The 72,089-nt window shown below is 38.1% G+C and overlaps 2 protein-coding genes across 4 annotated transcripts in view; both read right to left on the bottom strand.

Moving 5' to 3' along the window:
- Window positions 1-5,783, bottom strand: part of LOC149814173 (cyclin-B1-1-like) — a 16,424-nt gene extending 10,641 nt beyond the window's left edge. Inside the window, exon 1 of the mRNA XM_089989892.1 lies at window positions 5,624-5,783. Coding sequence (XP_089846018.1) covers window positions 5,624-5,783 — 160 coding nt within the window. The remainder of the gene's footprint in view (window positions 1-5,623) is intronic.
- An 11,531-nt stretch (window positions 5,784-17,314) lies between these two features.
- On the bottom strand, window positions 17,315-53,455 carry LOC149814172 (stomatal closure-related actin-binding protein 1-like). 3 transcript variants are annotated; one of them, XM_089990220.1, is made up of 13 exons: window positions 53,074-53,455; window positions 52,228-52,529; window positions 51,179-51,307; window positions 48,537-48,629; window positions 47,489-47,629; window positions 40,403-40,471; window positions 38,802-38,885; window positions 31,640-31,820; window positions 27,585-27,701; window positions 21,883-21,941; window positions 21,310-21,444; window positions 17,992-18,141; window positions 17,315-17,725 (listed from the first exon to the last, which is right to left on the bottom strand). In XM_089990220.1, the coding sequence occupies exons 2-13, from the start codon at window positions 52,501-52,503 to the stop codon at window positions 17,681-17,683; spliced, it is 1,479 nt and encodes a 492-aa protein (XP_089846346.1). In that variant the 5' UTR covers window positions 52,504-52,529; window positions 53,074-53,455; the 3' UTR covers window positions 17,315-17,680. The 3 variants fall into 3 exon arrangements, with proteins under 3 accessions (XP_089846346.1, XP_089846347.1, XP_089846348.1); XM_089990221.1 differs by lacking the exon at window positions 51,179-51,307; XM_089990222.1 differs by lacking the exons at window positions 47,489-47,629; window positions 48,537-48,629.
- Between the last annotated feature and the right edge of the window lie 18,634 nt (window positions 53,456-72,089).

Here is a 72,089-nt window from a genome sequence, read left to right as displayed (position 1 = left end):
CTCCAGGAGAAACGTGATTCAAACGTTGACAAAGATCTAAAGAAAGATTGCAGAGGACAACGATTATGAGATGGTAAAGAAATCAAATGAGAAACGATGATGGGAAGGACAACAGTGACGGCAAAGAATACAAAAAGAAGAGGTTGGGAAATCGGAAACAATAAGAACCAAATCCTAGGAAGATTCTAATAAACGTAAACAAGAGTTGCACAAGAAACACCGTGATGAGACTCCACCAAAGTATGATCTTCTCACATTGAAGGATTTCAAAGAAAAAATACAGCATAAGCCCAAAATCTTAATTGAAAATTTCAAGTTGCCATATATGGGATGAATCTAAGAACTAATCATAGAAAAGGAACACAGAGGCTGAACATCTGTAAACACCCATTGGAGACAAAACAAACAGTTACAACCATTAAAAAAACCACCAAAAAGAAGATGGTGATATCGGAATCACACCAACAATACCCATCAAAGTAAAACATCAAAGCCATTAAAAGAAAAACGTTGATGAAAGAAAAATATCTGGTTCAGAACTCGACATCACCAAAAGAAGATGGTGATGGCAGATCAAACCAACAAAACCCATCAAAGTAGAACAATTGATGAAAGAAAAATATTTGGTTCAGAATCCAACATCGCTAAGCTACAAAAGATTCAACAAAAGAAACGAGAACAAAAAAAGAAGACCAAGAGAAGCCACCAACAAGACAGAAGGCCCAAACCTCTCGGTTGTGCAACTGCAGCGTTTGGAGCCATAGCGTATTGCCCGAATACCGCGGCTCCGATGGTCGAAAAAACAGAAGAAAATAAGCAATGGAGACGGCCCTGTGTCTCCTGATCAGAACTGAATCCCGCCGTTGTAAAGATCCAACCAGTCGGCAAGAGGGGGGAAGAAGAAGACCCTTCCCCTTCTTTCTTCTTTTTCCTGTTCTCCTTCGTCTTCTCTTTCTCTCTTTCCTGTTCCTGTTCTTCTTCTCTGTGGCTTCAATATGATGGAAGGAACAAGGGAACGCTTTATAGGAAGTTTGAAATTAGGGACGCGTCCAACGGTCGAGTTTTTTCCTCTTTTTGGGTCCCCAACGGTCCAAATTCCATCTACTTTGTTCAGCATAGCCGTTGGGGATTCCTCTTTTGAATGGTAAATAAGGGGTTCGGTCAAAGGGCAGGCCAGGTTCCCTTCCTCAAAATATCTGACGATTCTGGACTCTCACTTAAAATGACCAAAATACCCTCGGTTGGAGGGTGTTTACAAAAGTGCACTGAATCTGTTGCTTCTCGTTTAGTGCTTTGAAATTTTGTGACTGTTGTAGAATAAAATGATCAAAATGCTCCCACGAAGATCTGAAAAGACCAGGAGATGATGGGCCCTGTGAACTTTTGTCTTGAACGGTAAAGCCAACACTGGCTGCGTTGCCACGAGTACAAAATTTCAGAAAAATCTAGTGATATACATTAAGGGGATGTTTGTTTCACCCCCAAAACTTGGGAAAAAGGCCCATCTTCATATGAAAAAGGGTGTCTTTCCCATGGGAGCTAAAATGAATGCCCCCCTTAAGGAAATAGCCGGTAGGGCCCATCTTTTGCATATTAAAGCTGGGGGCTTCATATGAAAATGGTGTCTCACTCACATGGGGGAGCACTTTCCTGCAAGAGAATGTATTTGGCACAAAATGCACTTATGCGTCCCGTGTGTAACAAACATGCCATAGAGTGAAAATCACAAAAAAGAACGACAATTTTAACAAACGTTGGATGCCACAAATCCGCAAAACGCCGTCCGCCATGCCCATAATAACGTGAACTTTTTGTTCCACCCCCTGTTACGAAGAGAACAAGGATGGGGAACAAATTAAAAAAGAAACGAGCAGAGAGGGGTTGACCCTCTCTCTCTCCTATGTGGCGGCCAAAGGGACGGAGGGGAGGCTGGCGGCAAGCTCTCTCTCTCTCTATTTGTCTCTCCCCCTTCTTCATTCTTCTTCATCTTATTGATTAGGGCATTTTTTTCTTTGACTTTCGTTGATTAGGTTAGATCTTTTACATAATTAGGGTTTTTTCTTTGATTTTCATTGATTAAGGAGTTTTTCTTTGATTTTTATTTATTAGGGCTTTTTTCATTGATTTTCATTGATTAGGGTTTTTTTATTTTTTGTTGATTAGGTTAGATCTTCTAAATAATTAAGGTTTTTTCTTTGATTTTCATTGATTATAGGATTTTTCTTTGATTTTTATTGATTAGGGCTTTTTTTTATTTTCATTGATTAGGGCTTTTTTCTTGATTTTTGTTGATTAGGTTAGATCTTTTTCTTACTTTCTTTAATTTGGTTTCGAATCAATTTTTTTTAATTAGGGCTTCTTATACTTAATTTGATTAGGGTTTTTCTTGTATTTGATTAGGGTTGTTTTTGTTTGATCTTCTTTCATTAGGGTTTTTTATATTTAATTTTATAATTTATTTATGGTTTATTTTTCTTGTAGTTAAGGGTTTTTTGGTTTATTTATGATTTATTTTCTTGCATTTTAGGGTTTTACAATTTATTTATGATTTTTGTATTTGTATATAAAAAATATGAAATCATATTTTTTCTTAAATTACCCAAAATTTAAATATTTTTTCATACTTGGATCTAGTTTGAGATCTATATTTGGAGCTACAATCCATAAATGTTTGATAAACTTTCATAATTAGATCTAATATAACACCGATTAAAACATTTATATATATAATATTATTTTATATTTTTTTTTGAAATTACCTATATTTTAAACAATTTTTTGTTTTTAGATCTAATCTGATATCTATATCTGAAGTTAAATATCATAATAAACATGTTTAAACACTCGTATGGTTGAGGGGTATGGTTGAGGGGATTGGGTCATACGATCTAAAACTAAGTAATCTGACCCATTATCCATGATTGTCCAAGTTGTTGGCACATCGTCATCAAACTACTGACATTTAGAACACAATATTTGAGTATGGTTCAAACAAACATTGGACTTGGTACAATTGTTATGGAACGAACCTAATGAGTGTTTTGTTCTATCCTTTTTGTTCATTCCGTCCAATCCTGAACAAGCCATTTTGTTTCATGTCCTTCCTTATGCAAGAGGCTCCTTTTCATAGGAAATAGGGTCTCTTTACTACAAAGAGTGAAACAAACATGTCTATGAGAACTATATGGTGGGACCTACAAAATAAATATGAAAAAACATTTTTTCTGGGTTCATACCTCCCTCATTGGGGAACTCCAAAGTGGCCCTTTCAAAGGAAAGAGGCTTCTGCTGAGTAGGAGTGTAACAAAAACCTTAAAGACTCGAGTTGGATCAACCAATTAGGCAATTGGCTAGGAAATCAGCAGTGTGGTCTCTAATGGTTTTGTCTAGTTCATGTATACATTGCCTATTATAAGTCCAAATTTATCCAAGACTCTCAAGTCACAACCAACCTGAGTGGGTTAGGGCCAAGAGATCACCAAGCAGTCTTTCAATCAGCTTGCAAACCTAGTTTGGTCTGAGTGCTCGATGTAAAGACAGACCCCATATGAGATTTGAGATTGTCTTGGCCTTGGTTATAGCTTAGCCAACAAATGGGGCATCAAGTGAACCGGTCACTAGATGCAGTTTCAATATAACTCAGGAGCTCCCCTTGTTTATACTGAAAAACTAAAACCGCAAGGCGTGCTAAAAACCAACGGACCTTTTTTTGCTCAAAATCTTTCTTCTAAACAATTTTTTTTTACACAGCTTGAAACCCGATCGAGTAGTCCAAGAAACTCTCCCCCATATGCTTACAATGTCTCTACACATGGTATGGATGAAGGGAATTGGTACCCGGCATCATATCACCCATGACCTAAATTCACACACCTTTGAAATTCATGTTCATGATGTTAAATTTGCTCTTAAAGATATTTTACATGTCCCACACATCACCCAAAATCTTATTTCAGTAAACAAGTTTACTCGTGACAATAATGATGTATTTGAATTTTATCCTAAACATTGTTGTGCAAAGGATCAGGTGTCCGAAAAAGAACTTAGAGGGACCAGTAATGAGCGATATATCAAGTGAAGCTGACAGAAACCTCAAATAGGCAAAGGTGTGCAAGAAATAAAGAAAAAATTTTAAGAGAAAGATCTACGATTGATAAATAGCACCAGAGACTTGGCCACCCCCTGCATTCTGGGTTGTTCATCAAATAGTTCAGCAGTTTGGAGATCCTTATTTCAGTTTTAGTTCTCATATATGTGATGCTTGACAAAAAGGTAAAAGTCATGCATTATCGTTTGCTTTTTCATTGCATAAAGTTATTGAACCTTTAGAATTGATTTATTCTGATGTGTGGAGACTTGCTCTAGTCATTAGTATGGATCATTATCGGTATTATGTTCACGATTTACATGGATATATATGTTCACTCACAAATCTGATGTCATGGGGTTTTTTCAAACATTTAAGGCAAATGTTGAGAATGTTTTTAGCAAGAAAATAAAGTTTTTGCAAATAGATGGAGGAGGGGAATATCAAGCCCTTGACCCTTTTTTGAAAGCTTGTAGAATTGGATATATAGTGTCATTTCCTCATTGATACAGGTCTTTGTTTGACAAGTGTGGCTGAAATTTCAAAGAAATATTGGACATATGCTTTTAACACTGCAATTTATCTAATAAATAGAGTTTCATCCTTTATTACTGGAAAAAATCTCCCTTTGAAATCTTGTTGGAGAAACCAAATTATAATTTTATCAAGGTTTTGAGATGTTCTTGTTACCTTTGTCTTAGACCATATCATTAGGATAAGTTGAACTACAAATCAGAACATGTGTTTCTTGGTTATAGCAATATTCATCGTGGATATCAATGCTTAAATCTTAGAACCCAAATTTTTTTTGTATCACATGTGGTTTTTTATGAGTATGTTTTCCCTTTCAAGTCCAAAACTAATCCTGAAACCTTGGCCAAGTTTGTTCTCATTCCTATCATACATCCAAGTTTAACTATGTTGGGTTGGGTACCGGGTCCACCCATGATGGGCGAGATCCGGACCCGACCCACCATTTGAGGAGGGGACGGTTTTGGAAACCGCCCACTCCCCATTTTTCTGAGGCTCTCTCTCATTTGGGAGTAACACAGAAAAAGAAAATAGTAGCAGAAAAAATACAAAGTAACAGAGTGAGAGAGAGGGGTTGTGTACGTTGGCTATGAATGTGCACAGTGAGTGAATGTGCACAGTGGAAAGAAACAAGTAGAAGACGGTGACATTTGAAAATCGGAGGGCATTTGGACTGTGGATTTGTCATTCTCTCCAAGTGAGGGCATGCATCCGTTGAGCAAAACGAGCATCAACGATCGGGGTTTTTCTGTTTCTGTTTCATCAAAAAGGTATGTAGCAGAACCTTAATTGGTATCAGAGCATCGAGTTTTATTTGATGTCGTTTTGCTTGCGGTTTGTTGTTTCATGGCCGGAATGGAAGACGTTCATGGTGGACGTTTGAAAATAGGGCATCATATGATAAAAAACTTTTTATTGACTGCGTTGGCATGGGACCGTCTGGTGTTAATGCTCGGACCAGAACATTTTTTTTTGTTTAGTTTGTTGGCCCCGTTGTAGAGAGACCGCGATGCTTGGTCGGCGCTGGCCCCGCAGCTCGGAAGACGGTCTGGCCTCCGGCCAGGCGGTTTGCTATAGCCACAGATTCTGCAACTAGGTTGCAGACCCAGGCTGCAGCCAGCCCTATTGTGGAGCAGGCCTGACCATGGGCCAGACCATGCGACATAGGCCGTAGGTCTGACCAGGTCATGCAGTGGTGCTGCCCGCATTTTATGCTCCCTGCCTGCGGCATAGGCCGCAGGCTCTGTCTGGCCTAACACAGCTCTGTGGCATTGGTTGTAGGCTCTCCTGTTTCCATCTTGCGACATAGGATGCAGAGTTTGTTATCCGGCCTGACCCGATTCTGCGGCTCGAGCCACAAGCTTGATTGCTCCCAGCCATGCGGCATAAGCCGCATGCTCAAGCCGACCTATCCCTGCCTTGCGGCACAGGCCGCAGGCCGAGTTCCTGGCACTGCGGCAAAGGTTGCGGAAATTTTTTTGCTGAACCCTGGCAGGGCCAGGGTCCATGTGGGTCAAGGTATTTTGGTTAATGGTTGGAGCCATAATTTTTATTTAGCCATGGATGAGCCAAGCATTCATGAATTCATTTTATTATATAGTTTATTCATGAATGTGTATGAATATGATATAATCATATTGGTTATTATAAGATGGATTTTTTTTAAGTACTTTGGAAGTATTTATTCCATGAGTTAATATTTGATTCAAACAGTCATAATACAGTTTAGGTAAATATAATCATCTTAGGGAAAGTGGGAGATGATTGTGAACGTAGTGATCTTTCGATTTCACACCCTATGAAAAATTATATGTTACCTAATCGTGTGATTATAACTGCATATAGATGTGCTAATGATTAGATCATAACATGCTTGAATAACATTATTTTTTTGCGCATTGCTTTACTCTCATCAAAAAGGACATGGATGCACCAAGTAAATCAATAATGGACTTGGCACGAATTGAAAAACTGAATGGTGATAACTATGATATATGGCATAGAAAGATTCAGTTTACACTGGAGGAGGCTGAGGCCTTGGAGGCTCTCAACCATACTGTGGAACGACCTGAAATTGGTACTGGGGCACAATCTCGTAAGGACATGGAAACCTATGAGAAATGGAGGTGCATGAATAATGTTGCGCGTGTCACCATGCTATGTTCTATGGAGGATGACATCATGTGCCAATTTGAGCATTATAAGACTGCTCAACAGATGTGGATGGCCCTTAAAGATAAGTTTGGGGGAACATCAGCCACAAATCTAAGGAGGTTGACCATCAGGTTCGATTCATACAGAAAGTCCCATCAGCACACCATGAGTCAGCATCTCAGGGAGATGGCAAACATGATTAGAGAGCTCAATAGTGCAGGGCATACCCTTACAGATGAACAACAGGTCCAGGTTGTGATTTGTTCTCTGCCACATAGTTGGAAACATATGAAAATTAATATGACTCATAACGAAAGTATTAAGACTTTCGATGATATCGCCCGTCATGTAGAGCTGGAAAATGATCGCCTTGAGGCGACTCAATCATCTAGCATGAGGGCATATGTAGCAGAAAGCTCTAAAAGGTCAAATTCTTTTAAGAAGAAATTATATGGACCAAAGAGGTTCAAGAAGGGTAACAAGAAGGGACAAGACAAAGAAAAAAAAGAAGCCTTATCAGCGCTCTGGGAAGCGTGGAAGCAAGAAAAATAAGGCAAATGCAAAATGTTTTAAGTGTGGCAATTTGGGTCACTATGCTCTTGAATGTCATGAGCAGAAGAAGGTACATTCTTTTATGACTCCTGTTTTTTATGCAAATATTTGTAGTTGTGCACTAATTATTGAATCTAATCCTATGTGGATTGTAGACTCAGAAGCCATTGACCATGTGACCAAAGACCGCACAAACTTTGTCGAATATAGGAAGATGTATCTGGTTCGAAGTGGTTGTTCCTGGGGAATAACACTAGAGCAGAATTCAAAGGGATCGGGACTTGCAAATTGGATTTGCGAGAAGGACGATCTCTATTATTATATGATGTTCTGCATGTTCCAGAGATTCGACTAAATTTGATTTCAGTTTCTGCTTTGTCTATGTTAAACTACAAACCTGTGTTTGGGGATGTCAATGTTGACATCAATTGTGGACAAACTTTAGTTGCTTCTGGTTTCTTGATGAATGGTTTGTATGTGTTGGACACAGAACTTATTAATTTGAATGTTAATGATGAATGTTTTTCACTTGTTTCAACTGCTAATAATATAGATGTGGATGTATATGTATGGCATGCTCGGCTTGGACATATAGGGCAAAAGAGAATAGATAGGCTCGCACGAGAGGGTCTTTTGGGATCCCATGCGAAGATTGAAATGCCTATATGTGAGCATTGCCTTGCTGGAAAGGCAACTCGATTACCTTTTGGAAAGGCAATTAGAGCAACCTATCTTCTTCAATTAATTCATTCAGATATATGTGGGCCAATGAATATGGCAACGAGGCATGGAGCTTCATATTTTATCACTTTTATTGATGATTATACACGATTTGGCCATGTGTATTTAATTACGCATAAATCTAAAGCATCGGATTGCTTTATATCTTTTATGAACATGGTGGAGAATCAACTTGATCGTAGGATCAAGGCTTTGAGAACAGATCGTGGACGTGAATATCTTTCTGAACAATTCAAAGAATTGTGTGATGATAAAGGGATAGATAGACAATTAACTACTCCTCGAACTCTGCAACAAAATAGTGTTGCAGAAAAGAAGAATATGACCCTCTTAGAGATGGTCAGGTCCATGATGGCGCAGGCAAATTTACCTATTTCCTTTTGGGGTGATTGCTTATTGACTATCGCTCATGTATTAAATCGTGTACCATCTAAATCTATTTATTCAACTCCCTATGAATTGTGGAAAGGTAGAAAGCCAGATTTGGCTTATCTCAGACCCTGGGGGTCTGCTGCATATGTCCATAATCTTTCCCATCAATATGAAAAATTGGGTCCTAGGGAAAATAAGTGTATCTTTATAAGATACTGTGAACATTCAAAAGGATATGTATTCTTAGGAGAGAATACTGATGGGAGTGTTTCTGAAATAGATTCTAGAGATGCCATATTTATTGAAAGTGACTTTACTAAAAGGGGAGAGATAAAGCGTCACTTTTAGTTCTATGAATTGGATGATGAAGATCAATCCAAAGAGATTGATCATCATGTTTTAGAGACACAAGAGGATGTGTCTATACCACTATTGGATAGTGGAAGTGACACTCAAGTGGATATTGATTTTGATGAAGATTTGACAACTCGAAAGAGTCTGAGGAAGAGAATTCCTCGTCGGAGATAACAAATCGAAGGGGAAGCCTTTGTGGTTATGCCCCAAGATGATAAGATACCTAAGAGTGTTAGAGATGCTCTATCTTGTCCTAAAAAGAATGAATGGCACAAGGCGATGAAAGAGGAAATGAAATCCATGGCATCCAACGAGGTCTGGGATCTTGTTAATCTTCCAAAAGGAAGAAAACCTATTGGGAGCAAATGGGTTCTCAATATTAAAAGGAATGCTGATGGATCTATCGAGCGATATAAAGCTTGTTTGGTTGCTAAAGGATACACACAGATGGCAGGGATAGACTATGGTGAAACATTCTCACATGTGATCAAATTGACCTTTATTCGCATTTTGTTAGCCATAGTGTCACATATGGATTTAGAATTACATCAGATGGACGTTAAAACTGCATTCCTTAATGGAAAACTGGATGAAGAAATATATATGGAACAACCTGAGGGGTTTGTTACTGTTGGTTTTGAGCGCAAAGTGTGCAAGCTCAAATGATCCATTTATGAATTAAAGCAGTCATCCAGACAGTGGTATTTAAGATTTCATGAGACCATCATGAGCAATAATTTTGCTATGATTGATGAGGACCACTGTGTTTATCTTAAGCGTCAAGGTCCAAAATTTGTAATTCTAACTCTATATGTGGATGATATTTTATTGGCTAATAATCATTTGGAGTTTCTAAAAACCATTAAAGAATGATTGTCTATTCATTTTGAAATGAAAGACATGGGTGAAGCATGCTTTATGCTGGGCATAGAGATAATAAGAGATCGTTCAAAAAGACTTCTTTATCTTTCACAAGAGTCATATATAAAGAAGGTCTTAGAACGATTTCATATGCAAGATAGTAAACTCATAGATACTTTTGTTGCAAAAGGGAATGATTTAAGTTTTAAGATGTGTCCAAAGGAATTTAAAGAAATAGAAGCTATGTCTAAAGTCCCTTACTCCAGTGCAGTAGGCAGCCTTATGTACCTTATGATGTGCACCTGACCTGACATATGTTATGCAGTAAGGTTGGTGAGTAGATATCAAGCTAATCCAGGACAAGCCCATTGGAAAGCTGTCAAGAGGATTATGAGATATCTTAAAGGCACATCGGATTCAGTTTTTTGTTACCATGGTGGTAACATGTGTGTGGTAGGCTATACTGATGCAGATTGGGGAGGGGACACTGATGAGCGTAAGTCAACGTCTGGCTATGTGTTCTTGATGAACAATGGAGCTATATCTTGGTGTAGCAAGAAGCTGACGTGTGTAGCCTTGTCCACAATGGAAGCTGAATTTATTGCAGGCTCATTCGCAGTGCAGGAATGTGTTTGGTTAAGGAGATTCATCAAACATTTGGGACTCTCTTCTGAAGCAAAACTGTCAGTGACTTTATTCTGTGATAATCAAGCGGCAATTGTGTTTGCTAAGGATCCCAAGTTTCACAATAGAACCAAACATATTGATACGAGATGCAAGTATATGCGCGATATTGTATCTAAAGGCAAGGTTGCCTTGGCATATGTTAATACCCAAGATATGGTGGCAGATCCCTTTACTAAGCCAATTAATAGGGATTCTTATGTTAAACATGTAAAATCTATGGGTATTTGTAAGAATTGATATGCTAATATTATTCATATTTTCTTTCTATGATTATTGTATAGCATGTTGCACATCTATATGAGAATGCTACCAGGTTTGAGATAAATCTCCTCACACGGATTTATCGCCTCAGACGCTGCTTGTGGGCGGGCTGAGATGAGATGTAACAAAATTCAGGATTGCTGAATTAAGAAGCATGTCGAATTTTGGGGATATCATGTGATAATAACTCAAAAGAGTGAGAGTACAAAGAGTTATGATATCCGCCATATATACGTATATGAGATACATCGCCCTAATCAGGTTAGGATGAGGTCTTGTGTATATTTAACTATATGGAGAGACCGACCTTGATATCTAAATGTCAAGGGTAACCTGGTTGACCAGATCTGAGGACTTGGATAAACATTGCATGGGAATGTGCGTCCTGAAGGACTCAAGTTAGTTTCTCGGGGAGGAACTGAACTAGTAAAGATTTGTACGACAAAGAATTTATGGTGTATGCATACACTCACTGGAGTGAGAAAGTCTTGCTGTAATACGTGAGTCATATCACGTATGTCGCACCATGACTATAAGTCGACCACAAAAGGAAATGAAGAATGATCCCTGCTTCTTCATTGTGTGAGTCCTTAATATATAAATAGATATATATATTTTGATGTCCTTATTGACTTTTAATCTTATTTTAAGGAGAAAGATGGGTGTTGCTACTTTAGCATGTTGCTTATGACCATGTATCATTCGGTCTAAAAGAACATGTCTGGGAAAGCAACTTATCTTGATTCAAAGAATAAGAATTGAAAAGAAAGATCATTTGACATTTTCAGATTATGCACATGTTTAAAGCTAGCTTATTGTACTGCATCCTAGGGATATTTGGATTTATGATGAAACATGTGGCATAATGAAAGACCTTGTCTAGCATAGCTTAGCACTATAATATGTGCAGAGGGATTCAGTATGCTAGAATATGAAAAATGTATTTGATCTAGGACACAATAAGCTTCTTACTTGGCTTGTGTAGGTATACCTTGTGTTATCTTATTGTTTGCAGGTTTAGGCTATTATGTTACACTAACCGGTACATAATATGTCTCCACTCCCTAAGCTCACGGGTAGCACGGTCCATTTGCTAGTATGAATACCCGATGTTATTCACCATATGAACACGTTTGGTGTTCCTTCTTCTAAGATTTCTTCCCATCATGTGTGAGTGGGAGAATGTTGGGTTGGGTACCGGGTCCGCCCATGATGGGCGAGATCCGAACCCGGCCCACCATTTAAGGAGGGGACGGTTTTGAAAACCGTCCACTCCCCATTTTTCTGAGGCTCTCTCTCATTTGGGCGTAACACAGAAAAAGAAAATAGTAGTAGAAAAAAATACAGAGTAACAGAGTGAGAGAGAGGGGTTGTGTACGTTGGTTGTGAATGTGCACAGTGAGTGAATGCACACAGTGGAAAGAAACAAGTAGAAGACGGTGACATTTGAGAATCGGAGGGCATTTGGACTATGGATTTGTCGTTCTCTCCAAGTGAGGGCACACATCCGTTGAGCAAAACGAGCATCAACGATCGGGGTTTTTCCATTTTTGTTTCATCAAAAAGGTATGTAGCAGAACCTTCAAACTACCTATGAGACACTTGCTCCACCACAGTTGGTTGTGGTACCTAAACCACCAACCCTAACATGTCCTCTTTGTTGTAGTCACATGCAACTGCAGCTCCTCACAGTATTTCTTCACCATTACCAGCATCATCGAACTCCCCAACGTCTTTTATGTTGCCATCACTTGCAGCTTCTCAAAGAAGTTCTTCACCATTACCTACAATTTCCTTTCAATTGCCTCAACCTCCACCACCACCTCCACCAGATCTTTGTTTCCATCTTATGATTACTGGATCACAGGACGAGACTAGAATTATTAAAATCTTTTTTGCTATGCTTTATCAGTTGCTCTTCTCACCTAGTTTACTCAAGATCATGTGCCCAAAACGTTTCATCAAGCTAATCAACATTTACACTAGCGTGATGCTATGTCCAAAGATTTTTAGGACTTGATAAAAAATCACACTTGTACTCTAGAACCTCCTCACTCTCATCAAAATGTTGTTGGGTCTAAATGGGTGTAACGGCGTGCTGATGGAACTCTTGAACGGTATAAGCCATGCCAAGTGGTGAAAGGACATGATCAAGAGGAAGGTGTTACTATTTTGAAACCTTCAGTTTTGTGGTTAAACCAACTACTATTCACATTATTCTCACTATTGTTGTTAGTTATCAATGGCTTGTTAAACAACTTGATGTGCAAAACACCTTTTTGCATAGAGATTTGCATGAAATGGTTTATATGAAATAACCACAGACGTTTGAAGACCCCAACCATCCCACTTATGTTTGTCGTCTAAATAAAGCTCTTTATGGCCTCAAGCAGCCCCCAAAGTAGGGTTCAAACGGCTCATCATTATTTTACTTAACTTGGGATTTGTTGGTTCTCACATAGACACGTCACTTTTTATTCTCAAGAAAGGGTCCTTTTTTTCATTCTCATTTATGTAGATGACATCTTTATTACTGGCAATTCTTCTCGATACCTTAATGAATTAGTTTATCATCTTAGGATCGTCTTTGCAGTGAAAGATCTCGGCTCATTGAATTTTTTTCTTAGTCTGGAAGATGTTTGGACTTCAGCCGATCTGCATCTATCACAAAAGAAGTATGCTTTAGATCTCCTTCATGGTACATATATGGTTGGAGCTAAACCTGTGTGCACCTCTTTACCTTTACCTCTAGCTCCGCCACTTTCTGCTAACACTGGGACTCCTTATCATAATCCACCACAATACCTCCGTATGGTTGGAGCCTTACAATATCTGACTCTTACTCATCCGAACCTTGCATATGTTGTCAACAAAGTTGGCCAATTTATGCATCGATTGAACACTAGTCAGTTGTCAAGAGAATTCTTTGCTACGTGAAGCATACCATTCATTATGACATCCTTGTTCAACCAAGCAATAGTCTCATTCTCTCTGCCTTTTTTTATGTTGATTGGGCCGGATGCCCTGACGCTTGCATATCGCTCTTTCTTGGTCTGAATATTGTCTAATGGAGCTCCAAAAAGCAACAAACAGTTGCCCGATCAAATTTTGAAGCCGAGTATATATCTGTTGCTGACATTGTTGCCAAACTTATTTGGGTTTAGTTTTTGCTAAAAGAGCTTGGCATTCATCAAGCCTCTCCTTCCGTCCTCTGGTGTAATAATGTTAGCGCTATATATATATATATATATATATATATATATATATATATATATATGGCGGCTCATCCCATGTTTCACCAAAAGAGTAAGCATGTGAAAATCAATGTCCATTTTGTATGTGATCGAATTGCCAAAAATCAACTTGTGAAGCACACTCCCTCTCGACCAGCTTGCAGATATACCTACTAAACAGTTGCCTATGGTTCAGTTTGAACTTCTTTCCAAACTAAACGTCTCTCCCAACCCATTCAGTTTGCGGGGGATTTTAGAGATAATCGTGATCCAGCCTTAACAGTTTTCACAAGAAATCGATATGGCCAACTTACTTGTGAGGTTCGGGATAAGAAAGAAGATCTACAAGATAAGGAAAATAAGAGTATGCAAAAAGGCAACAATCCTAGCCAGTGTAACAGAAAGATGATATCTTTCTTAATGTTCACATGATTTTGTGAGACTATTGTGGAAATGCAGAAAAAAGGTGTCCTCTATCTTGTAAGATGATATAAAAGCATAGTGGGTGACTCACAGTGATTTTAGAGTGGTGTGAGGTATCATGGACGTAGGTGGTCTCCCACCGAACCACGTTAACGTGTGGTGTGCCTTTCTTCTGCATTTTGTGGTTTGCATGCTCTTTCAGTATGAACCAGTACAGGAGTAAATTGATGTTTGCGCAGCATTATGGAACCAGGGGCGGAGCCACATGGTGGGTAGGGTGTGCATGTGCCCGCCCTGACCCAGAAAAATGCTCAAACAGTCCAGGTCAGGGTAGGCACTACCCACCTATGCTCTGGGTCAGGGTGGGCACCACTCATGCATGATCCAAATGGGTCAGTGCATAGTTGGCAAACTCATCTGAGTCAAACCCAAATGGGTCATTGCCCTGGGTCGGGGTGGGCACCACTCGTGCTCGACCCAAATAGGATTTTAAGGTTTTTTATAAAAAAAAATTAATTAGCAATTAGGCATGTAATGATTGCTTGATTTTAGTTAGAATATTAGTTTTTTTTTCAATGAACATAAATCCATGAAATTTTTAGAGATTATTGTTTAGAATTTTTTTCAAATGATGCAAAGGCTTATTTACATTTTTTTTGTTTTTTGTGTTATATATATATATATATCATTAACTAAGATTCTATTAATGAATGCCTGATTTTGGTTATTACTTATTAAACCCCTAAATCTTTGATTTTTTTTTAGAATTTAAGTTTTTTATTTGGTTTCTTAAATGCCATGAATATTTAATTCAGTATTTTTGTCTTTTTTATTTCAAACACATTAAACATGATTTCTTAGAATTTTAAGGGTTTTATGTTTCATTTTCAATCAACATATCTATGAATCATGTTAGAATTCAGGGTTTTGATTTGTTTTTTTACTGTACATTTGTGCCCACTCTGGTTTAGATTCCTGGCACCGCCCCTGTCTGGTACTTATCTTTCCCTTTCATTCTTTCACTTTCAGTCTGGTCAGGTTAAACCCTTACGAATGTCTATCTTGGTCTTCTTTCGTCATTCCTTGTGTTTGAAGACTGTTTGAATTAAGCACATCAAATGCATCATACATGGTTGCAGCTGAGTCTTTGACTGCAAAATAATCCTTATTCTTAAGAATCTCATTCACCCAACCCAAGACTTGGAGTCTTGGACTCGACTTATGGATTGTGCAAGCAAGGCTTACTTGAGTCATATTGGCATGTTGACTACTTGGCTCAGTTTTGATCAACTGCATCTTGTCAGTAATTGATTGTCAAGTCTTCTATGGGCAAAGCGATTGACTTGCCATGCAGCTTCCTGCCTGGGGTTTGAAGTTTGGTGAGGTAACAGTTAAACCATATTGCTTTAAATTTCAGAAGTCATGCGCATGTAATGTGTTTTTTTCCTTCAGTTTGTGGTCGAGGATAAGTGGCTGTTTCATGGCATAAATATTCAGTTTGAGGTTTCGTGAGGTAAGAGACCAACGAAAAATCCTCCCATCTTTGATGACACATTGGTAGGTCTCTGGTTGGTAAAAAAAAACTTGAGTTCTTTCTGCTCAATACGGAATACACCCTACCTTGAGGCAAAGCCCGCTAAACATGTATGCACGAACCGAATGCAAATCTTATATTCGATATTCAAAAAAGAATCAACAAGGCAAGACACTAAGAAGCAACCTTAAAGAGGATGATATTATCTCTGAATGAAAAATAAAAAATACAAAATTTAGATTCTGAAGTACGAAGATACACTATTCAAAATGCCAAAACACTAATGAGCTTACTTGCCCTAAAATGATATAACAGAATTTTTTCGAAGATTTTTAACCAAGAAAATCGTTGTTATAGATTTTTCTCAAAAAAGATCAGATAAAGTTTGAGATGTCATCTTTCAAAAAAACTAATTTTGTTAAGATCTAAAAGCCGAGCTAAATAGAAAGACCTCACTAAATAGAAACTGTTCTAATGCATCACCGGCCACAAAATGGGACACAAACTTTTTAAGGTGATTTAGACCCAGAAATTATCGGAACGCAAAGATAACCTTTCGAGAATATAAACTGTCAAGAATTTTCTATATCAAAACAAGAATAGAACCTTTTCAAAAAAAATTGAAGTAAAAATATGTAACTTCAGAAAAAACGCCCAAAATGTGAAATAAAGTTGAGAATCTTATCTTTCTAAGGCAAGAAAAATCGCTCTATTTCGATATTCGAGATAGAGACTTTGAAAGACAGGTTGTTAAGAAAAAAATACACGACCAAACGGTAAAAAGGTTTTACTGATTTGATAGCATTGACATGCATGGTTTGTCACAATATTGACAATCGATACTTCCTCAATCAGATTGATCTGAACCTTGAGATCTGCCCCTATACTTGCCTCTTCCTCTTTGCTGTCTTGAATTTGTATTGTTTCGCTGTATCATACATTTGACATTGGGTAAAATTTGCTAACGAACTATCATTATTGCTGAGCCTGATTTCCTCATCATCAACTGTGATTCTTGCATTATTAGCATGTCATAAAATTGTTCCAACGTGAGAGTCATTACCATGAAAGAGCATGCAAACCACAGAAAACAAAAGAAAGACACCATAAGTTAACGTGGTTCTGTGGGACACCACCTAGGTCCACTATATCTCCCAGCACTCTAAAATCACTGAGTTACCTACTCTGTTTTTATATCTAACACGATAGTGGAGACATTTTTTCTACATTTTCACAAGTCTTAAAATCGTGTAAACATTAGGAAAGATATTAACATTAGGATTTATGTTAGTCTTTTTGTGTACTCTTATTTTCCTTATCTTGTACATCTTCTTTCTTGTCCGGAATCTCACAGGTAAGTTGGTTATATTGATTTCTTGTGGAAACTGTAAAGGCTGGATCACGATTATCTCTACCACATACAACCAAAGAGGAAAACTGTCCCAGCCAGCCCCTGTTAGAAGCATTGATAACCTGTGTGTGTGTGTGTGTGTGCATCTCTAAAATGGATTGCTAATTTATATCTTGTCAAAACTGTGCTCAAATTTCCATTAAGTAGAATAACAGTAAACAATACATGGGCTATACCTACAATCAAGCACACTTCAATCACTCAGTCAAAGCCTCAATACATTGTTCAAATTTCCATACACAAAAGTGGACATGGTTTGAAACAACCAACCCACAGCTATATATTAAATTTTGTTTTTTATCACAAAAAGGCAAATAAAAAGGATGCCTTGATGTTAGCGAGGCAACTGGATTTCAGGAAGCTTCTACAACAACTGCAACATTACCGCCATGACCTCTTGGCAGCTCTAGCAGAGCAGGACTCCTACAGTGCATGATCTGTGGGTACTTACAACATTACAATTACAGAAGACATGCTGGTCACGTCCCTCGAGGTTCTCGGTCCCCAGGCCCAGCAAGCGTAATCTGCCATGAGGTAATTGTATCAAATATACTGAAATGGAAGTAAAAACAGAAAAGATTATGAAGATCTAAGGTTTGACACTAAGGTCCAATTCCAATCTCACAGAGAACAGCTATTAGGTTCATCAGCAACTCAATGTAATACAAATTGAGTAGGCTAGACAGCCAACGTTGAGAAACTCCAGCAAATCACGATCTATATCAACTACTGCCTCATGACAAGGGTGTGCCAAAGTCAACTAACCCATTAAAGACAATGAAATACTTACATTACAATCGAAGGCAAATCGCCTGGCAAGCATGATTGCTGCATTCCTTTCCCGTGCCGACTCAAATGCTAGTGTAAAGAAAAGCCCTTTCTTCACTTGCCAAAACAAAGTCTGAGCTGCAGCATTGCCACCACCTCTAACTCCACATATCTATGAACCATAAAAGGTGGAAATTTGGTAAAGATAATATTATGTTTTTCCTTGTATGAAAGGCACACACACATTCACGCACACACACACACACAGAGTTCTCGTCAAAATAAAAATCTGCATAACTCAGTCCTAAACTGTCAAAACAGGCACCAAATATAGCGAACTTTTGATGCAGGGATTAATTTGGGATCTTGAACGATCCATGCTATAAACTATGATATATGATATGCTAGTCTAACTTATGCCAGCATTTTAGTCAGGGATCAAAGCGGGATCATTACAATAGAAGGCAAATTGCCTGGAAAGCATGATTGCTGCATTCCTTTTTTGTACTGACTCAAATGCTAGTGTAAAGGAAAGCCCTTTCTTCGCTTGCCAAAACAAAGTATGAGCTGCAGCGTTGTCACCACCTCTAACTCCACATATCTATGAACCATAAAAAGTGGAACTTTTATAAACATAATATTATGTTTTTCCTTGTTTAAAACACACACATGGAGTTACTTTCATTGTCCAAATAAAAGATCTGCATAACTCAGCCCTAAACTGTCAAAACAGGCACCAAATATAGTGAAATTTTGATGCAGGGATCAAAGCGGGATCTTAAACGATCCACACTACAAACTATGATCTTCAGTATGCTACTCAAACTTAAATTACAATTTATTGAAAATCAAAAGAGAGACAAAAAATAAATAACTAGATATATAATTCAAGAATAGAGAGTGGGTGCTTAATGATAGGGGTTTAATGCTAGTGCTTAATGGGTTTTTCAGGGTTTTTTCATTTTATTTTTAAATTCTGACCGTACAGATGTGATCTGTGTACTTGAATTTATAGGGATCAGCTCTTGAAGTGTTCGATTCCGACACATGGCTGGGTTTTTATAAGGTTCGAAAAACCAACGGTCCAAAATCTTGGTACATTTTTTAAGCTCTAAATATCAAATTTTCCATCGCACACACATGATCCAGCTGTGGATTCTTCGTAAATCAACCATGCCCAACACATTTATGGGGTAAGAACTGCAGAAAAAACAGCGGAAGAGCAGAAAAATGCATTAAGCACCTACACTCTACTCTATAATTCAATTCAATCTCTCCAAAGTGCTCTCTCCAACCCTCCACTTATAAAGAAAGAACCCTAAAAACACTACCTCTAAATATGGATCATATATAAACACAATATCCAAGTACAATTCCAAATGATCAAAGCACAGAAAATTGAATCCAAAGGATCCCCTGATCTGCATCAATTTTGGATATTCAAATGTATTTCTATGTATTACCTGTCAAAATCTGTCTTGGATTGAGTGCACTGCAGTTTGCTTGAGGAAGAAGAAAGAAAACAGAAGATGGCAGGCAACTCAAGCATCGTGTTCTATCTAGGTCATGTCCCTTTCTTTATATTCATTAGCATTATGTGAGATACTACAAAATTATCCTCTACATGATAAAGAAATACCAGAGTTACCGGAAGCGCCTAGGTAAGTGGGGAAGCGCGCTTCCGAAATGCGCGGGGAAGCGCCATTTTTAAATGGGAAGCGTGCTTCCCTTTAATGGGAAGTGCGCTTCCCATCATGCTTCCCCCTCGCTTCCCCCATTTTTTCAATTTTTTTGTAATTTTTATTTTTTTTTCGCTTCCCCTCGCTTCCTAGGTCGCTTCCGGTTCACTTCCGAGATGATTCCTAATTCACTCCTAAGTGGTCCCACGCTTCCCGCTTCCTAAAATTTTGAAAGTGCCTCGCTTCCCGCTCCCGCTTCCTCAACTAGCAACCATGAGAAATACAACATAAACCTTTAATGTACAAAAGACTTAAATGCCCTTATACAATGACTATTCTAACACGCCCTCTCAAACTGTACATAGGTCTGTCATGACCATGAATAGTCGAGGAACAAAAGGACTCTCAGTATGAGAAGCTTAAGGCACTTGCTCGGCAAGAACATGCCTCTTTTAGACAAAGAGGATGGGAGTATCTGCAAGAACAACTCTAGGTACCTAATGACCCTAAGCTGAGGGAAGAGCTTGTTATATATATACATATATATATATATTAGGGTCATTTTAGTCTTTTCACATGTACAAAATCTATATGTATTTTTTTCCTTAGTATGTTTTTCTTATTTTATTTTTTTATTGTTGTAATTATTCTCAGCCTTAAGCACTTATTGGGAATCCCCCAAAGGAGTCGGACTCTACCCAATGGTTACATTTCTAGTCATTGGGTGGTCCCAACGGCTCCTTTGAGCCTCTTCTTTGTGTATAAATATGGGGTTAGCCCCCATCCATTGCATCACTTATCCAAGGGATTATTCTCCAATAATATTTATTATTTTTATGTGATCTCGGCTTATTCTTGTGTTTTTATGTGTTGACCCATAAGAGGTCATATTCTCTAAGTATTATCTTGCCCATAAGTGGCACACCAAAGCATATACTTCAGTTCGTGACATGGTATCAGAGCTTAATCGTCTCTTTGGTGATATTCATTTTTTTCTCAAGCATATTTGAAGTTGTGTGAAGATTGGGCCTTGCCTTGGGAAGCATGCCTACCAACTTTCTTGAAGATGTGTCATCTTGTAAATGTGTTTCGACATTGGTGCTTCAAAAGGAGTTGAAAGTTGGCTCAAGTATTTATTTTTCTTCCTCTCTTTTCCTCTCTCTTCTTTTTTTGCTTTATATTCTTTGGTTTCATTGCCGTTAAAGAAGTAGTGACGGTAGTCCCAATCAAATTTAATGGAAAAACTATAATTTATGAGTTACCGCCATCAAAAAAAAAATCTTATTGGTAAAGCATTGTGTGAGTATGTTGATGGTTCCGCAATTGAACCACAACTCTCTCACAAAATCCATTAAAGAAAAGGATGGAACCCATAAGGAGGAACAACACAAAAAGGAGCAGGATCAAGCAAACAAGTGACCAAAGTTTGGATTTTTTTGCAATTGGATCGATCAATCATCAAATCTTGATATGGGATGGTTCGCTTTGATGAATCTCTTCGTTTGTATCCATGTGAGATAATGATAAAGACAAGAAAGAGGTAAGACAACCCAAGCAGATCATAATCATGGACTATCCAATGTCAGAATGTTTCTCCACCTTTGCCAAATTGGGATCCTCAAAAAGAATGAAACCATGCATCTTGAGTTTTGAAAAAGCACCTGCATTGAAGCAGAATAAGACCCCTTTGCCTTTGTAGTTCTTCCTTTATAAAGTTTTATTCTCATCTTTCCTATATGAAAGACATGAATTGAATGTGAAGACTGTTCATGCCGATTCATCTGGATGATAACAACCTGCAATGAGACACATTAAAATACAATTAAGAAGAGGATGATCTACATAAACCTGTGTAATACATACAATTAGTACAATGTGAGCATGTACATGCAGAAAATAAAGCAAATATGTGAAACTCATTATTTTAAGAGCTCAGATTTGAAATATAATTGCTATATGTGGCTCTTTTCTGGCCCTCCATGTATGGCTGTGTGCACATGCATGTGTGACACCTACAGTTTCTCAATTGGTTAAGCCACTACTAACACCAGGTTGTAACAGTTATAATTACTCCAAAAGGGCTTCACAGAAATCATCGAATTATGAGTAACAAATCCTTTCCATTTAAAGTTATTCTATGTAATGCCATGTTTGAAATGCATATTCTAAAGGCAGAAAGGATCTATGACTTATTCAAAAAGACGAAGGACAAAATAAAAGATGTCTTGTCATACATTGAATTCTGCTTCAGCTTTTCTTACAAGTGCCTCCACATAGTTTCCCAATCCAGCAGCTGTTACAACAAAAGACCAAACATTTAATGATTATATTTGAAATGGAACAAGAAGTGCACAATCAGAATGCCAACAAAGGGCTAAACAAGTGCACAATCACAATATGGTCTCTAATGGAGAGAATACGATCTCATAAAAGAAATAAAAACACAAACTTTACAAGAACACAATGTAAAAAATAAATGTTCTTTATATTCTCAACAAATATGCTTAAAAAACATTCTTAAGCAATGTACAAGGAGCTCTATTTATAGAGCCGAACATGCAGCAAAAAAGGAGGAGAAGGGAGGCAGTCCAACGGTCAAAAATATGACATTTGGGAGCAGCCCAACCACTAGTTGGACCACTTCCCAACATTCCAAAACAGATTACATAAAAAGAAATAAAAGAAAACTAAAGGACAATACAGTCCCTATTAGACTGTGTTTATTATATGTAAAATGACCAAAATACCCCTGATATATATATATACACACACACAATGTATTTTAACACTCCCTCAAACTTACACTGCGATCACCGAAAGTTTGTTAAGAAGAAACAAAAATTGTAGTAAAGAAAGCATTGGTGAAGATGTCAGCAATCTGAAATTCGGATTGAACATATGGTAAAGTAATTGTCCCCTTTAAGTTTTCTTCTCGAACATAGTGGCAATCGATCTCGATATACTTTGTTCTTTCATGAAATGTGTGATTGTTGGCTATATATGTGGCACTTTTGTTATCGTAGCATAACTTTGAAGGTTCTGAAACATCAACACCCATATCTGAAAGTAAGGATCCCATCTACACAACCACGGTTGTTGTAGCCATTGTCCTATATTCAGCTTTCGTGAAAAATAATGACACTTTATGTTGCTTTTTATATCTCCAAGAAATGAGAGAATCACCTACAAACACAAAAATCTATGGTTGAGTGTTGGTTATTGAGATCTTCTCCCTAATCAGAATCAGTATAAGCAATGAGATTTAATGATGACGAAGAGGATAAGAATAAGCCTTTAGATATAGCCTTCTTGATGTATCAAACTATTCTTAACATGACACTCATGTGAATGTGAAATGATGTAGGCACATGTTAAAACTGACTTTCAGTATGTACTACATGCGCAATATATGGTTTAATAATAGATAAGTACATCAGTGATCTGCTAAGTTGCAAATGAAGAGTTGGATTATCTAGTAAAACTTTGTCTTCAGCTCTTATTTTAGTATTTATTACTTCAAGAGAGTGTCACTTGTGATTCCCGAACGCATAACTATATTAGCTGCAAACTTTATTTGAGACAAAATGTATCGTCTTAGCGAATGTACTACTTCAATACTTAGAAAATATCTCAAAAAACCAAGGTCAGTCATATCAAAAGATTTCTTAAGTATACTTTTAATTTCTTTAATTTTCTTTTGATTATTCTTAATGATGATCATATCATCAACATACAAGAGCAAAATGATAAGCAGAGTACCTGTAGATCTTACAAAAAAGTAATGTCAGTATAACAGGATTTAAATCCAAAATTTATCATAGTTTCACTAAACTAATCACACCAAGTTTTAGGTTTAAGTACATATAAAGCCTTTTGAAGATGAAGAATCATACCATTTTCAATAGTCAGATCAGAGAGATGATCCATGTAAACTTTTTTATTTAAATTTTCATTTAAGAAAGCATTTTTAACATCTAACTGATATATAGGTCATTTCTTAATGGATGCTACTGAAACTACAGTCCTAAATATGCTCATGCGGGCAGTTGGGGCAAAGGTTTTCTCATAATCTATACCATATTACTGGGAATTCTCTTTTGCAACTGATCTTGCTTTATATCTTTCTAGAGATCAATCACTCTTTGTTTTGACCTTAAATACCCACTTACATTATATTGTTATTTTTTCTTAGGAAGATGTTGCACTTCCCAAGTATGGGCCCTATGCAGAGCATCTAATTTTATTTTCATAGCTTCTATCCATTCTTTTATGTCTTTGGTTTTTCTATAGTTGGATGGTTCATGATATGAGTGGATTGCTGAAAGACATACCCTATAGTTTATAGTTTGTAGAGAATGATTCATAAGAGACAATCTATTTGGAGGTCTAGGCATTCGTTCAGATCTTCTAACACTAGATTCTTTTATATTTATTGGTTGACTATACTTTTCAAAAGCACATGGATGCTCCCCATTATCTCGTCTGGAGTATTGTATAAGGTTATGAGTTGGTTCACTTTCTTCACTTGGTTCACGATTTAACTCAACATTATCACTATCTTCATTATCATTTTCAATGTTGGACTTAGGCGATAAGTCAAACAAGAAGGCATATTCAGAATCTTCCTTAGGTTTTTCAAGATCAAATATCTTTTCTTTTTCAAGAAATGTTATATTTTTAGATACATAAAGTTTGTTATTTTTAGAATCATAGCATCTATAGCCTTTTTTTTTCAGCATATTCAAGAATAGCACATTCAATAGCTTTATAAGAAAGTTTGTTGTACTTTTTGAGAAGCACAAAACATTTACATCTGAAAACCCTTAATCTTTTCAAATCGCGTGAAATCTTAAAGAGTTTTTCAATTAGAGATTTGTTTTTTAAAATTTGATAAGGCATTCTATTTATTAAATAAACTGTGGTAAGGGCGACTTCGGCCCAAAACTTCTTTTGAAATAAGTAAAGTCCCAGTAGTTTCAATAATATGATTGTTTCTTTCGAAATTTTCATTTTGTTGGGGGGTCTTCGGACAAGATTTTTTGTACAAAATACTATAGGTCTTTAGTTAGGATTGGAAATCATTTGAAAGAAACTCTTCCCCCGAGTCGAAGCAGAAGATCTTAATATTTGTTTTAAATTGGTTTTTAGCAAGATTATGAAAATTTTTAAAACACGAAAGAACTTCGGATTTGAGTCTAAGTAGATCCAAGTATAACTACTAAAATCATCTATGAATGTAACATAATATGAATAACCACATTTTGACATAACGGGAGCAGGACCTCATACATCCAAATGCACTAATTCAAAATTTTCATTAGTCAAAGAAGTTCTAGATCCAAAAGGTATCATTTGCAGTTTTCCAAGTATATAATCTTCACGTATAAATTCATTCTCCTTAAAAAAAATTCAAAAAAAGAAAAATAGATAGTTTGGATATACTTGGATGCCCTAATCTTTTATGCCAAAGATCCAAATTAATTTATTGGATATGGTTATAAAAAGAATATGTAAGTAGATACAAAAAGTCCATATAGTAAATATCACCTCTTTTATAGCCTTGCCCAATCCGTTTCCTTGACTGGAGATCTTGCACCCAATAAGCCTTAGATAAGAAGAATACTTTACACCCATAATTGAAATTTTGAGAAACTGAAAAAAGGTTTAAATAAAGTTTTGGAATAACCCTAATATTTGGAACAATGAATTTTTTAAAATCACTATTAAGATTTCCTATACTTTTAACCTTTAAAGAAGTATCATCGGTGGTTGACACACATGAAAAATATGAATTAGTGCAATCGAATAATAGGGACTCATTATGAGTTATATGAAAAGAAGCTCCCAAATCCAAAATTCAAAAGAACTTACCCGAATGAGAAGAAGAAGAGACGATGGCACCGGATGTAGAGGAAGTGGCTTTTAGTATTTGTGAAATAGCTTCCGCAATTTGAGCAATTGTCAAATCATTAAAGTTGTTCTCTTTCTTTGATTCTTGAGGCTCTTCACTTACCACAGCCACCTTTTTGAGTTTGGGACAATCCGGTCTTATATATCCAAGTTCTTTACAATTGTGACAAGTAATTTTACCGCCCTTATATCATCCCCCATTATGTCCTCTATTATATTCTTCTCCATTGAATTTTTTCTCAAAGTGAGAAGGTTTATAAGTTTTTACAAAAATTCTGAGTCTTAAGACGACAAGCACCTCATCACTAGACTTGTGCATTCCAAGTTTAGTTTCTCTTGACGTATTTGAGCAAGAGCATAACTTATAGCAGAAGTCGAGGTCCTAATGAAGTAAAAATGACCCAACTTGCTCAAATTCTGGTCGAAGACCATATAGGAAAGAGAAAAGATTTTCATTTTCAACTTGTTTTCTCATCTCAATAGTCGAACCTTCCCATTTTGGTTCCAACATAGCCAATTTATCCTAAATAGGAAATAGACAATAAAAATCTCTTACACTCTTATCTCCTTGTTTGGTAATATGTACCTTATGTATGAGATAATATAGTCTAGCCAAATCTTTTTGGATGAATGTGCACTTTAAGAAGATACATGCATCATATGCTTTTTTGAACTTGATGATGTTAGTTTCAATCTTGAATTCCATGGTATTCAAAAACCATGAGTATTTGAGCGTTGTTAGCCTCTCAATCCTCCATTTTGTCTTGATATTCTTGCAAAGCCTTCTCATTTTCTTCTTCGAAGAGGATTTTTATTTGATCTCTTTTCTTATCGTTAGCTTTAGTTAGGGTTCATTAGTAGTTCCACTAACAAAACCCCAAAGCTTTTTCCCCTTGATATGGTTTTTCATTGTGATATTCCACATCAAGTAGTTGCTTTTGTTAAGCTTGTAGGAGATAACGGAGGCGGATTCTCTTTCACATGTTGAAGAAATTGGCTTGTGGTTGAAGAACAAAGCTTGAAGACCACCACCACAAAGAGAGCACACCCAAGACAATTTTCAACACTACAAGAGCACAAGGCTCTGATACCATGAAATGGAACAAGAAGTGCACAATCACAATGCCAACAAAGGGCTACACAAGTGCACAATCACAATATGGTCTCTAATGGACCGAATACAAGCTCATAAAAGAGATAAAAGCATAAACTTCACAAGAACACAATGTAAAAAATAAATGTTATTTATATTCTCAACAAATACGCTTTGAAAGCATTCTTAAGCAATATACAAGGAGCTCTATTTATAGAGCTGAACATGCAGCCAAAAAGGAGAAGGGAGGCAATTGGACTGCCTCCAGCGGTCAGAAATATGACCGTTGGGAAGCAGTCCAACGATTACATTAAAAAAATAAAAGAAAATTAAAGGACAATACAGTTCCTATTGGACTGTATTTATTACAACATAAATAACCAAAATACCCCTGATATATGTATATTGTATAAATATATGTATATCAGGTATACATATGTATATATATACACAATGATTTTAACAATTTCCACTATGAAAATGCTAATAGGAACCTACCTATTACATCTGAATTACATAGTTCAAAGAAACCATATTAATAACACTAAGGCTGTATTTGATTACCTCGGATCTCTAAGAACTCCTTGCGAACGGAGGACCTCAAAACCGGGGCTTTGAGATCCCCAATTTAGGCCAAAAGACCCCAAAACCCTCAGATTTCAAATCTGATGGGAGTTTGGACTAGAGATCCAGGATCTCTAGTTAGAAAACCTCGGATCTAAGATATGAAGTAATCAAACACTCCCCAAGTAAAAACCCAGAAGGATTCAGTCATATTCCTCAGCTATACAACACGATATATGGGATGTAGATCAACATGAGTATCTTCATATAACGTGAATAATGTGGTTAACCTATAAACATCAATAACCTGTGGTTGAATTGAAATATTGTCAATGATGTAAATGGATATACAAGAATTCAGATACAGACCAGGATCTATAGTGCCAATAGTTGTTACTGCAACTCTTTCGCCTGGCAAAACAATTTCTGCTTGCAAGTACCGCCCAACATCAAAAGGCTCCGGAGCGTAGACAGATTTTGTAGCACCTACATTTGTTGGAAGCATGAAATTAATCTGAAACACTATGTGTGTGCATGTGTGTGTACATGTGCCAAATAGCAAAACAACCAATTCAAAACTATATAGATTTCATTACCAATCAGAGAGCAGGTTCAGTAATTTTCCAAAAACAATTAGCCATTTGACATTTTCAAGCTTGCATGACAAAATAATCATGTTCATCTCAAAGCTCTGAAGTTTGTTATAACTATCATAAAACAAGATCAAAGAAAGATAAAATTAATAGTCCCATTGATTCTCTAATGTTTGAAACAAATATTTTGTCGATCTGACGGTACAGATGTGACAGTCTTTTTTAGTGGAGAACATTGATTAAATTAAGAGAATTTTTTTGTGTACAAGTGTTTTTGATGCAGCGGAGGGGAAATCCGAGGTCAACCTTCACGTAATGTGGAAGACACGGAATCGGATCAATCAATCCGAACGATATTTTATTATGAGATCGGTAAGGGAGCACAATGACTATGACAGGTACTAGGGAAAAACGAAGCTTGCTGCTGGAATGAAAAAAATGACAGGAAAAGCAAAGTGAAGACAAGAGGAAAGAACAAAAATAACTGCAGAAAAAAACAAATTCGCAAACATCAGCACTACCGTAACCACTGGCAACAAAACAAAAGAACATAAATGCAGATATCCAAAAGGGCTGCAAAGCAACTGACGTGAAACTGAAACAAGCAATGGGAATAATAAACAATAGGAAAGAAAAAAAGAAACAATGACAAAAAAGAATGGCTGTTGCTGACAGAACATAAAAAAACTCTCAATAAAAATGTTCTCCCCTCCACGCAACCCTAGAGTGGCCTATTTAAAGGCTGCAGCTGGATCCGGGTCTCGGGTCCGACCTTGGACCCGAGACGACTCCTGTTTGCCGCTGGATCTGGGACGTCCGTGCTCTGCATCATTCTCCCCTGGTTAGGAAGAAGTCGGCTCTGACGACTTGTTGTCTCTTCAGTAAGCATATAAATCAGACGCATTGAAGATAGGCAACGTGTATCGATATTCCTGGACATCTCCAAATCAAAGCCTGTAGATTGGTTTTGAAGCTGACCATCTATACCATCTGCTATTGCACCCCATGGAAGCACAAGCTGAATTTCTGTCCCTCCAGCACGCGGTCTCAAGGGTTTGGCTCGAATCCCAACAATACAAGTCTGCTTACCAAAAACTGGACCACCTTCTGAAAACTTCACTATATCTGCCACGGATGCATAGTGGCTCTGCTCACCGTCCATAGAGAAATCCCCGTTCAGGATCTTGTTCCCAAAAACTTTGTAGGCTATTGTGGTATACCAGCGACCTGGTGCATCATGATCAATTCTAGAACCCATGTTGTCATACAACCATGCCTTGATCTTTCCATCAAGAGCAGTGGACAAGGTAAACTGAACATTGTCCTTATCATGAGGACATACTGAATAGATAGAAGCTTCAGGACCCTCAAATGTAAATTGTTTAGCACCAATAGTTGCTTCCCCCACCTTGATAATCTTGTCATCCCCACAGGTAATTATACTGAGTTGTTTGTTAGGGTGAGCAAAAGCAATGTCATTAGCACCTCCAACATGAGCGTCAATCTCCAAGTGATGATGTGTCGGACAACTCGGACCGACTACAGAGGTTCCATCGCCGATCGTCGCCTTCGGGAGGCGGCCATCCTCAGTGAGATTCGGTGTCGAAAATGGAGGCTGACCAGCCGGCACGAAGACTGTTGGTCTTGGAAGGATAGGTGGTGAGCACCCCTCTGCAGGCTCACTTTGACGCCATCCAGTTCCATGGCGGGTCAGTGGAAGGTTGGCCGGACTGGATCGGCTGCTCTTACATCCGCGAGACCAACAGTATCAACGCCTAATCCACCACTCGTGTTCAGCATGGACGTTGTGTGCGTCTCCCTGGACGACTCGATGGTCTCGAGCCGTTCTTCGCATGCATCCATACGCTTCGACAGACCGGCTACCTCCTTGTCTAGGAGTAGCAGATCTTCCTGGATCTTTGTCAACATGTCTATCAGACGCATCATCGGATCTTCATTGTCGATCGTCTCTCGCGCCTTTCCACTAGTAGGACCGTCCCTCGCTTCTTGCGACATGTCGGGCTCTGATACCATTTTGATACACTGATGGGGCTGACGTTGATGCTACTCGATTAGCACACAACCCACATTAATGGGTGCCGATGTGCTGCAGTGAGGAGATCGGACTACACGTGACACAACGAAGGTTGCTGGTAACGAGGGGGTTGCTCTTCCTGTGCACAAGTGTGCAACCACAGTAACTCAATGGCAGATGTGGAAGGCACGGAATCGGATCAATCAATCCGAACGATATTTTATTATGAGATCGGTAAGGGAGCACAATGACTATGACAGGTACTAGGGAAAAACGAAGATTGCTGCTGGAATGAAAAAAATGACAGGAAAAGCAAAGTGAAGACAAGAGGAAAGAACAAAAATAACTGCAGAAAAAAACAAATTCGCAAAGATCAGCACTACTATAACCACTGGCAACAAAACAAAAGAACATAAATGCAGATATCCAAAAGGGCTGCAAAACAACTGACGTGAAACTGAAACAAGCAATGGGAATAATAAACAATAGGAAAGAAAAAAAGAAGCAATGACAAAAAAGAATGGCTGCTGCTGACAGAACATAAAAAAACTCTCAATAAAAATGTTCTCCCCTCCACGCAACCCTAGAGTGGTCTATTTAAAGGCTGCAGTTGGATCCGGGTCTTGGGTCCGACCTTGGACCCGAGACGACTCCTGTTTGCCGCTGGATCTGGGACGTCTGTGCTCTGCATCAGTTTTCAATGAATCTAAGAATCGATGTCCCACTAGGTACAAAACTTTATAACAATAAATCAATTTGTACATCAAAACAATTAGATCCATAGTATATATTTTACAACCAAACCATGGAAAACAAATATACAGGGTCTGGTAGAATAAATAATATCTGCACCTGACTTTTTACCACACAATACATGTCCTCAAGGGTAACAAGAACAAATTATCTAACTGCCGTTGAGGCCAGAATATGAATACAAGAACACCACACATACAGAATGTTAGTTTCATCCCCTTACAAGTTATAATGTTTAATGTTAATAATCTAGATATTTAGAGCACCGCATCTCTTTTAGAGTATAGAGATAAGCAGAGCCAGGAGCCAATCAGTGCATTCCTCAATGAGGCTGCATATGAGCAGAGTTTAGGGATTGAGTGGCTTTAGGTTCAGCAATTATGTACTTTTCTAGTTTCTACCAGCTGTGAATCTTCCCAAAAGATTCACCTCCCAAATGTTAATATTGCTATAGCCATTTCGTTTATTGCTTACACATATTATGTCCTCGAACAAAATCAATTTTAGATAAATCAAAAGGCAAAGTAGTCCTTATGTCATCAAAATGCCATACACATAGGTTATTTGGATCAGATTCTATTTTAAACATTGCATTTTTACAGGGCTGACTTCCACAGACATTCTCATAATCCATTAATCTAGCAACCAATAAATATTCTCTAAAAAATTCTCTAATGATATGTAACATGATGCTTGAGATTGAAAGTAATTTGCAGCCATAAGAAAGGACATGAATGAGTGTATGTGTGTACCTATGAGACAAATATTGTTCTCAGGAAAATGTTAAAAGCAAACATCGTGGATGATTTACAGGAACACTGTATTTCAAGGGAAATTTCATGGTTTTTTATGATAAATAAGAAAAAGGTAATTTTCATCATACCAATTAATAATTTCACTAATTATGATAAATTCAAAACCAATGATTTTCTGAAAATTACAAGGACAACATTAGGATATTATTGTCGTAAAAAATCTTGATGAAAAAATTATACTATTTTTCAAAACTTTTCAAGTAAGCAAGCAGAAATGAAATTCCACACCTGAAATCATTTCTTTTTTACTATCTTCAGCTGAAACCTGATACCATTGAACATCACATTCCGATGGATCCGGAGCACTGTCCACAAGACGCATAATCCACAAACATGAACCTAAAGATTCAGAACCATCTAACTCATATAAATGAGATTTGTGCTCCCCAAGTCTTTTGCTCACTGCTAACTGCAAAAGATAACATCAGAAAGAGTGAAAATCAATCACATAAGATTTTTACGTAATCCTATACAGGGAAAAAATGATTGCTTACAACTTATTTTCTGATTAAGATCACAGCCTACTATTCACAAATGACAATGGCAATAATAGAAGGATGAAAATAATTGAGTAATAATATTAATAACAACAGATCTACATAGAGAAGTATTGAAATTATCAAATGCAAGAGATAAAGGGACTCCTAACATTGTGAATCAGGACAGAAATCAGTTGTATCTGAGGAGGATATCAAGGATAATAAGGAACACTGCACCCATGCAACTAACATTTATCCAGTGGCGAGGGGCCTGGTCCATTAATCTTATTTATAATAAGACACTAAAAAAGGTAAATAAAAATGTACAAATAACAAAACAATAACACAAAACTTGCCACAAGAAAATAACTTAGAATCCAATAATCAATATAAAACATAGGTAAATACCAAACTGCCCCTCCCCTCCCCACCACAGCAGAATTACCATACTGGTCCTGATGTGATAAAGAGCAGGTCCGGAACGTCCCAGACCCAACAACAGCATGAAGACGATCTGGGTCCCAGACTGGACCCAATACCCAGATCCACCAGCAGCCATAAAAATCCTCCTAGGGTTGTGTGAGGGGGGGTGGATTTTGGATTCTGAAAAGTTTTCTTTGCAACTTGCTTCAGTCGCACGTTCAGTACTGCATTTTTTTTTCTTTTCATTTCTTCTTTATGCTTCCTTTTGTTTTGTTTTGTTTTGTTTTGTTTTGTTTTTTTTATTCAGCTTCCCAACCACTCTGCTTTATTTTTCTATTAGTCATCCTTTCTTTACTGTAAGCATTGCCCATTATTATAATAAACTGATGCTCGGATCCATTGATCCGAGCCTATGATTTCCAGCTGCCTTGGGTTATCGCATGTTGCGCAGTCGTGCGTTGAAGGGAGCAGCAACCTCAACCCCATCACGAGGCAGCGTCGTTTCCCTTCCTGAATCCTCGACCTTCAACATCTGCACCCTCACGCGACAGTTGTGATCTCCTCACTGCATCAAAATGGTATCAAAGCCCAGCCCCTCCTCCTTGGTCAACGGCACGGCGCAAAAAGCGAGGGACGATCCTACGAACAGGGAGGCGTGAGAGGATACCGGCAACGAGGATCCAATGATGCGGATGCTAGACATGATGACGAAGATGCAAGAAGATCTGCTATGCCTAAACAAGGATGTAGCCGGCCTATCGAAACGATTGGATGGACTCGAAGATCGGCTCGTGGTCCTCGAGTCGTCGGTGGAGACGCACGCAACGTCCAGGCTGAAAACGAGTGGTGCATTGGGCGTCGATGTTGTTGGTCTCGCGGGTACAATGGCGATCGAACCAGCCCAATTGAACCGCCAGTCTGCCGTGCAACAGGAGGGCTCCGGGGAGGATCTGCGCCGAGATGCCAGTTGCGTGACGCTCCAGCGGAGGGTAACATTTCTAAACCCTGGCGTGACTGCCACTCGGGTGATCGGAGCCCTCCAGCCGACCCAGGGGCTCATTGAAAGGCCTCCCAACGTCGGCCTATGTGCGCAGTCCTGGCACCGACCCACGGCAAAGGGGCTGCAGGCCAGACATGGTCTGCAGAGCCCGAGCGTGACGCAGGGCCAGGCTGCAGGCACGCTAGCGTCAGCCCGGGTCGGGGCTGGCCTATCAACCCTCCCAGCACCTATGCGTGGAGGCTCGGTCGCAACCCACCAGCAAGCCGAAGAAGGCGGTCTAGTTGTTGTCATCATATCACGGTTGAAACTTGGGAAGCCTAATGACAATCCAGCATCAGGCAAACGTAAATGAAGTATTTTGGGTTTTACTTCTGAACCTGGGCATTTATGCATTAGACCACTGGTTTCAGGTTCATAACATAAAAGCACTATATTTATACCATGAATGGCCTCACCGATACCAATTCATAACTGAAACGTTTTGCCATGCTGATTGGAATCATTTGTCAAGTAACCTTTTCTTCTTGTACATATTTGGAAAGCTAGTGGAAGAGGAGGAAGGAAACTTCGCAGTGTGGGTCTCATATGTGCTAACAGGTGTTGGAGCAAACCGTGTATCATGGCTTGTTCTTCCCCGAACTGCAGTTTATATCGGAGCTTCTGGTGTTGTGTTTGGTCTCTTTGCAATAAGCATCCTGGTCAAGATGTGTTGGGATTGGCGGAAGATACTTGACGTGCTTAAATTGGGCCAAGTTGTTATGAAAGAGGTGTTGGAAGAATCACAAGCTTCAAAAGAGCGTGGCATGTTCAAGACTGAGCATTTCCGAAGTTATAAATCTGAAGTTGATGTTGTGAAGAAGACAGGGAAGCTTAACAAGTCCATTGCCAAAAAGTTGTTGCCAACACAACCTGTGGACTTCAGCATCAAACCATGGTGGGGTGTATGCCTTGTTAATTTCACTTTGGAAGAGTTCAAGAAACTCACTGAAGAGGAAATGCCGACCATTGACAAAATCTGCAAGGAGGGAGCAAATTCATTTGTTCTTTTTGATCATGTAGGCATAAGGGGTCTTTTCCATCGAGGGTTAATCTACTTTGATGTTCATGTTTATCCAGATGATCGGTTCAAATATTACAGGATGGAAGGTTTTGTTTCTAATCGGGAGCAATCATATGAAGACCCAATTGAAGAGTTACTCTATGTTTTATTCGTTGTTGCCAATGAAAATGCAAGTGTTGCTGAATTGGCTACAACATTACAAACTGATCTTTCTCAGTTGCACGTTGTTGCATCTTTCGCTTGTCGACTTGGCTGGGTTGTAAAAGTAATTGACCCAGTTTTTGTTCCCCAAGAGTCAAGTTTACCTGTTTCTATTGAAAGTGATGAAGATGATGGTTCTCATGCCCGTGTCAATTCTGCAAGCCTGTTTGGTGATGAACATAGTGTACCACAAGGAAATGGAGGGATTTTTAAAGATTTTATGGGAGACATACCAGAGATGCTTTTGATGTGCGATATGGCCTATTTAAGGAAGCCTATGATCACATGTTATATCCAAACCCTGCCTCAGGAATGATAAATGAACCACACCTCCCGTATTTCTGGTTTCTTGGAACTGTCCTTGGAAAAGCAATGTTTGAGAGTATTCTTGTCGAAATACCTTTTGTGGCTTTCTTCTTGAGCAAGTGGAAGCAAAAGCATAACTACCTCAATGACTTGTCTTCTTTGGACCCAGAATGGTACCAGCACCTCCTTTTCTTGAAGCATTATAAAGGCGACATTTCTGAGTTAAGGCTATATTTCGTAGTCATAAATAATGAGTACGATGATCAAATTGAAGAGGAGCTCATTCCAGGTGGACAAGATTTACAAGATACAAATGAGGATGTAATAATGATTATTCACCTTGTTGCCCACCATCGTTTGAATATTCAGATTCGTCAGCAAAGTTCAAATTTTGTGCAAGGATTTCAGCAGCTCATACAGTCAGATTGGATAGGGATGTTCAATGAGCAAGAACTTCAGCTTCTTATTTCAGGATCAGTTGATGTCCGGGGCTTCTCACTAGGGCACCAAAAGAGATTTTTGAAGTTTGTTACTGTGGAGATAACAAGTCGTCAGAGCCGACTTCTTCCCCACCAGGGGAGAATGATGCAGAGCAGGTCCGGAACGTCACAGACCCAACAACAACATGAAGACGATTCGGGTCCCAGACTGGACCCGATACCCGGATCCACCAGCAGCTATAAAAACCCTCTCCTAGGGTTGCGTGAGGGGGGATTTTGGATTCTGAAAAGTTTTCTTTGCAACTTGCTTCAGCCACACGTTCAGTACTGCATTTTTTTTCTTTTCATTTCTTCTTTATGCTTCCTTCGGGTTTTTTTTTATTCAGCTTCCCAACCACTCTGTTTTATTTTTCTATTAGTCATCCTTTCTTTACTGTAAGCATTGCCCATTATTATAATAAATCGATGCTCAGATCCATTGATTTGAGCCTTTGATTTCCTCGGACCCACTGATCTGAGCCTTTGATTTCCTGCTGCCTTGGGTTATCGCATGTTGCGCAGTCATGCGTTGAAGGGAGCAGCAACCTCAACCCCATCACGAGGCAGCGTTGTTTCCCTTCCTGAATCCTCGACCTTCAACGCCTGCACCCTCACGCGACAGTTGTGATCTCCTCACTGCATCATGATGTCACATTTCTCAACAAACACAACGTTGACAAGCACACGCATGGATGCACACACAGCACAAAAATCTAGGCCATAAAAATCTTTGTTGCCAAAGAAACCCAAGGACAAAATATCCATAACACAGTAGATAGAGGACCATACATTTATTTTCTTTCTATTTTCATTATCTTCGCTTGAGCATGCCATCCACCTCATGTAGGATGAACCTTTATTATTTAGTTACAACCATAGACACTTCTAACTTTATTATATACTATCAACAACTACTTATGAACATATTGATGGCTTAATTCCTATTAAGCCTAAAGTTCTCTTTGGCAAAGCACTACATCCCAGCTTCACTTCTTTGGGGGGAAAAAATCATCCAGTGTAAAGACCTCAGCAAACCACAGGACCAGATGCACCAACAATTGCTTTAATCGTTTATAGAAAACCAGCTATGTCACATGGGTGCAGGTGCGGGGTTGCGGCAAATATATATATATATATATATATATATATATATATATATATATATATATATATATATATATATATATATATATATATATATATATATATATATAGTCCAAAAGTTGGACAAAAATGACTCTGGGTGCGTTGACTGCACCCAGGGTCAGGTTGACCGCATCGGGTGCGGGTGCGGCACCTAGTTGAAGAGTCTCTGTGACATAGAAAACCAGTAACTTATCCCAAAATTTGACACTACAGTACAATAAAAATCATTTCATATGTCTTATTTGCAAGCTTATCACATAAGGTTTTGCATTCGCTTATACCTGCAATAATGCAGGTGAAGATCTTCAACCATTAATAGCTTTCCTGGAAAGAATGATAGTTTTAAAGTCTAAACCATAGTTACCAGGAAACAAAATGGATACGAGAAGTGATGCGTGAAGCGGAAGCGGAGAAGCGAATGTTAAAAATGTAGTATGAAGCAAGAAGCAAGATATAGCTATGAAGCAATTATGCAAGTGCATAAAAATGAAAAGGAAACACATAGAAAGCAATATGAAGCGTGGATGGAAGTAAATAATAAATGACATGAACACAAATATAAAACCAACAGGCAAGCTTGTTATACAAAATTATAATTTTTTAATATGAAAAATATAAGTGAGGGGAACGCAAGTAGGAAGTGACAAGAAGCGAGAGGGAAACATTAAGGAAGTCAAAGGGAATCGATTTGGGAAACGAAGAGGAAACAAGCTTCCCACTAAAGGGAATCGAGTTTCCCATGTTTCGGAAGTGGGTTTCAAAAAGCTTCCCCTCCTTTCGAGGAGTTTCCGACTTCCAAAGCAAGCTTCCAGGGAAGCAGGTTTCCCCGTGTAGCAAGAAGCTTCCGATAACTATGGTCTAAACACTTGTTATGATTAGACCTAATGCACACTTAATAATAGAAATATAACTCAAAACTCGGATGCATGAAAGGGGAAGAAAAAGAAACGATATTAGCCACAAAGAAAAACACTTATTAACTAACAATAAGTGTAGTAACCTATATACAGAGTAGATCAAATCTTGTGAATGATCAGAGCAGTGTCATTACACAGAAATGGCAAAAATACAAAAAAAGAACAAAAACATATTGTAGACACCCAATTTTTTCAAAATGCCCAAATAATAGCATTGCTATAAGTGCTTTTTCAGGTCTTAAGGCAGAAATCCCACAAACGAGTCATTTCTTACCCTAGTTTAGGAAAAAATCCCAAAAAAAGTTAGGTATAAATAACCCTTAGAATTCTAGAAAAATACCACAAAAATGTCAAAAATACCCAAAAATATAACAAAATCCCCAAATTTTAGGGATTGTCGTCCAATAAGAATGTCATCAAGCAAGATTGTTGTCCGGTAAGTATTGCCGGACGATATTGGGGATGGCAAAATGTCTCTGTTGTCCAGTCTTGTCCAACTCGTCCAGTTTTGGAGACGGCAAAAAGCTTTGCCGTCCAGTCTTCGGACAGCAAAATCCTTTTGTCGTTTGCTACGCCAAATGTGCGGATAATCCATTTGGCTTATCCTTATCTTATCAATAACCGTTTCACCTTCTCTTACGCATTTCTTAGAAACGGGAGACTGTTCTGGATAGGCCTTATCCCCATTTGGAGATAGGCCTGAACCCATTTGGGTTGGATCTAGATCGGAGAATCCAGTAGTCAATATCTTGTCCAAAAAACCTATAAATAAGACCATTCCCCTAAAGTCTGGTTATCAGAAAATCGGGTACCTAAGTGTTGGAACAAGCTTACTCCAACCCTACCTGCACTCTGTCCTGAAGCTGTTAAAGAGCTCTCGTACCTACGTAGAGGTGTTGACGGACCAAAAGGAGCCTAAAAAGAACTAAATGGACCCCCGAGTCCGAAAAGGGCATTTTTCATATTCTTACTTCGTTTATTTCAATTTTTTGATGGGTGCTTATACACATTTTTTATATTTGTTTGCATACCCAAATCTCTGACGGTACGGTCTTAACTCCAAAAATCGAGAAACATGTTTAGGCTTTACCTTTCCTTCCGGCAAAGGCCGGTCGAGACTTGCACACAGCGTCCCCACATCTCTCAAAAAGGATTTTGCGTAATCCGGGTAAGTTGATCTTTCTCAACTTCAAATTTTTATCAACATACACTCTGACAAGCATATAGTGCATAAATGGTCTTCAAAAAGCTATGCATCATACATCAAATGGAGAAACAACAATAAGCAGATTACATATTAGAATCAAAGAATTTAAGACATGAATAAAACAATGAATTAATGCGAAGAAAAAGAGAATAAAAGAAAAGGGAAGCCAAACCTCTTTACGAAGTTGTAGGGAATGCATGGACTTTTCTGCTAGTTGAACCCGCAAGGCCTGAAGCTCATGCTCCATGTCCATAACCTAATTGTTCAAGGAGTAAATATCAGTTAGCAGTCTTATCTCCTCAAATAAGAACAGTCTACCATAAAACTATATTACCAGGAACCTCTGTTTTTTCTTCTTCACCAGTGTTGTGCATGCATCATTTCAGTCCATAAATCCAAACTTCAAACTTAAAGTTTTCTTTTTACAAAGTCATATCTTTCACACAAAATGTAGATGCCTGGAAATTGGTGCTGATGGAATTGTACTTAGTATTGTTTTGGTCACTAGATGATAGGTACAACTAAATATTTAAGATAAGCAGTGGCAGGAAAAAATCATTGAAGCAAATATGAGATCTTTGGACTGGCATGAATATAGATGCAATGACTAATGAAAGGAAGGGTTCAACCTTTGGAGCTTCCAAACGTTCAGCCAAATCATTGGGTTGTAAAGAAGAAAGGGCTAGATGCAAAGATTGTCAACGACACGGAGATGCAAAATTCAATTGGCCAAGACTATTGAAGGACCACTTGGTATTTAGCTTGCAATAAAGAAATAATTGTCATCTATTTTGCCTCTGTTTCCACAAGAGATGACCCAAGCTTTGATGGGTATGCAACTCCATGATTAAATGGAACTTTTGAGACTCCGTGAAGGACATTCATTTGAGCTGCTCAATAATGAGAGAACTATGCTGGAAAGGAGAATCAATCGCTGTTGCATCACAAGATGATATCATTGGCTGTCCAGCTCTATAACCCTAATGTGTGAAAAGCTTATTTAGCCTCAGGGAACCACTGCTTGAGATGTTCACATGGCTTGTACCAAAGAATAAGCCCATGACTACTAGCAATTATCAAACAAGGGGCCAAGAGAGTGGGTTTCTCATGATGTGTGAATATTAGAACTTGACCTCACTGAAAATGTTCTTTAATTTGTTTGCCTCCAACAAAGCATTAAAGCTAAGACTCGTAACAAAGGTAGCCAACGGCCAAAATCTCCAGATTCTCCAAGAGTCCAACACTTCCTTAACCAAGAATTCAAATTTAAAACAAAACAATGGAAAAACAAAAACTCAAACATAAGCGTCAGAATAAATGGACTCAAACAGAACTACTAAAAACTCCAAGACAAAACAGGCCACAATTATAACTTAAGCTTAATAGGGAACAGGCCACAATTATAACTTAAGCTTAATAGGGAAAACCTTCACTAATATAATTTTACCACAGCATATAGCATGGGCAGATGCAGTGGCAATTTCGTGAAAGTGTACAGAAGTCAAGACATCTACAAACTACAAAACTCCCAAGGCTTATAGAATCTAAAATTACTAACAAGAAAGAAACACTGAAAATTCATTTCAAAGAAAAAACATTGGAAAAAAAAACCATAGAGATCATTTTTACTGTCAGGGCTGGGAGTAGCTACACTCATCAAGTACTGTGAAGCCACATACGTTATACCAAAGATATGCATCAAAATAAACCTTTTGATAGGGTTTATATCAAGCCTTAATAATACAAGACAAATCAACAACAACATCACCATACCTTACTTGGCTGATGCAACATTTTAATTCTTCTAGCCTCTTGTACTTCTTTCATCAACTCTTCCAAGTCCTGCAATTGTAAGCATGAAACAGTAAGGCAATAGCATTGTTAAAAAATGTAATCTCATAGATAATCTCATATGTAAATATTTTATCATATGTAATCTTTAATCTTTTCTTTTCAGTTTAGTTACATTAGGATTAGAGTAGTTAACTTTAAATTTCAGTTTTTTTTTGGACATATGTAAACTTTATGCTTTTTGACCAAGAGTCAAAAGCCATAAAGTAGAGAGACGTTGGACTCCCAACAGCTCTAAATAGAGCCGTTGGGAGCCCAACAACACCCTCTCCCTTCTCATTTCTTTAGTTATAAATAGGGGACTATCCCCTTTGTAATAGATCACTGTTGGTGTGGGTTTAATCCCACTTGAATGAAATTCATTCTTTACTTTTTATTTGTGCATTCTCTTTTGGGTACTTTGTGGATGAACTTTAGCGGTTCTTGAGTGAATGCTTTGTGTATAAACCTTTATGGTTCTTTAAGAGATTATTTATGACAATTCGGTTGTGTGTTCCATCTTCTTTCATGGTATTAAAGCCGTTGGTTGAAGCGATCAAGCTCATTTCAATTCTTTCGGTGCATTGGGAATAGTGCTACTCGAGTTTTTGAAAGGAAGTGGTGTTCCTTGAAGTTGTGATCGTGTGAATGCTTGAAAGCTTGAAGGAATACTTGTACTCAACGTTTGTGGTAGAGTATTCTCTTCTTTATCTTCTTTATCTTCTTTTTTGCTTTTTCCCTCTTTCTCAAAATTGTAAAATGGATGACAATGATAATGTCACCATTAAGGCCATCAAACTCAACGATTCCAACTATATCACATGGGCTTCAATCATGAAGCATCTTATATGGGAAAAGGGATTATGGGGATTAGTGGATGGGACCGATATGAAACCTACACTAATCCTTACAAAGGATAAAGAAGAACCTCTCACGAAAGTAGAAAGGATTAAGGTCATCTCCACTTACGAAAGAAATGAAAGGAGTGGAGAATGGGACATGCCAAGATCATGTATTGGCTCATTACAAGCGTTGACATAAAGAAATGCTCAAGTCTTGCAAAATTTGAGCATGCAAATGATGTGTGGGATTACCTTAAGAGAATGCATTCTCTTAAAGATATTGCACATGTGTGCAATCTACAAATCAAAGTAAGAAATATGGTTCAAGAAGACAAGAGCATTAAGGAGTACTACAATGGCTTGTCGAAATTGTGAAAAGAGTTAGCTCTTCTTAAACCAAAGTGGCATTGTCCACAAGATATTGAACTCCACTAAAATCAATTCAATGCAAAGCATTTTTTTCATTTTATTAGTGGATTAAGATTGGAATTTGAATCCACTAAGTCTATTCTTCTCCATCGTGAAAAGGTGCCTTCAATAGAGGACACAGTAGAGAAATTAAATATGGAAGAAAATAGATTTAAGAATAGAATCACCAAGTGTGATGATGACTCAGTTCTAGCCGTCTCAAAACCACGAAACTATGTTAGAACCTACAAACCCCCTAACTATGGAAGGGGAAATGATAAAAAACAAGGCAATGATTTTGAGAAAAGAAAAATCATATGTTATTATTGTTGTGAACCTGGACATGTGAAAACTCACTGTCCAAAATTAAAAAGACCTTATGAGAAAAAGGTTACCTCCGTTGGACCACCACAAGAATCAAGTGAATCTTCAATTGGAAGTATGTGTCTCGCATAATTGATCGAAACACTTCAACATCTACTCAAGAGAGCATCTTCATATACAGTCTCTTCAGTTAGCACCTCCGATCCAGGTAAATCTTTATGGCTTCTTGACTCAGGTGCTTCATTTCATATGACCCCAAACATTAATATGTTATCTGAATGTCATAATTCAAATGGGTCTAATGTTTTTACTGTTGATGGGACATCACTAGAAATCAAAGCAATAGGAGATTTTGAAAATGTTTCTCAAAAATTAAAAGGTTTTTATATTCCACAAATTAGGTATATTCTAAAATTAAATCTCAATCTCTTGTTTGTTTTTCAATTAACTGACCATGGATATAACGTTTCATTCTCCTCTCGTGATTGTCGAGTACAGGATCACCAGTCAGGGAAGCTGATTGGGGAAGGCCATAGAGGAGGCCTATACTATATGAACTTTTTGAAAATTCTCAAGAATATGTTATGTTGTAATGTTCAGAAAAAATGACTTGGATCTATAGCACAGGAGACTTGGTCATCCTAGCATATCCAAAATTCATTTTTTTCCAAATATGAAAAACTTTTGTAATCCTGAGACATTTAAATGTGAAAAATGTATTCTTGAAAAAATAAAGAAATTACCCTTTCAAGAAAGAAATTTTGTCTCTTCTCGACCTCTTGAGTTAGTACATTCAGATGTATGGGGTCCTGCAACTGTCATATCTGAAGGAGATTTTTCGTACTATGTCATTTTCGTAGATGACCTTACAAGGCATACTTGGATTTATTTTCTCAAACATAAATCTGAAGTATTTTTTATTTTTAAATATTTTATAACCTTGTCAAAAACCAATTTAAGAATGACATCTCTATTTTTCACAATGATTCAGGGGGAGAGTATTTATCAAAAGAATTTAACGATTATTTGAGTTTATATGGTATTACACATCAAAGATCATGTTTATATACTCTACAGCATAATGGTTTAGCAGAAAGAAAACATAGGCATATTATAGAAACAACAAGAACTCTACTCATTACTCATCATGTACCAAAAAAAATTTTGTCGAAGCTACTCTAACTACAGTATATCTCATTAACAGAATGCCATCATCCTTGTTAAACAATATATCACTCGTTGAAAAACTTTTCAAACAAATTCCAGATTATTCAAGGTTAAGGGTATTTGGTTGCAAATGTTTTGTTTTATCTAACAAAAATGACAAACTTTCCCCTCGTGCCATTCCATGTGAGTTTCTTGATTATGCTAACAATCAAAAAGGTTATAGATGCCTTAATATCATAACTAGAAAGTTATATGTGTCACAAAATGTATCATTTTTAGAAAACGAAAGTTTTTTTGAAGTTAAAGATTCAAGAGAAATTGATGAATACTCCTTATTGGACTTAGTTCCAGAGACTAATGAAGGAGAAGTTGATCAAGAAGATCAAAATGATATAATAAGCACTAAATCATCTCATCCAGACTGCATTCAATACTTCAGATGAGGTAATCTAGAGCAACCATGTGCTCTAGAAAAATATATTATAGCCCATGATCAAATAGAAACAAAAAGATCATCTATGGTGTCAAAAGTGCCCGAAAAAATTGTATTCTATGAGTCTTTTTCACCAAAGTATCAAGCATATATTGTCTTGTTACATTCCTACATAGAACCGTCTAATTATGATACAGCAAAAAAACATCCTAAATGGGTCGAAGCCATGACATCAGAGTTAAATGCCTTAGAAAAGGCAAATATGTGTATTATTCAAGATATTTCACTCAGAAAGAAGCCCATAGGAAGACGATGGGTATACAAAGTTAAAACCAAGAATGATGGCACTCTTGAAAGATTTAAAGCCCGACTAGTTGTCAAAGGTTATTCTCAAGCATATGCAAAAGACTACGAAGCGACTTTTGCACCAATCGCTAGAATGACCACCGTAAGAACCTTAATAGCTCTTGCCTCTATAAAGAAATAGCAAATTTTTCAGATGAATGTCAAGAATGCATTTCTCAATGAAAACTTAGTTGAAGAAGTATATATAGAACCACCACTTGGCATTAAGATTCTTTAAAGAAAAGCCCTTCGTTTACATAAGGCCTTGTATGGTCTTAAGCAGGTCCCAAAGGCTTGGTATGATAAGTTCAGTCAAGTTATGTTTGATTTTGGCTTTCAATTTTGTCTTACTGACACAGCTTTGTTTATTAAGAAATCTAATACAGGTATTATTATTATTATTCTTTATGTGGACGACATGATCATCACAGGAAATGATAAACAGAGAGTTGACAATATCAAAAAATTTCTCAAAAACAACTTTGAAATGAGTAATTTAGGGTTTTTTAAAAAAAATCTTGGTATTGAAGTGGCTTATTCTCCTAGAGGATATTTACTAACTCAATCTAAATTTGCTCTTGATATTGTCGACAAGTCGGGAATCACAGATGAAAAACATGTTGACACTCCTGAAGTTGTAAATATCAAAATAAAGATTGACAATAAAGAACCACTTGAGAACCCAATATCTTACAGACAACTTGTTGGGGCATTGTCTTATCTTTCCATCACCAGACCTAACATTACACATGTTGTCCACACATCAAGTCAATTTCAGCATGCTCCTACCACTGTCCATATGAGAGTTGTGTTACGCATTATTAGATATATTAAAACTTTTATTTTTAGAGGACTTTTTTTGTTTGCTTCTTCCTCATTAGAATTAATTGCTTATATTGATACAGATTGGGGAGGTGATCCCAATGAACGACACTCAACTACTGGACTTTGGGTGTTTTTAAGAGAATCATTGATTTTTTAAAGGTGCAAGAAGCAACAAAAGGTTTCTCTTTCGTCAACTGAAGCAGAGTACAGAGTCATGACTACAACCACTATGAAAGTAGTCTGGTTGAGGCGACTGCTTAAAGATATATCTATTGGGAGTACAGGAGCATCATGTCTATGTTGTGACAATAAAAGTTCTATTTACATTGCCAGCAATCGTACATTCCACGAACGGACCAAGTATATCGAGATGAACTGTCACTACGTGCGAGAGGAATTCCTACAAGGCACTATTGATCTCCTATATGTCTTCTTAGAATATCAACTAGCGGATTTCTTTACCAAACCTCTCGTTGCTCCTCGATTTCACTTTCTTTTGGACAAACTTTCGGTTGTTCAACCATAAGTTTGAGGGGAATGTTAAAAAATGTAATCTCATAGATAATCTCATTCCATCATATGTAATCTTTAATCTTTTCTTTTCAGTTTAGATACATAGTTTAGTTACATTAAGATTAGAGTAGTTAACTTTAAATTTCAAATTTTTTGGATATATGTAAACTTTATGTTTTTTTACCAAAAGCCATAAAGTAGAGAGACGTTGGACTCCCAATAGCTCTAAATAGAGCCGTTGGGAGCCCAACGACTCCCTCTCCCTTCTCATTTCTTTAGTTATAAATAGGAGACTCTCCCCTTTGTAATAGATCACTGTTGGTGTGGGTTTAATCCCACTTGAATGAAATTCATTCTTTACTTTTTATTTGTGCATTCTCTTTTGGGTACTTTGTGGATGAACCTTAGTGGTTCTTGAGTGAATGCTTTGTGTATGAACCTTTATGGTTCTTTAAGAGATTATTTGTGATGATTCGGTTGTGGGTTCCATCTTCTTTCAGGCATTAACTTAAAAGCATAGGCATTTAACACTGATAAAATCCACGTGAAATCTGAAATTTAACCCATAGCATTTTCAGTCAATATCAATGCAAAGAGAGTATCAAATAACTACCCACACAATTCAATTCCATAACTTTGAGCAAAAAAAAGAGCACTATGAATTTTTTGTTATTTTTGGTCAGTAGCAGCATGATCCTGCGTAGCATTTAGAAATCCACAAAGTTAATCATACTGTCGCCCTGAACAACATAACCATTTGAATACCATACATACAAACCTTTACTTCACACTATGCCCATCTATTCCCACTCATCCTCAGTCTGACTTTGCATTTTTATACCCACTAGAGGTTGCAGAGATGACAAATTTTCATATAAGAAAAAATCAAGAGAAATTGAGATGCCTAACATCCACTTGGACCCTAATACCAACTTACATGTCTAATATTCAGATAAGGTGGGAGAGTTAACTGCGTCATACACCTTAAAGATCTTCAATGGATACATCAGGAATAACAAACCACCAGTGGGGAAGCTCAAAGCCTACAAAACACCAGCACTATGGAGTCTCATCAAGATCCGTATTCACACTCTCACGAGCCTCACTATGAGCTAATAAAGGACATCCAGTTACAATCACGATTACATTGCCAATCAAATTCAAGGGGGAATATTGCACCATAAACAACATAAGCAACCAGTTTCATTGAATGTGCCATCAGAATTCAAGACAGAGATCAAGTTTAAGTCCCACAAGAATGTGCATTAATGTTTGAAACACGCAAATGTTGTGACAGATTCAAACCCCATAAACCCTCACAATGGAAATAAGACAATTTTGATAGTAAGGCCCCATCAAGAACATGAAAGGGAGGTAAGACTGTAATCATAACGCCAACAGTAAAATAATACGACAAACAATAGAAGGCTTTTAAATTTTGAATAAATGAAAACATGTATCACTGAGAAACAGTTGGACATGTCAGCACTATCCATAAATTTGTAAACATTTCAATATTATAAACACGAATGTGGGTTATCAACAACAATGAAACCAGAAAGGAAGCCAGAAGCAAAAGTCATGATTACACCTACCAACAAAAAATAGATTATAATAAAAACCTTTTTTACAAGAATTGTGTTCAGAATATCAACCTTAACTAATCAACAGCTACTAGGGATGTCAGTGGACCGGGGGGACAGCGAGGCCCCGCCCCGCCTCGCCCCATTTGGACCGGGGATGAAGGGCATGAAACGGGGATGGGGGCGGGGATGAAGGTTAAAATCTATCCCTATGCAGGGATGGAAGCGGGGATGGACTTACGCTTTCCCCCACCCCGCCCCATCCCGTCCCCGTCTCAAATTCTCAATCCCCGCCCCGCCCCCAATCCTTCAAGGGATGACTATAGACCAAGGGGAAACGAGGCTCCGCCCCGCCTCACCCCCATTTGGACCAGGGATGGAGGACATGAAACGGGGATGGAAGCGGGGGTTGAGGTTAAAATCCATTCCCGGCGGGGATGGAGGTTCGGATTTTGAAACAGGGCGGGGGTGGAGACCTTGTCCCCCACCCCGGTCCACTGCCATCCCTAACAGCTACTATAAATGACTAGGAGAAGGTAAAAATGTATTGCAGAAAACACTCGCAACAGATGGGTTAAAGAGGACTAACTTGCTTCTCAGAAGCTTTTAACATCTTTTCCTGTTCCAGAAAGGCTTGTTCAACTCTACGCACTGCTTCTCTAGCACCTTCTATTTCAGCTTGAGCAACTGCTCTTGCCTCTTCAACCATCTTCTTTGCATCGTCTGAAGCCTGAGCAATTGAGAAGGCAAAATCGATAAAACAACTTCCGCAACAAGAAAATGCAAACTTGTAATCCTTCTAACAAAACACACAGCAAAATTTAATATGTTTGTCCAAAAGTAGTACAAGTTATTTGAGCTTTCAGGCTATACTGTCAAAACTTTATCGAATCCCACTAGAATATGCTCTAGACTATTTCTGGGCACTGAGATTTTTCCTCCTGTTTCCTTACTAAAGGAGTTAACTCACAAATTGATGTTTGATCCCACATAAACCATAGTTTAAGAAGCTAAACTCTGTCTAGAAATCCCCAAGCAAAACTATACCATATGGATATGTCTGTAAAACATATGACATGGCTATAAGTTTTCCATTAACAGTTGTACAAAAGGGGCATAGGTATTGGAGTAAAAGTGGAGCATCTGAGCAGCATAGGGCAAAAATTCTCCTTTCAACAGCAGTCCTAGAACAAAAATCTAGACCAAACCCTATTCATGCAAGGTAAATTGCAGCACTTGTTCAGTTTATTCAATAGAAGAAAAGAGAATTGTTATCTAAAAACAAGAAGTTAAATTGTAAGGGAGTCATACACACTACTTCAAAAGTGGTACAATACAAGATTGCATCACTTTCTTTAAATCATAAAACTTTCATAGTCTACAACTAAAAGACCAGCCTTTACAATATAGTGATGATCGACATACTGATAGGCTTATCCTTTCCATTTTATAAGAGAATTAAATTGATGTTCTGAAGCACCTTCACATCTAGAGTTTTTCATATATTATTGATGCAACATTTTTTTCCTTCATAATAGAGTGAACACACACTGTGTTCCTAATTTTATATATGTCAAAGTCTGGTCACACACAGAAAAGAGGGTACAGGGAAGGTGGCCTTCCAATTTCTGCATCACCTGCTTAAGAAAACTAGCAAGCATTTTTACTTCTGATTTTTCCTGGAGTAATTCTCCTTCTCTCTGAGTCAACTGAACAGCTAATGCCTCCACCTACATGAACGGACTATATCTTAGCACAAGAAAGATGTAATATATAAAAAAGTCAAAAAAGAATCAGAAAAGGGATTAACAATGAGTATCAAATTAGAACCATATTGATACAACAAATTCATGAGCATTATCATTTACAGTGAATAATGGGCATTTGCATACAGCTCTAATTTTTGTTGTAAGCACTACAAAAAGTATGTTATTATCACACTAGTGCTTGACTATGTAGTATGAAATGCAACCAAAAACATGAGAGAACAGAGATTCAAGTGGTCATCCAAAAGATTCTAATAAACAAATGGCATCACTGTGGCGCATCTATCAGGTATGATATGCCACAATTTGAGAAAGTTAATAACAGTAACAAAAGAAACATCAATGGAGACAGTATCTTGAGTTTATCTTTACCATCAGTAATATACAACCATAGGCATGGCATCCGAATAAATACCACCTCATGTAGCTATTTAGAGGAGTCACATTTCAAGTCTACCTACATAATATGATAAATTTATTAAATATCATACTGCTCATCTCATGTTCTGTTTTCTATCTCAGGCAGTCGGAATTTGTTAAGATGTATTGGTATATATATCCATATACATATGTATATTAACCTATATATATATATATAATATATATGACTTTTTTTATTGTAATAGATTTTGCCTATGTAGAGGATTTCTGTCTTTTTACACATATGTAATAGGTACTGCCCATTAGAGGCAGATTTGTCTTTGTTTATATTTTTTCTCCTTCTACTTTTATTCTTTGTCTTTTCTTTATTATGTGAAGGCATAATGGTCAAAGACCAATATAGTCGTTGGGACCTCCCCAACGGCTACATTTATAGCAATTGGGAGCATCCCAACTAGGGGTGTCAACGGGTCCGGTTTACCCGGACCCAACCCAGACCAAACCCTATAGGGTCCGGGTATGGTGACAAATAAGAAGACCCGGGTCCGGACTCGAAGGTCCGATTAATACATGGACCCAGGTATAGTTTGTGAAATTTCATACCAAACCCGGGCCTAACCGGAGTTCCGATTAAGACCCAAAATTTTTCAATGTAAAAATGATAAAAAATATTTTCTTACAAGGTATGAGTCTGGTTCATGTAGTTCTTATCGGTTTCGGGTATGGATTCTCTTATAGTAGACCCGAGTCCGGACCCGATACCATACCCAAAAATCTGGTCCAAGTCTGGTTCCACCTGGGTCCGAACCAAACCCAATCCGTTGACACCCCTAATCCCAACGACTCTTTTGGGTCTGATGTGGTCTATAAAAAGGGGTTTAAGTCCCCTCTTGTATTATGCTTTTCTTAAGCATTCACTTGTGAATAAAGACTTATTTTTATGTGTTGTGCTCTCTTGTGAATGCCCTTAGTGGCTATTGTATGCACTTTTTGTGGTTTCGTATTTACCGCTAATTGGCTTTTGTATTGTCCCTTGGTGGACTTGTGATTTTGCACATCGTTCTTTAGCCTTGTAAGCCCTTAGTGGCTTCATTATTGTATTTCTTCTTGTTTCCTAACAGAATCATGAGGCCCATCAGGAGTATGTCCACGGGTCGAGTTTACCCGGACCAAACCCTATAGGGACCGGGTATGGTGACAAATAAGAAGACCCGATTAAGACCCGGGTCCGAACCCGAAGGTCCGATTAATACATGGACCCAGGTATAGTTTGTGAAATGTTATACCAGACACGGGCCCGACCTGAGTCCAGATTAAGACCTGCAAATTTTCAATGTAAAAATGATAACAAATATTAATTTACCGGGTATGGTTTGGGTCTGGTTCATGTAGTTCTTATCGGGTCCCAGTATGGTTTCTCTTCTAATAGACCCGATTAGACCGGGGTCCGGACCTGATACGATACCCGAAAATCTGGTTCCACCTGGGTCCGAACCAAACCCAACCTGTTGACATGCATAATCAGGATGTTATCCAAGAGCATATCCATCACTGGACTAGCGCTCTTATCTCAAAAAGCTTCAAGACAAAACCTAAATGATGAATTTCCATTTGAGCAGAGACTACTACCAACAGACAGCTTCACAAAAAAAGGAGTCAATGCCTGATTTGAATTCTGAGGTGGATAATCAAAAGAATAGAAACTGTCAAAGTGAAAAATACAACCCCAATCGAAAACAACAGAAAGTTCAAAATATGAAATCCTCAACCAAGGTTTTACTAAAAAATGATCTCACATAAGCCTCCAAAATCCTTTCATTAGTTAAAATCATGGTCATCTTATCTTCCATAAGATGCTACCGCATCAGTGCAGAATCTCCACACTGCTCCTGAACCTCCTTTCAAAAGTTTCAAAAGCCGGACAAAATAAATTTGATCTATTAGGTACAGTGCTGTGACATGTAATCATTGAGTTTGCATTTGTGGTTCTACAGAATTACACTTTCTATAGGTAAAAACCTTGTCACCCATGATCAAATTATGTCTACAAAATTTATTGAAGGTGTCTTAGCATTTAGACTCGATAAATACAGATATAAAACAACAGCACAGAAAAACGATAATCAACCAACCATAGAAATGGCCTCCTCCACATCTTCCTTGTTACAGCCTGCCACACGACCTCTTAGTGATTCTAAAACATCTCGCAACTTCTTCAGAAGGACCTGTCTATCCAGTGAAGCTGCCTCATGAAACTTTGCCTGGGAAAAAGTCCAATAACAAGTTTTCAAGCATGGACGACCTGAAAATACCCACAAAAACCACAAAAACCAACTCTGGTGTTGTAAAACCAAATTTGATCAAGCAACTCAATTCTGACATCAGATCAAATTTTGACCTGCATAGGCTGAAAATATATGCATCGTATTGATAAATTTGATATATACAGGCATGCATGTAATTTGAATAAAAATGTTCCAGGTTTACAAATGAGGATCATCACCAGGTGCAACTGTAAAGTGCTCACCCGTAATTATGGAAACGTGGGGTCAAGTCCAAAGAGCAGCCACTAAAGTAAAATGCAGAAGATTAGGACTGTCTACAGTCTGCCCTTCCCCCAATACCCCTGAATACAAGATGCAGTGGGTGGACTTCATGTTTATGACTATGTAAAACCTTTGAAGTTTTTGACATAAAAACATGGAACATATTGGCATTTAAAACAGGAGAAAAGAGGATTTTCCACAAAATGAGAGGTCACACACACACACACACACACACACACACACACACACACACACCTCACAAATTCCAGTTACTTCATACTTAATCCCACTGGAAACTAAATCGAAACTAACCTCTATTTTGTGTTTGCCTGATTGTAGATGAAAGCAAATTATTATTATTTCCATTCCAGAACCCTACTCATAGATGCATAGCCTGACATGTACGTTTGGATGTGGAGATGCAACGTAAAAATATGCAAGTATGAGGTTCTGCATCATGCATAAAAAGAATCATGCCAATAAAGTTAAAATAGTTTTTGTTTCTTTTGGTTTTAAAGATCAAATTTTCAGTTTTAAGATGAACAGTAGGCTTCAAGAAAATCAACGAACGTCTATTTTGCAAAGTAACAACTAAAACATTACTGAGTATTCTACAAGAAGGAGAACAAGCAAACCTCAGAAGACAACTTGGCAGCCGCAGCTAGGCCCTTCTCGAATTTGCTCGCTAGATCCTTCACTGACAACCTTTTCTGCTGCTCCAGCAGCTGGGCAGTCTCCCGAGCAACAATCATTTTCATGGATGGTATATCCGGGCTTTCTTTTGGGTCCACGATCCGATCATTCGCCTCAATTCTGTAATTTGGGAATCGGTTGGTGGCAAAATTCACATCAGCTGAGACCGACTGAACCGGTTCATTCTGCTTAGAATCCTCCACCCCGTTTAACCTCATTCTGTAATCGATATCGTTACTCCCTCCTAAATCAAACCAATAAGAACGAAACTAAATGAGATTCCATGCATGCTAGTATCTTACATATTCAAAAGCTTCAGTCCCAAATCACCACCAAGGCAAAGAAAATCCAAAATATGTTCGTTTAATCTTAGATCCTCAAACGTTCACGATTTTCCCTAAACGACGCACATATGCTCAAAGCTCCCACCACTTTCTTTTTCTCTTTCCCAGGGAACATCCATCCTTGAAACCAAAATCTGCTAGCCTCCATGAATTCTTTAAGACTCAAAGTTTATGTTTTTGAGCACCAAGGAGATTAGGCTCAAGGGGCAGATTGGTCATTCAGTAAGCATTCAACAACAGGAACCCTATACCCAAACTAAGCAACCAAAATACACAACCTTCTCCCCCGAAGAAACCCCAACTAAATTAACACTCTGAAAACATGTTCCTAACTAGAAAATATCATCAACCATAAGAATCTCATTCATCGCCAAAACAAACAAACCAACCGAAATTTTGTTTAAAATTTCGAGAAAAAGAAAGCAGCATTCGACAATTCCTCACCTCTCCACTGACGATTGCTCCAATCTTGGGATGCGCGAAGGGCGGGAGGACTTAGTTGCTCAAAGAACAAAGACCGCCACTAGCACCACTACTACTACCACTACAAGAGATAGCAGAACTGAACCTCAATTTTAAACTACGAAAACAGCAAGTAGGAACGAATATGGAGGAGGGGAAAAGAAAACACTCGGGATGGAAGAGGCGAAAAGAGAAACCCTAGAACTGAAACGGCGCAGAGAGCGAACACCAAACTCCGATCAGAAAACTTCAGGAAGAGGGGAAGAAACCGGCGAAGGAGTAGGGTTTACCGGCGAATTTCAACACCTCCCGGAGAGCTTCCGGACGCGTCGTCAGATTCCCTCGTCGGAATCGCGACAAAGGAGAGAGAGAGAGGGGGGGGGGGATGAGGAAAGAGTTTAAATAGCGCGAGTGGGAAAAAGCAAAGAAAAAGGAGAGAGAGAGAGAATTTGGAGGCAGAAAGGCAATTGAATCGATTCATTGCATGCAACGCGAACCCACACCCACCCTGGCCCGCTTCGAGCTAACCCCAGGCCCACACCAATTGGGGCCCACATTCTTTATTTGGTAATACGGGTAAAACTCTAAAATCAAGGCTTTGTATATCGTACTGCCATTTGTACACGACAGTGCATATTGATGGAACTGACGTCATCCTTCAGTGCTCGGATGCAAGCGTTACTAAATCCGACTTAAGTGGATATCGTCCTATCGGATCCGGAGTTGGATGAAAAAAGCTAGTAATTTGATCTGAAATTCTGAACCCAACTAGTTTAAATATCTAGCTATTGGATCCGGACTCCATTTCAAATTTGGATTGCAAACTCTAATACCAGATCCTAATTGGATACTTGTCTGGATGTTGCTTATCTTTTCTACTGAATCCCACTAAATGGATCCCAAGCAAGTCAGATATCCAACACAGGTCCGAACCGTTCTTTTTCAAAAAGTGAAAGTGGTTTTTTGGGGGGAGGATTTAAAATTTGCACGTGGCCTCAATACTTTATAGACCTTGTTTTGAAAACTTAACTAGAAGTCAAGGAATCTTTTCCGAACAAAACTCCCGAGGTGGGCCCCACCTCCTATGTATATCTTCCTGACGCCGAGCCATCGTTGGATCAGGGGCCGCCAGCGACGAAAGCTCTCTCTCTTTTATTGTATTACGATTATGCCACTTCAGTGTTTTTTTTCTTCTGGTGTCTGGTTTTTCGTTATCTAACCCATTCCGGTGAAATGGACTGCACCCCAAATCCAATTCGAAGTGGAATGGTGAAATGCATTAACGAACTCAGATCAGGTTAGCTATATAGTTTACTCGGATCAAAATTTGAGTGCAATCGGAGTCAGATATAGCCAAAACCGAGGCGATTAAATAATTGGGCCTGATCATTCTCACACATTCCCGTAAGGTTCGGATGTCGGGCCCAAAACCATACCGTTTACATCCCTGGTGATGAGGAACACTATGGATTAGGGGTGGCAAAATCTGACACGACCCGCCAACCCGCTTCTTAGCCGGGTTCGGGTTTGGCTTAAACGGGTTCATGTCATAAATGGGTCGACCCGCCTAACCCGTTTACCCAACCCCGACCCACCCGTCAACCCGCCCGCCAACCCGTTTACCCAACCCGACATGTTTATTTAACGGGTTAACCGTGTCGTGTCGGGTTACCCATTTAATAAATGGGTTGGGTTCGTGCTTGCCACAGCCAACCCGTTTAATAAACGGGTCGGGTTCGTGTTGAGGTATGCTGACCCGCCAACCCGACATGCCAACCCAACCCGATTGCCACCACCCCTACTATGGATCATGGTGGGGTCTTGTGGTGTATTATTATCAGGTCTATGGGCCATGAGTGCACATGAGGGCCGTTGGGCCGGGTTGGACATGCATTGCTGTAATTTGCCCCCACATAGACAAACAGTACCATGGCTTCAGAGATGTGAACAGTTGTTGGGTTTGGTAATGAGGTTTGAGATTTGTGGTGGGAGATGTTTCTTCAGTTTTTTTATGCTGTTTTTGTTGATGACTTGGAACAGTTTAGTATTTGAATGAAACAAACTTGGTTTATCTTTTCATTGTATTTTAAGGGGAAAAAACCAAAAAAAAAGAAAAATAGTACTTGGTCAAGTGAGTGCATTCTATGGTCTAACAAGATCCATTTTGATTTTAAGCAGATTTAGTGGTTTCAAAGAATCTTTAGGGGCAGTTTGGATTTAGTGTTGACTATGTAAATGTGAATTCCATTTTTTCATGAAAGGTAAATGTGAATTCTTAAATGAGTGGAATGCTAAAGAAGTTGAAAAGTAATAGGCCGTACAATTTCAACAATTATAATTACTTTATTCAGTAAATCAAGAGAAATCAATAGAGATGGGATGGAGGGCAAAAATGAGGATTCTCACCTCAATATCTAGGTGTGCCCCTCAAAGTATTACTTTGTCAGTTAACTAGTAGGACATGCCTATCAATTAGTGAAAAAACTGAATTATATATCTGTTTGATCATGGGTAACCTGTTTAGCTTAGTACTATCTTGACAAACATTTGTTTTCAAGTGTTGGTGGTTGGTTTGTGCAGAGTAATGTCCCCTCCCCCATATGACAACTAACATTTGTGCACTTTAAGACAAGATGTAGCAGGATAAACTCCTTGAATTCCAACCAAAACCCTCCTTAGTTATGATGATGTGACCTAACCATGTAGCTATCTCATTCGATCTGGCTGACAACCACCATGCACTTGACAATCCGCTTAATAGAAATTATGAAGCCATCAGGTCCACCACTAAAGATGCTGGGACTAACAGCCCGTGAAAGATATACATCCAAAAAATAGATGGTAGTGCTAGCGTTGCATGAGTAAGGCTATGTTTGGGAAAGTTGAATTGTGGTTTCTGCCATACTCTCATACCCTCTTACTGTTTGTGAGCAGTGGCGTTGCTCAAACAATGCATTGGGACTGGTGTTGGAGGTCCAGCTTTCACAAGAGGATGTTTTTGGCAACTCCTCTCAACATCACACATTAAAAACACACTGAAAGCGTGTTTCCCATTGCAAGGCTCTCAAACATAGCCTAAATGATGACTATGGATCGTTGGATGCTAACCTAGTCCCATTGTTTTATAAACACAAAAAAAACATCAAACAAACCAGCAGTCTTCCCCGGCGAGTTCATTGGTATAAAACCCAGCTAATGACCCTTATCCCATCCCGAGTAGGGATGGCAGTGGACCGGGGGAAAGTGGGGCCCCGCCCCGTTTGGACCGGGGATGAAGGGTATGAAACGGGGACGAAGGTTAAAATCCATCCACGTCTGGGGGTGGAGGCAGGGATGGACATGCACTTTTCCCCGCCCCGCCACGATCCCCGTCTCATCCCCGCCCCGACCACTTTTCCCTGCCCCACCCCGCCTCATCCCCGTTTGAACCGGGGATGGAGGATATGAAACAGGGATGAAGGCAGGGGTGGAGGATAAAATCTATCCCCGCCGGGGATGGAGGCGGGGGTGAAAGATAAAATCTTGAGGCGGGGCGGGGGTGGAGACCTTGTCCCCAGCCCCGCCCCACTGCCATCCCTAATCCTGAACCTCACTATAAAGGACACACTTGTGGGTTTCAAACTCGTGACTTCTGGTCAATTGATCAGAGTTCGGATCCCATCATTTCACAAAAGATGGGTTTCATCCTACATTCAATCTCAGCCATCCAATCAAAGGGTAGAATTGGTCCCCATTTTTTCACCTGATGTAGACTGATCCTATCTGTCCAGATGGTTCAGGGATCAGCGTAGGATGGAACTTTTTGAGTTGATCAGGCGAGTCATCACGTGCTCCTTACATTATTTGTTCACCAAATTTGACCAAGGGAGGGATGTTTTTGTAATATTTGGAGAAATGGGTAATTTTCAAATAAACAACAAACTTTAATTCTAGTTATTATATTCATCCAACTTTTTTCATTTTCCAAATAGCCTAAATAAAATTAACTTGGGATAAGCAACACAAGAAAACTAATAGCGGTGGCAAAACCTGACACGACCCGCCAACCCGCCTCTAAGGCCGGTTCGGGTTGGGCTTAAACTAACCCGTTTAATAAACGAGTCAACCCGCCTAACCCGTTTATTGAATGTGTCGGGTTCGTGTTAGAGGTATGCCAACCCGGCTGACCCGTTTAATAAACGGGTTAGATGGGCGGTCAACCCACCAACCCGTTTACCCAACCCAACCCGTTTATTAAACGGGTTGGCAGGTCGTGTCGGGTTACCCGTTTAATAAATGGGTCAGGTTCGTGTTTGCCACAGCCGACCCGTTTAATAAACAGGTCGGGTTTGGGTTGAGGTATGCTGATCCGCCAACCCGGATCGACCCGCCAACCCGTCCCCATTGCCACCCATAGAAACTAACATTGAACTTATATAACGAAAATGCTAAATTACCCTTACAGAAATAACTAAAGCCCAATTTTCTCCAACTGTAACTTGTCTTTGGTGAGAGAACTTTGGGTGCTATTTGAAAAATGTGAAAATCGTGGTGGGCACATTAATTTTCATAATAAAAAATTGGTGGGTATTTGAAAATTACCCTAGATAAATAGCTGACTTAACACTGGTTTTTAATAAAGACAAACACCTATTACTTGGTTTTAAAGGAAGCCATTGTAAATCAGATGCAGTTTTTTGTTTTCTTCTAACATTTATAACCTGCTAATGAGTTAAAAGTTTCTTGGCTTTGAGATAGGTTTGTTTAACACGCCTTACATAGAAAGATATTTAGTTTATGTTTTTTATATTTTATTGCTTCTTTTTTTATATATATTTACACAAAGAAACCACCTTCAGGTTATAAAAGTTGACCTAGTAGTGCTGGCTTTACCTGCCATACTTATAATTGCTGTCCTGGCGGGTTTACCCCTTGTTCAGGAAGTCGGCATGCTTCGGCTTACACTAGGGTTGACACCCATGTGATTCAAAGTTCAAACCTATACCACCTGCCTAGCGCCCATGGGTTTAGCCATGCAAACATAAATCTATTAGTCTTTTATTTTATTGTCTTGCAAATATAAGGCATCCAATGTATTGATAGGTCAACTTTTGTTGGTTTCTAACTGCAACAGTTTTCTTAGTTATGATTGTATTGATGAGGCCAATGGCTAGGAGATCTTGCCTATATTCGTTTTGTCTGACCTGGTGTTGCTAAACAAATTCAGTTCAACACAAGCTTTGGATGCTTCTCAAATTGGCCCATCGCTGTGAAGAAGGTTTCCAATGCTCAAAGTGGTTTAAACCCGAATGATTGAGTCAATCCATGAATTTATATGTTTCTTGACTTAAAAAAAACTTTACCAAGGGAATAACAAACCTCAATATTGTTAGTCTAACATATTCAAATCTCATATCTGCTGAGTAATGTTACAAATATTGTTGTTGAGATATTCTCAACAAGGGAAAATCATGACAGTTTCATAAACCATTACCCAAAGAAACTTGACTATAACCAAAGAAGTTTTCAAATGAATGATATGGGTGTTACAAATGTGATCTTAGGCTTAAAGCTGACTCGTTCAGCTGAAGGGTTAACCATTTCTCAATCTCACTTTGTTGAGAAATTTGGCTATAACCAAGGGAGATCTGTAGTAACTCCATATGACCATTCTATTCTTCTTCATAAGAATATGACTGGTGTTCATGTGTCTCAATTGAGATATTCCGAGATTATTGGAAGTTTGATGTATCTTGCAAATTGCACGAGACCGGATATTTCGTTCTCCGTAACAAAATTAAGTAGATACACAAGCTGTCCAAATCGCATTCATTAGAAGGCATTGGACAAGGTACTTAGGTACCTGAAAGGAACCATTTCCTTGAGTTTGCATTACAAGAGATTTTCTATAGTCCTTGAGGGATATAATGATGCGAGCTAGATAGTCATGAACTCTGGGAGTTATGACGTGACAGGGTATATATTTACCTTGGGTGGCGGCGCAGTCGCCTGGAGATCAGTGAAGCAGACCATTTGTCTCGGTCTACTTTTGAGGCTGAACTCTGTGCTTTAGATGTCACAGGATTGAAAGCTGAATGGTTAAAATGACTTCTTGAGGAACTTTCTTTAATATGCAAGTCTATTCCTTCGATATCTGTGCATTGTGACAATATGACCACTGTTGCAAAGATTAAAAGCACAAAATATAACCAAAAGCAGAGGAGACACATCCAAGTCAGAATAAAATCTGTAAGAGAACTGGTGTCTCAGTTAATGGTTGTCGTGGATTATGTTGGATCCAAAGAGAACACATCTGATCCATTAACGAAAGGACTAGATAAGTCTTTAGTTCTGAAATCCAGAGAGGGGATGAGACTGAAACTCATCAGTAGTTTATCTGCAGTAACAACCCAACCTATCTGAGTGGAGATCCCACAAAGTAGGTTCAATGTGGTAATAACAAGTTGTAGGGTGAACTGGATAGCACCTTATTTATGAGATACTATGTATCTCTGTCTGCTCCCCTTTTTACTCCGAAAAGGTGTTGTAATTGCAAGTTAAGGAAGAGTTAAAACTCTGAATGAGTTCAAAGCCTTTTAGGCGAGATGTTAGCAGTGCATCTCAGGAGAAGCCCAGCTATGTAAGTGTGACTGTGTGGCCGCAGTTTAAGGAATTGGGTTATTCCTGAAGTCACTCATGAAACAGGATTCGGGCGCATGGCCTTTAATGCGCCGCCTCGAAAGATTACAACCAGAACATTTATCATGTTTTTGCTAATGGACACTCTTACACCAAAGGTTCAAGTTCAATACTTCAGTTCACTTCGTTCCTGTGAGGGCAAAGTTAGTCAACTAAGGTAGTGGTTCAAACTGGAAGGTACCATTGCTGAAAGCATGATATGTCATGTTGCAGATTGTCTCATCTTGCACCTTGGTTTCCTCCTGTTTCATTCTTTGAATTTGTGGGGGAATGTTAGGTGTAAGAAGGGAGGGAGAGAGAATTCAAAGGAGAAACTGGGCAGTTTTGGAAAATGAGGTTTTGATGACGTGGAATAGTCCCACATTGTTTGTGCTTGAGTTTTTTGTGGGCTTTATAAGCCACAAGTAAACTCATACACTTGTTCCTGAGAATAAGAGGGTGGAATGACCACCACACACACACGCGCGCGCACGCCCGTCGTGCCGTGTCATGTCGTGTCGAGCCGGGCCGGGCTTGGGTTCGGGTTCGGGTAATTGGACCTTTAGGGCCATATCCAATCAAGACCAAAGTATCTTTTTGCCCAAAGTTTCTTTGGATATTTGGATTCTGTAACGGATTATGGGAAATGATAACGGGTCACGACTCCTCGTAGTCCATGCCCATTATGGCTCTTCAGATTTCGTAACGGATCTCGACCTTTCGAAGTCCGTTAACGGGTCACGTCTCCTCGGATTTCGTAAGGGGCTCCTTCCACGCTTCATAACCGTTCATGGGTTATAAAAGCGTGGTCAGGGCTGGGGTTACGAATAGATGCTGAGACAAACTCTCTAGTTTCGGAAGTTCTGCGAGTTTTCTCTTTTTTCTGTTGCTCTCTTTCTCTCCTGAGTTATCCTGAAAGGGGTTGTTCTGCAACATTGGTTCGAAGAGGTTATTTTCGAAGGACGATCTGTCATAGTGCATCGTTCTGATCGTCATGGCTATTGTATCCTTGGGGAAGGACAGCAGACCCTGTTTGCACTGTATGTGAGGGCGAATCTTCTCTAAGGGGAGTACTTTCGTACGCCTTAGCCTGTTGCATAATCTAAACATGTTTCTGTTGTTTTCATTATGTTCTTTGCATCTGATTGTTTGTATGTTGTTGTCTGGATTTTGGTTGTATGCGGAAACTGACATGCATGCTCTCTGTTATTGTTTTGATCGTCTGTTGATCATGCTGTTTACACTATTTTATTTCCTGATTCATATCGTGTTTTATATCATGATAACGATTGTGAAACTGTGTGATCCGAAAAATGATCCAACAGTCTTAAAGAAGATTCTAAGCATGTCGACCTCTTCCTCTTTTGTACCAAAAGTGAACATGTCCGGTATGCCAAAAAAGTTTGGCGATCAGAATTTCAAGCGTTGGCAGCAACACATGAAGATCTGGTTCACTACGATAGGGTTGTTGAATGTTCTGAAAATCGATTGTCCTTCGGTTTCTGATACTAACCCTGACCCTGCTGCAGTCACTGCGACAGTAGAGTGGAAAGAAAATGACAATATATGTTGTGGTTGCATATTGTTGGCTCTGTCCAACACATTGTTCGATGTGTACTGTTCTTCGTCTACCACTGCTAAGGGCCTATGGGACCAACTTGACAAGAAGTATAATACTGAAGACCAAGGTCTTGAAAAGTACTATGTTGCCAAGTTTCTGAAATATCATATGGTAGAGGGCAAGTCGGTCACTGAGCAAGCACACGAGTTTCTGTTGTTGCTCCATAGTTTGGCTGAGACTGAGATGAAACTTTTTGAGAAGTTTCAAGTTATGACCATCGTGGAAAAATTTTCTAAGTCTTGGGTAGACTTTGGTATGTCTCTCAATCTCACTTTGTTGAGAAAGTTCTTGAGAAATTTGGCTATAACCAAGGGAGATTTGTAGCGACTCCATATGACCCTTCTATTCATCTTCATAAGAATACGACTGGTGTTTCTGTGTCTCAATTGAGGTATTCCCAGATTATTGGAAGTTTGATGTATCTTGCAAATTGCACGAGACCGGATATTTCGTTCTCCGTGACAAAATTAAGTAGATACACAAGTTGTTCAAATCACACTCATTAGAAGGCATTGGACATGGTACTTAGGTACCTGAAATGAACCATTTTCTTGAGTTTGCATTACAAGAGATTCTCTGCAGTTCTTGAGGGATATAATGATGCGAGTTAGATAGCCATGAACTCTGGGATTTATGGCGTGACAGGGTATGTATTTACCTTGGGTGGCGGCGCAGTCGTCTGGAGATCAGTGAAGCAGACCATCTTATCTCGGTCTACTTTTGAGGATGAACTCTGTGCTTTAGATGTCACAGGATTGGAAGCTGAATGGTTAAAGGGATTTCTTGAGAAACTTCTTTTAATGTGCAAGCCAATTCCTGCGATATCTGTGCATTCTGACAATATGATCACTATTGCAAAGATTAAAAGCACAAAATATAACCAAAAGCAGATGAGACACATCCAAGTCAGAATAAAATCTGTAAGAGAACTGGTGTCTCAGTTAGTGGTTGTCGTGAATTATGTTGGATCCAAAGAGAACACAACTGATCCATTAACGAAAGGACTAGATAAGTCTTTAGTCCTCAAATCCAGAAAGGGGATGTGACTGAAACCCATCAGTAGTTCATCTGCAGTAGCAACCCAACCTATCTGAGTGGAGATCCCACAAAGTAGGTTCAATGTGGTAATAACAAGCTGTAGGGTGAACTGGATAGCACCTTATTTATGAGATACTATGTATCTGTGTCTGCTCCCCTGTTTACTCTGGAAAGGTGTTATAGTTGCAAGTTAAGGAAGAGTTAAAACTTTGAATGGGTTCAAAGCCTTCTAGGCGAGATGTTAGGAGTGCATCTCTGGAGAAGCCCACCTATGTGAGTGTGACTGTGTGGCCGCAATTTAAGGAATTGGGTTATTCCTGAAGTCACTCATGAAACAGGATTCAGGTGCATGGTCTTTAACACGCCGCCCCTAAAGATTACAACCAGAACCTTTATCATGTTGTTGCTAATGGACACTCCTACACCAAAGGTTTAAGTTCAAGACTTCAGTTCACTTCGTTCCTGTGGGGGTAAAGTTAGTCAACTAAGGTAGTAGTTCAAACCGGAAGGTACCATTGCTGAAAGCATGATATGTCATGTTGCAAATTGTCTCATCTTGCACCTTAGTTTCCTCCCGTTTCATTTTTTGAATTTGTGGAGGAATGTTAGTTGTAAGAAGAGAGGGAGAGAGAATTCAAACAAGAAACTAGGCAGTTTTGTAAAAGGTGGTTTTGATGACGTGGAATAGTCCCACATTGTTTGTGCTTGAGTTTTTTGTGGGCTTTATAAGCCACAAGTAAACTCATACACTTGTTCCTGAGAACAAGAGGGTGGGATGACCACCACACACACACGCGTGCACGCGCGCACGCCCGTCGTGCCGTGTTGTGTCATGTCGTGTCGAGTCGGGCCGGGCTTGGGTTCGGGTTCATGTAATTGGCCCTTTAGGGCCATATCCAATCAAGACCAAAGTACTTTTTTGCCCAAAGTTTCTTTGGACATTTGGATCTTGTAACGGACTATGGGAAATGATAACGGGTCACACTTCTCGTAGTTCATGCCCGTTATGGCTCTTCAGATTTCGTAACGGATCTCGACCTTTCGAAGTCCGTTAACGGGTCACGTCTCCTCGGATTCCGTAACGGGCTCCTTCCACGCTTCATAACCGTTCGTGGGTTATAAAAGCGTGGTCAGGGCTGGGGTTACGAATAGATGCTGAGACAGATTCTCTGGTTTCTGAAGTTCTGTGAGTTTTCTCTTTTTCCTGTTGCTCTCTTTCTCTCCTGAGTTATCTCAAAAGGGGTTGTTCTGCAACATTGGTTCGAAGAGGCTGTTTTCGAAGGACGATCCGTCGGAGTGCACCGTTCTGATCGTCATGGCTATTGTATCATGGGGGAAAGACGTCGGACCCTGTTTGCACTGTATGTGGGAGCGAATCTTCTCTAAGGGGAGTACTTTCGTACGCCTTAGCCTGTTACATAATCTAAACATGTTTCCGTTGTTTTCATTATGTTCTTTGCATTTGTTTGTTTGTATGTTGTTCTCTGGATTTTGGTTGTATGCGAAAACCGACATGCATGCTCTCTGTTATTGTTTTGATCGTCTGTTGATCATGATGTTTACACTATTGTATTTCCTTATTCATATCGTGTTTTATATCATGATGACGATTGTGAAACTGAGTGATCCGAAAAATGATCCAACACTTTATTCACAAAAAGATCAAGAAAATGTGAAGAAACAAGTGGTTTCCACTAGAGAGTACGACATATTTGAGGGTAACCAATATGTTTCCATTCGTCATCATATAAATATATTGTAACAAAATTCATAATATTTTCAAAATGTTGCCAATATTGGCGACGCTGTTGATGAATTGCAACATGTTCATGGCGCGGCTGCAAAAATGTGAGTTGGAAACATGATTTGCAAATGGGGCCCCAACACTGTGTGATGAGGCTTAAAGGCAATGATCATTGTTGATGATGATTGATGACAATCTTAGTTGGATTCCCTTATGTTTGTTAATCATGAACCTTAGAAACTGTATGTGGTTAGGTCTGTCAATTACAAACTTAGGGTTGGTATGCCAGTGACAACTTTTGAGTGGCTTTGCCTTTTGTTTTATTTATTTATTTTTTAAATAATTCAATACAAACCTAAGAAGAAATTATATATCATTTATCTTGTACTTACAACTAAATAGCCAAAGGTTTGAGGTCATCCCCCATGTTGACTCCATCTTGTTGGTCTCCTTTATTGGCCCAGTTTTTTTTTACCACCACCTACCAACTTAAGCCACTAAACAATCCCTAATCATGGAGGAAGATATAATAAAGAAAACCTAGGATTTTTTTTATAAGGGCAATTATGTAATTTTGTAGCAGTGGTGAATGTTGTTTCTTGATGGACTAAGGATACAAGTATTGTAGAAGGACACAAGAAACCATTCATAAGAATAAAGCAAAAGGAAAAGAAAAGGAAACAATCATTATGTTTGATAATTTAATGAAGGGTTAAAGTTTGCTGCATTTGTTTGTATGTGCAAACGAGAAATGGGTAGGTGTGAAATTGATACTTGCCAAGTGATACCGTTAAATGGGTTTTTTTGGCTTTTTGGTTTTTTTTTTTTTTTTTTGCAGTTTTGACCTCATAATTGTGTTGGAAAAGATCAATTTATGAGGAAAGCACACCTGGATCATGTGTTTTCGATGAAAACAATGAATTTCGGAGCTTCGAAAATTTACAAAGATTTTGGACAGTTGATTTTTCGAACATTCTAAAAACCCACCCGTGAGTCATAATTGAACACTTCAAGAGTTGATCCCTATAAAATCAAGTAGGGTTTGAATTTAAAAATGAAACAAAAAAGCCCTAAAAAACTCATTTAGCTCGTATCATTTCACACATACTCATTACTTTGTGCAAAGTTTATCTTTATTTTTAAGTTCAAATAGCTCCATGAATGCTATATGTTATTTTTAGTTAGAAGTGAGAACCATCTTTTGACTCGCCTTAATCCAACTTGTATATGTTTTTTTTTCACTATGGAAAAAATGGACAATAGTAAATGCACCTATTTTTTTCAACGCAAAAAAACATATTTTTTTATCAAAAAAATATGATCCAAACCTCCTTTCCCACTAAATCAGGCATGGTAAGCACATCTAAGAGGTTAAATTGAGTCAAAACTGCTTGCATTGTAAGATTCTAACTAGGTTGTTGTAAACACCTCAAAATTTTCTCATCCACTTTCAGACACACTCTTCGTGCAGTGCCAACCCTGGTAGGTCAATATAGAAGTCCAACCCCGAGTCTGTTTTAGAAAACCACCATTTACCAAGTTTTATTAGAAAATTACCATTTTACCCCTAGGTCATCCCAAACCTCTGGTCAGTCTGACTCAACCAAGCTCAACTGTAAGCTCAGAACAGTTAGAATGTCAGTCATTTCTAGCTCATCTGAGCTCACAGTGAACAGGTCATGTTCATTTCTGACCATTCCTGCCAAAATGGGATCACTTTTTTAGAAATGAGCTCATTTCTCACTCAAAACTAAGTCAATTGTCTCTGAGTCAGTCATTCTCAGACAGTTATATTTTCCTGAGTCTAGCTTGAGCTTACCAGGAGTTCAAGTGTTTCAGTTTCAGTTCAAATCCACTTTCAAGTGTCTAGGAGCTCATTTCAGTTTTTTCAACTGAAATTGAGCTAAGTCCAGTCAATTGAGCTAGTGTTTGAGCTTCAGTTTTAGCTCATCTCAGTATTACTGATATTTGTTCCAACTCAAACCTAGTTCTAGTCTATAACTCACTTCACTCCAGTGACCATTTCTCACTATTTCTCTAAAAATGACAGTTTTTCTTGACTATTCAGTTGAGGAGTTCAGTCGAGTTAGTGTCTTGTCAGTCCATTTGAGTTCTGAACCCCTAAGACCCAGTTCATTTCAATTCAAACCAGCTCAAACCTTAATTTTCAGTGTCACTCTGGGTTCGATAGGGACAAAAATCATTTTTTAAACCATTTTTTGTCAGAATTATCACTTTTTGAACTAATACAAGTGTCAATGAGAGACTAATATTCAAAATTCTTCATTCAGGGTTAGCATTTCGCACAGCATTTCATATCATTTCTCATTATTTCTCATTATTTTTCATTATTTCATAACATTTCATTTCATTTTCGAGATCCAGAACTCCAGTTTTGAAATTTTCAATCTATATTTGAATTTTAAAGTTTTTAAAAATCAATTTCAAACCCTGGGTTTTCAAAATTAACATTTTTACCCTCAAGATTCTAAATTTGAAAATATTTTTCTGAGAAAACAATCTGGATTCTTTTTAAACTTGATTTTTCAAATTTCAAACTGGATTTGCTCTACAATGGGGTACAGAACTTCAAATTCTGAGCTTATTTCAAAAACTGCCAAAAATAGCAAAAAATTTCTAAGGAATTTTACAAATTCATTTTACTCTTTTTTCTTTTCTCGTAAGTGGGACCCACTCTAAGTGGTGTCACACTGAAGTTTTTGATTTTTGTTTTAATATTTCCTTTTTTTAGAAATCGTGTGGGCCCACTCCAATGTGGTGCCCACTTTGAGAACCTTTTTTGAAAAACCGTGTGGGCCCCACTCCAAGGTGCTGCCACATGTAAAAAAAAAGAAGAAAAAAATCCAGAATTTTCTTTCCTTTTCCTTTCTTTTCCCTCCTTTGTCATTTCTTTCCTTTCTTTTCTTCTTTCTTTTCCTTTCCTTTCTTCTTCCCTTTTCTTCCTTTTCTTCTTCTTATTTCTCTCCTTTCTTTCTTTCTTCGCTCCTTTCTTTTTTTTTTCCTTCTTTCCCTTCCTTCCTTTCCCTTCTTCCTCCCTTTCGAAATCCCCATCATTTATCCCACGGCTAGATACTTTTTTTTATTATTCTCTCTCTTTGATTAACCCTAAGTTCTCTCCTTTTTACAAGGATAACAAGCATTACAGGCCCAAGATTTTGGCTCTCATCTCCCATTCCCTTCTCAAGCCCTAACTTTCTCTCTCTACCATACGATTTCTCTCTTAGATCCTCTCTAACACTCTCTCTCAATTCCAACTCTCATTTTACGCCATTAGCTCTCCAACTCTTATAATCCTCTCTCTCTTCCTCTTGGATACCCATCTCTTCAGTCGTTCTCCTCACTAGCAACCCTCCTTGGCAGCATCCACTAGTTGGTGACCATCTCCCTCACCACAGCTACATCTCTCTAACAAGCCTCCTTCCCAACCCTCCTTGCAGCTCTACTTCATCCCAACGAGATCTACACGGCTGCAGCAAAGCCCCTCTCATTCACGCCAAGAACACCTCCAACTACCATCTCCTTCATGCCCAGCAGGCTGTAGCATATCCTATCACATGCAAGAGTCTCAGCCTCTCTCTTGGCTCCAGCCCATCAACAAGGTGCAGCCCCAATTGCCGCCATCTCCTCCATTTGTTGCAGCAAAGTCGATCCAAGGTAAAACCCCTTCTCTTACTTCATAAATCCACTCCCAAAAAACAGATTCATGTGGCTGGAGAACCTTAGTAGTAGGTCCATAAATATTAATTTTTTTTATGATTAATGCTATAGAAGCAAAAAGATCCATCCGAAAATGGATTGGATCTTCCCTTTTTACAAGCAATATAAAGCAAAATGGTTCATGTCTGCCTAATTTCTTTTTTTTTGTTTTATTACCATCATCATATAAATTCCATGTTTCTATTTTGTTCTAGATTTATTTCTTAGTCTTATAATCATATTATTCATTTAGTTTAGTTTTATTAGTGTCTAATGGTTAGCTTATAGGTTTTTCAACTTATGCGCATAGTACTATCATTATTGCATATGCGAATATTTACTCATAAATCTCAAAAATTTTAGGTTGATTAGGTTTTATTGTTATAATTTTCCTGCCAAAATTTTTAATTAATTTGGGTTACTGAACCTCACTAAAAAAATTCAAACTCCAAATTGGGTTTTTAACCCTCTGGAGATTTCGAATTCGCCTTTAGCAGGGTTGTTGGTTTGAGATCTTCCTCATGGGAGATCCAAATCCTTCTTCAAAAAATACTGTAGATCCCTGGTAGAATATAGTAATTTTTAGTATTTTTCTAGATTTTTCTAAAAATATCCAATCTCTGCTAAAAATTCAGATTTTCAGACCCCTGTGAAAATCTCGATTTCTGCTTGTCAGGGTCTAGACCAACCCTAATCCACTGTGGCGCTTCAATCCATAGGTCGAAAGTCAAAACCTTCAACAGTGGAGTTGTTCCTAGTGAACTCCTTCGTCATTTCTCAGAATTTCAGAATTTTTAGGGTTTGGATTCTTAGTTTTCCAGATTTTACAAATTCACTAGCTAATTCCCTGTTAGTTAGATTTTATCAGAATTAGAGGTCTGATAAACCTTTGTGTCCATCCAATTTGTAGGCTTATTGCAGAAATAATCAAAAGAGGAATTGTCGCTCTGTGTGTCATGGTCATCCTTCTAAAATTTTATAGGTTTTAAAATCCGTTCACTATTTTTTCTCAAATTTTTATGAAAACCTGTCAGTCTGCCCTAAGTTCTAGAGTCGTCGGATTTTGATCCGACTTGTCGGAGCTTTCAAGCTCCGACCATAGGTCAAAACCAAAATCTGTAAAAGGCAAAAATCTTTATCTAACTGTCCTCTATCACCCCCATAAAATTTGGGGAATTTCTATGGTAGGTTAAAAATCCGAAATTTAGTTTTCATTAGGGCAAATCTAGAGTTTTAGGCAAAAATCTTGATTTGTAGGGTTTTTAATTAATTTCTATAATAAAAAAATGTTAAAAAATAGATTTTTGAGTTTCATTCTATTTTAGGGTTAGTCTAGGTGTCCATACTAAATTTGATCTATTTCCAAGATCATTTGCCTTTCGGGTTAGTTCATTCTTTAAAATCAATGGTGAAAAACAGGCAAAATTTAGTGTTTTATGATATTTTTACAATTTTAGGGTTTTTAATATGCATATCATCATCTTGTATCTTATTATAGTTGCTTTTTATAGCGTTTGTATTCATTCAAATTTCAAAGTTTGAATTTTTATAAAATTTATTTCAGAAAATCGTGATTTCAAGGCCATAGTTTTGCTATCAGGGCATTTTGGTTATTTTATCTCAATTTTGATTTTCACATTTTCAACCATATCATATCATATTGTGTTTGATTTATTTTTATTTGTATTTCAAAACCCTATTTTTATAAAATATCTTTCTAAAAAACCCTGATTTCAAGCCAAAGTCTTGCTATTAGAGGTATTTTGGTCACTTTGACCCCAATTTCGAATTTCCAAATATCATTTTCGTATTTCTAATCTAATTTCATCATTTATGTTTATATCAGGGAGATATGAATTGGGTTTATATCTGAATAATATCTGCTAATTTCTAATATTTTTGGATAAATCTAGATAAACCCACATTTTTGTGCTAACATGTTTTCTAGTTTTGCAAGGATATTCAGAGGAAAATTTTTTCATTTATTTTTCTTTATTCAATTCAATGTAATTTCAAGTTATAATAATTTGGAATAAGAGTTACATTTACTGCATAGAATAGGACTGCATTGCATATAATTTAATTCTGCAAATTTCAATATCTGATGTATGATTCATGTGCATTTATTTCAAATCCACTATATCTGACACGAATGACACATGCACAAGCTCTTAGGGAGTTGACAAACTCGGTAGAATTCATATTTTTGGCCATAGTCAGAATACGAAAGAAACCCAGATTTGTGATCTTCGTATTAGCCACATTCAGCCTACACTCTTAGACTAACTTCAAAAATGCACTGCATTTCTCAAAATTTCAAAAGAATTTTCCCAATTCCTCAAAGAATTATCTTTCAAATTCATATTCATTCATTCAATTTGCATCATTTTCAAACTTATTTCCCAATTTCATTTCATAGAAATCGATTTTCTCAAAACTTTTTAAGTCTTTCTAAGGATTTGATTTTATCAAAAACTCTTAGTTTTCAAATGGTATTTCAAAGTATTTCCCAAGTGCAAATCATGATTTTCCAAGGTTTCCATATTCTCAATTTCATTTTCAAATCGCAAAATTGATTTTTCCAAAGTCCCTGAATTACTTATGAAATTGATTTTTCTCAGAATTCTTAAATCCATTTTAGACATCGATTTCTCAGAAAAGCAAACCAAATCTCAAAATTGATTTTCTCAAAGTTCAAGTTTTCTTGAGAATCCATTTTTCATTCAAGATTCATTTTCCAATGCAATTCCTGATTTTCAATGAAATTTAATGATTTTCTCAAGTATTTCTCAAACATTTTCCAAGTACATCTCAATTTTCCAAAGCAAACGTCATATTTCTCAAACTTACATATTTTCAAAATCTCATATCACATGCTTGATTCTTTGTGCATTCTAAGAAAATATAACATGCTTTAGATATTTAAGTCAAGTTAAAGCGCACAATTGATCATTGGTTCGATTACTTCTGGTAAAGGCACCAGGAACAGTTGAACCTCATACCGACAGGCGGATCCCATTCCATATAATTTTTCTACAAACTTTCAAAAATGGAGGCGAGTAATTTTCAAAAACTTTGATCGAGTTTGACTCGCAAAATCGTCTCTCTCTCTCTCTCGTAGAGGGAGGGAAAAAATTTGCGATGATAACAGTTGTATCTACCATTGATTGTATTAAATATAAACTTTTTAATGAATGCTCTTGGTTAATAAAATCCCTCTGTATGTTGCATTTATTAGTGTACGCCTCGTGTGTGTATGACTGTGGCACCCATGTGGTGTTTCTGATTTGGGATTTTGTGTTGTCGATTGGAGTAAAAAATTTTATTTATTCATGCATGTATATAGGTTTCAAAATCTAGATTATCTTTGGTAGTAGGGGTGTCAACAGGTTGGATTTGGTTTTGACCGAGACTTTGAACGAGATTTTTGGGTATGGTATCGGGCTTGAACCTGGGTTTGATAAAGTCACTATAAGAGAAACCATACTCTAACCCAATAAGAACTACATGAACTAGGCTCATACCATACCCCGTAAAATAATATTTTTTTATCATTTTTATATTGAAAAAATTGGGTCTTAATCGGATCTCGGGTCAGACCTGGGTCTGATATAAAATTTCACAAATTATACCTGGGACCATGCATTAATCGAATCGTCCGGTCTGAACCCAGGTCTTAATCTGGTCTTTTTATTTGTCACCATACTCGAACCTTATAGGGTTTGATTTGATCGGGTCCGGATAAACCCAACCCGTTGGCACTCCTAGTGATAGAGTTGGTGAGCATTGAATTGATAGTAGCCTACCTCGTCATCGTCAATTCCTCCAGAGCCCCAATAATCGTCCAATCAAGATAATTGGGAAAAAAATGTCAAAATTGTCAAGTCAATTCCTTGTAAAATCGTGACTAATCGGTTATTGAAAATTTTGTGATTAATTGGGGAAAAAATACTAACCTCAGCATATCAAATGTCAATGATCTTCAAATTCTTGTGTTAAATATATTTAATTGCAAATTAATAAGCCTAACATATATGTATTTAACATAGCAAAGTTTCCCTGTTAACAACCAATCCTAAATCTTTATTTTTATTTTATAATTTTTACGTGTTTAGTTCTGCAATTATTGGTTAGATAAATGCTTATTTTCAATGATTTAATGGGTACGAACCCCAGATTTGATTAGAGCTTTTAGTGAAGGAGATAATTGCATGCCCATAT

Source organism: Nuphar pumila, chromosome 15 (genome assembly GCF_984573655.1).
Source record: "Nuphar pumila chromosome 15, dmNupPumi1.hap1.1, whole genome shotgun sequence".
Lineage (NCBI taxonomy): Eukaryota > Viridiplantae > Streptophyta > Magnoliopsida > Nymphaeales > Nymphaeaceae > Nuphar > Nuphar pumila.
Note: the sequence above shows the minus strand (reverse complement) of the source record. Positions and strands in the feature narration are given on the sequence as shown.

What these genes read in the sequence shown, in the direction of transcription:
- LOC149814172 (XM_089990220.1), bottom strand. Translation starts at nt 52,503, where the DNA reads ATGAGGTTAAACGGGGTGGAGGATTCTAAGCAGAATGAACCGGTTCAG. An exon ending in CCCTACAACTTCGTAAAGAG is followed by an intron (nt 31,821 to 38,801) that starts GTTTGGCTTCCC and finishes TATCTTTTGCAG; the next exon opens with TTAGCAGTGAGCAAAAGACT. An exon ending in GATTTGCCTTCGATTGTAAT is followed by an intron (nt 17,726 to 17,991) that starts GTAAGTATTTCA and finishes ACCTCATGGCAG; the next exon opens with ATTACGCTTGCTGGGCCTGG.